The 72,089-nt window shown below is 38.6% G+C and overlaps 1 protein-coding gene across 1 annotated transcript; it reads right to left on the reverse strand.

Annotated features, from left to right (window-relative positions):
- Nucleotides 1-10,134: 10,134 nt before the first annotated feature.
- Nucleotides 10,135-56,078, reverse strand: LOC308692350 (sacsin-like; the record flags this gene model as incomplete). Its single annotated transcript, XM_081368285.1, has 7 exons — nucleotides 10,135-21,155; nucleotides 21,271-21,359; nucleotides 21,458-22,886; nucleotides 51,565-51,711; nucleotides 53,502-53,613; nucleotides 53,729-53,816; nucleotides 56,044-56,078. 7 exons carry the CDS (start codon nucleotides 56,076-56,078, stop codon nucleotides 10,135-10,137), a joined length of 12,921 nt encoding a protein of 4,306 aa, XP_081224411.1.
- Nucleotides 56,079-72,089: the final 16,011 nt, after the last annotated feature.

Below are 72,089 nucleotides of genomic sequence, written 5' to 3' on the forward strand. Positions count from 1 at the left end.
CTCCCGAACTTTGTTACATAAAACTTCATTTTGTAGAATAGGATTTGTCCACCTGCAATGAAAAATTTGAGAAGGTGTAACTGTTGTGTTGTGTTTGTGGAAGAGAAAAAAAAGTCTACAAGTTTGCAACTCTTAAAACATTTCTCTCTGTGACTTCAAATTTACTGATACACATGTGTGGCTATTCTCTACAACTACAAATTTCACTGTCACAGTTTCGACAAGTTTCAGGCCAATCTTGGACCTCAGACGCTTGAACAGGAGTCTCAAACACCTTCCTTTCCGCATGTTGCGTGTCAAGGATGTCCTACAAGTAGTCGAACCCGGCATGTGGTTTACGTCTGTGGATCTGAAGGACGCATATTTCCATATCCCTATTGCACCTCATCACAGACGGTTTCTTCGGTTCACATTCCAGGGCAGGACATACCAATATCGAGTCCTACCATTTGGCCTCTCCCTCTCTCCCCGTGTATTCACACGATGTATGCAAGCGGCACTAGAACCTCTACAACGGGAGGGCATGTTGATTCTCCCTTACCTGGACGATTGGCTGCTTTGTGCCAGATCACCTCAGCAAGTGGCCAACAACACACAGCGCCTACTGGGGCATGTTACTGCTTTAGGACTGAGGGTAAACCTAGAGAAAAGCTGCCTTACTCCATGCCAGTCAATATGCTTTCTGGGTTTGCAGCTGGACTCCAGAGTAATGAGGGCTACCCTCACAGCACGCAGGATGCAGGCTATACGGGGAGCCATAGCGAGGTTCCAGGTTCAAGCTACCTTATCTCCACTTCTTACGGCTAGCGGGCCTTCTCATGGCAGCCTCATCAGCCATTCACTTGGGGCTTTTACACCTTCGCCCCTTTCAGCGTTGGTTGATAGCCAGACGGTTGTCAGCGGTTCACAACCGTCATGTCTTTGTTTTGGTGACAACATGTTGCTCTGTCTCCCTGAAGCTTTGGAGATGGGAACAATTTCTACAAAGGGGTGTACCAATGGGACTACCCCCATCACGCAGAGAAGTGGTGACAACAGATGCCTCTCTCTCCGGATGGGGAGGGCTGTGGCAACACCGGGGTGTTCAAGGGAGCTGGACCTTGCAGCAGATGTCATCTCACATCAACATCCTGGAGCTGTGGGCAGTGCTTTTCACCCTAAGGCACTTCAGACAGGAGTTATCAGGGAAGCACATCCTGGTGCGGACCGACAATACCACAGTGGTGTTTTTAATCAATCACCAAGGGGGCACGAGGTCTCTACCCTGCCTTCGTCTTTCACGAGTGCTGCTGTTGTGGGCAAACCAGCACTTCCTGTCGATCAGGGCAGCACACATTCCCGGTCACTGCAACAGTGTGGCAGACTCACTCTCTCGATCAGGTCCGAAGCCAGGGGACTGGTGTCTGCACAAGGGGGTAGTTCAGTCAATTTGGGGACTTTATGGGACCGCAGCAGTCGACCTCTTTGCCAGCAGAGAGACGACACATTGTCCGCTCTGGTTCACAGAGCAGGAGGAGCAGGGATCACTAGGCCAGGATGCCCTGGCACACAACTGGCCAGACCTCCTCCTCTATGCCCTCCCTCCAATTCCACTTCTCTGGCCTGTGCTGAGGCGTGTGCAGGAGAGACAACACAGGCTTATTCTAGTGGCACCCTGCTGGCCAGCAAGACCGTGGTTCAGTCTGCTGCTGACCCTTACGACCGGTACACCGCAACCATTGCCAGTTCGGAGGGACCTACTATCACAAATGAACGGGGAGCTTTGGCACCCCTCACCGAGCAAACTGAACCTATGTGTATGGCCCCTGGGGTTGAGCAGGAGCTCTCACAGTGCTCCGCAGATGTGAGAAACACTGTCATGAATGCAAGAGCCCCATCAACACGTCGCACTTATGCCAGTAAATGGAAGATTTTTGTTTCATGGTGTACAGATCGGTCTGTCAACCCAGTCCCTTGTTCCATCAGTTCAGTGTCGGAGTTCTTACAGCATTTATTGGACACTGGGCGGTCCCCAGCAACTCTAAGGGTATTCGTGGCAGCCTTGTCAGCACATCGGAATCCTTTGGGGGGGATATCGATTAGTGCGGAGAAATTGGTGGCGGCTTTCCTTAAGGGAGCAGTACGTCTTAATCCACCGACACGGATAATGCATACCCAGTGGGATCTTCAAATGGTGCTTAACAGCCTGCGTTTACCGCCTTGTGAACCATTTGAACAAGCTGATATTAACCCTCTGTGGACCAAAAACGCGCCCGCGCGTTTTGCTCGTTTTTTTTTTTTAGCAATGAAAATAAACACTAAATGCTCTGTTAATTTTGATCTTTCATTTTCGTGTAATACATCAGTCGACCCTGTTCAGTTTCTATTTTTTTTCTGTATACTCACAATAAAAATAAAGTGTTTTGCTTTTTGACAAATAAAGAAAAATTAACATGATGCGATTTCTGCCTTCTCTCTGTCAGTAAACTCCCATTTGAAACGCGTTCGAAAATGATCTATAACTCCGCGAAAATTCAGTCAAACAGGCAAACAGACCCACGGGTATAAAGCTTGAGATCGCATCTGTTAAATGAAGTAACTTATATAAAAAACAAATATTCTCAGCTTCTGTAATCTGTATAAAAAGAGAGCGACTCCAGTCGAGCTCATTACAGGCTAATTCAAAGTAATGTGACCACTCCCCGGAGAGCGTGTGCTATTCAAACGCAAATTCTGAGAACTATTTCAGACCTGTGAAACGCCCACATCAGTTGTAAACAAAGTGCGTCGCGATCGAGTGAGGCATAATATAGCCTACCTTATGGAGAAAAGGTTCCTCAGAACAGTGCTGATATGAGGAGCAATATCTCCTGAAATGAGGAGCAGATCCCGCTGAGGAGTGAGGTAGGCTGTTTTCTTTTCTCAAGTGTGGAATAACGTTATGGAATAACGTTAGTGTAGGCCTATGCAAACCGCAAAAAGATGAATCGCATTTCTATAATATGACTCGCCTTTCTGTGGGATGAATGAAGGGTACATATTTGTAAAGACTGTTTAGCCTAAATATAAATCGCGCGTCTGTGTGTGAAAGAATAAACTGCTTTGCTATAGCCTACTGAGATGAGTAAAAATCGACTGGAATATGTTGAAATAAAATGTATTTGTATAAGCAATGTATTAAACTGCAAATTAGCATTTATATGCCCTAATATTTCATAAAAACAACGTTACAGTCAGTCACTTGTTGACTAGATTTGGGTACAGTTTTTAGGCTACTGTAGAATATACTGCCACATCAAATAAGCTTTTGTTTAGCAATTTCTGCTCATATCTAACGTTTTATATATATATATATATATATATATTTGTCAAAAATAAAGTCATAGACTAAGATGTTAGATGTTCCAATGTTGGCTATATTCAAACTAATGAATACATATGATAAAATGTAGGCCTATAATCTTTTTTCTTTTTCTTTTTTACAAAGAAAGAGTACACTTGAAATATTGTTGAAATTGTAATTATTGTTGTAATTGTAACATTTTTAATAAAATAGCAAAACATATTTACAAGAGAGATGTAAGCGAAATCTTAAATGGTCAATATAAGGCCTAGTCCACACGGACATGGGTATTTTTATAACCGGAGTTTTCCCTCCTGCGTTTTAAAAAAAATCCCGTCCACACATGCTCAGTTTAAAAGAAATCTCCGCCTACATGAAAACGCAAAAAACACGCTATCACGCGCTGTCAAGAGCATGCCACACCAGCAGGCGGCGATCGTAAAGCCACGTTGGCCAATCAGAAGCCTGAATCAGAAGCAAAAACCCCGGTTTTACTGTCTACACGACAACACTGCAACCGGCGTTTCTGAAAATCCTCACCCTGGCAGGGGTTTTCAAAAATGTTCGGTTTCAGTGACCTGATACTGCGTTTCCGTGTGGATGAACGGCCGAACCGCGTAAAAAAAGTCACGGTTATAAAAATACCCGTGTCCGTGTGGACAAGGCCTTAGTCTTCTTCTAAATACATCTTTTGTCCTTGCATTGTGGCTCAGTCAGTGTCACACCTGAAAGAATGGCTCATTAGGTAGAGTAAACTACTAAGGTGTAAACTACTCCTCCCCCTCGCATATTGGCTTTCCAAGCAAAACCTGTTTTACACCATTTAAATCAATGTATTTTTTTTTGTGAACGATAAAGCAAGACTATTTTCACATAATTTTGAAGCTAGAACTCAAAGGGACAACATCCATTAGTCAAAAGTCTTGTGGACACATATTTAATATGTGTTTTGTGGTGTTAATTCAGCAACTTTCATTTTAATTTATTCCAATAACCACGCATAAACATTATTCTCTTAAAAATACAAACATCTACATACAAGTTGCTCGCATATTATGGTAGCCCTGTTTGTGCTATATAGAGTGAATTTACACCTTTGCCATTAACATGTTTATAAATAACTGAAAAAAGCACAAATGTCAAGGCATGTCAGAACATCTCAAGGTCCCCAAAAACACCTTGGTCCCCAGAGGGTTAAGAGTCTCTCGATGAAGACTCCTTTTCTCTTGGCTATAACATCAACCAGAAGAGTAGGTGAGCTTCGAGTCCACAATGTCTCAGATGGGGGCCCGAGTACAATCAGGCTACACTCTGGCCGAATCCAGTTTTCCGACCTAAGGTGTTGTCTGATCGCTTTGTGAATCAACCCATTCAGCTTGCAGCGTTTAATCAGGAGGCTTCCCAGACAGCTGTGTGTCCAGTCAGAGCATTGCGACAGTATGTGTTGAAAACTACTTCGTGGCGCACCACTGATCAGCTGTTTGTCCGTTTTGATGCCTGTCAGAGAGGCTCACCCTTGTCGAAGCAAAGGTTGTCTCATTGGGTGGTGGATACCATTGTTCAGGAATATGGGTCGGCTGGTCAGACAGTTTCAACGTCTATTAAATGCAATTCAACTCGGTCAGTTGCTACTTCCTGGGCAGCACTACGTGGGGTGCCCCTTTCCGAAATATGTGCAGCGGCTACATGGACGTCACCTTGCACGTTCATAAGATTCTACAGGATCAATGTGGCCCCTATTCCTTTGATCAGTTCTGCTGTGTTAGTGGACAGTATCTAGGTGGGTGGCCCTCGTGACTTGGTTGTATTCGTCTTCCACTATGTTTGACCGTCTCTGGCGGTCTGTAACAGTGAAATAGAACGCCGGTTACCGGTGTAACCTTGGTTCTATGAATAGTGGAAGACCGCCAGAGTCTCTGGTCACTCGGACTGAGAGAATGACTTCAGAGAACGACCGTGACGCGAATGAAGCGGATATAGCTTCCAACACGTCATCGGTCAGGGTCACAGGTGACAAATCAATACGAGATTCTCGATATGGCTCGCGAGACGCGACTACTTCCACTATGTTCGACCGTCTCTGGCGGTCTTCCACTATTCATAGAACCAAGGTTACACCAGTAACCTGCGTACTATTGTGGTAACAGATTACAGCCATTTTAATAAGGGTGTGAATAGCAATCATGCTGTAAGTCTCATTCGCTTACAGTCCGACTTTTGAACTTTTTTTCATTATTATTTATTCGGGTATAACACACTGATAAATAATATGTATTACCTGATAAAAAATATTTGCACTAAATGCTGCACAAAACTCTTCCACTACTTGAGAAAAGCCATGGCCGTGCGCCTACATCTGACAATGTTGGGTTCAAACACCCCCTGCACACCACACATAGGCTACTTAACAGTGTTAAATTTGAAAAATACTGTTCGATAGAACTGCTTTGTTACCACAGTTATCTGCGTGCTTCCTGAGATGAAGTTCCACATTTGCGGCTATCCAACACGAAAATGCATGCAGCAAAGCCTTTAACAATATTTTCTTCAGATAACTCGAAATTTCTCCCACACACTGGACTTGATTTTTGATGACTATTGTTGACAACTTTACAATCTCCACTAACTATTCTTTTCTTCAACTCCTCACCATCCATCTCGACAACTGCAGATCGCGCGCGCTAGGTTATGATGAATTTTTAAAAGTGAAAGTAACCTAGGTAACGTTATAGATCCTGGGAGGGCGTGGTGCGTGGGCACAAATAAACTGATGTGGATTTTAAATTATTTTATAAACTTGAAATACAGGCATATTTTTGTAGATGTGTTCCTAAAAATATGCATATATTTTTACGTTTGAATGTGATTGTTTTAAACCCGTGTTTCCCCCGTGTCCGACCCGACCCACACTCGTATCCGACACAGTTGGATATTTTTCACCCATTTAAGCAAACTTTGCGGGTGACCTGTCGGGTACCCGAACCCGTGCAGGACTCTATTTTAAAGTATAAAGACGGTAGCGGTCAGAACTCTGGTGTACCTAGTTTGGACAGAGCGGGCGGTCTGACTGACAATAGCCCACTCCCGACATGTTTTGACAGCGCATCAGCACTTCATTCTGACCACCTGTAGCCTAGCGAGGAGCTGTTTGGTACTAAAACCATTGTCAGTCAACAAACATTCTTTTTTTTTGTGCAAGGATGTTTGAAATAGTTTGGCAGAAAATAGCCTAGGCTACTTCATTTGTCAGTTGGACAATATGGTTTTCATTTATGTTGCTTGAGTGATTTGATATTTATTTGTTATTTATAGGCTATTTCATTATTTTTTTCTGTGACATTTCTCTGCTGACAGTAAAATGTTAAAATAATAGCCTATTTATATTGACACGAACACAATTTTTGTATAACATTTATAATTGTTATAGGCTACTTAATCGCTCTCTTTCTGTTAGAGACATTTGAATGTGAGATTCTGGAAATGAGATCTAAATTTTGCGGACCCGTCAGCTCGGGATATAAAGCGGGTGAATACAGAGTGTATTTTAAGCAGTTTAATTTGTATCCCTACTCCGTGTAGCTGGCCCGCCACCTACTGGCTAAAAAAAATATTGGCCCGTGGCCAAAGTTATTTGCCGACCCCTGCTCTAAACCTTTGTAAAAATATTCCATACAACCACATTGTATAACTACGGTATAACTACATGACATTGGCCTTTATTGTCGATGAGTAGCCTACAGCAATACAGCATATTTTCTAATATTTTTAACATGTATACAATATTGCCTACATTTAAATTCATGTAAGAAACATTTTCGAAGTAAAAATGAAACATTTAGGCCTAAACATTCAAGTAATTCAAGTGTAATCAACCGGTCTGTTATCCACCGGATCAGCGCTGGTTCCCATCCCGGAGATAGACTCGCCTCTGCGGGGGAACTTCTAACTTTAGACCGCCGTCCTGCGTCACTCACAGCCGAAAGATGCTGCGACATGACTGACTCCATAACCTGCCAATAAACAAACAGTGCACAGTTCTGTGCACAGTTCTCAGTGTAGCTCAGTGTATTTTAAATAAATAATTGGTTAGTCAAATACTAAATTATTTTAGTGAAAAACTTCAAACTTAAATATAACTGTAAATTTCAGACAAAATTAATTGTTGGAGTTTTAGTCAATTATTTCTGTATGTTCAACTCAAACTATCAAGTAAATGATATTCAGAGATTTTATTAAGTGAATAAAGTTAATTATTGCTGTGATATTTACTAAGCCACTGAATTTTTTTTTTTTTGTGATTTTTTAGAATTTATTTTTTATTTTACCCATAAGAATCACGACATTTAGGAAAGTTTTATGTTTGTAGGTTAAGAATAGAACTGTTGTATACCATAGTGGTACTGTGATAAAGTTTAGAGAAATTGTCACAAATGAAAATGAAATCTGGTGATGTAGGATTTAAAATGAAAACTATTGATGTGAAATATGCAACTGTATCTTGTAGAACACACTCTAATAAATAATTTTGTAATTAAAATGTGTGCTTGTGTGTGTAGTTTAAATGTTGTGTTTCATCTACTAAGGCTGATTATACAGTATATAACCATGATTGACTACAGGCATAGGGCTCGACTTAGATAAGTACAGCCTTACACTGACTGGTAAACTGCACTGTGTTTTATACACATCCATGCTGGACATTCATATTAAATTAGCATTATTTTCCTATGTTTTTACATCATGAAAATCTATATGGCTTCAGTTGTATGTCGGACATATATGACATAATATGATTAAAAATACATTAATATTATGCAATTTATATATGTGGTTTTTGCAGCATATATGTCCCTTACAAAATTCTGTTGGAACATATAAGAATCACAGGAGTTTTTAGCAAACCTTTTCCATAGGGGTCTATAGCAACCAGCTTCTAACTGCAGCGACACAATGACATAACGGATCGCTGATTGACTCTTATTTAAAGGGCGGGACTATCCTGTCATATTGTGTGTCGCACTTTCTCCCATTAATGTGATTAAAGTGATTATGTAGTCTTCGTTTATTTGCCCCCGGTTTCACAGACATGGCTTAAGCTAGTCCTAGACTAAAATGCATGTTTCAGCTGTTTTAACAGAGCATTTCTTAAAATATGTCAGTGTTTAGTCTAAAGACACATCAGTAATGTTTTTTTTTCTATGGCACGTTTATAAAAGTTACTTAAATGTTCTAATTAAACTAAGGCCTAATCCTGGCTTAATTTAAGCCTTGTCTTTAGCCTAAAAACTAGGCCTTTCTATATTTTTATGGCTTATTTTAACCCATGGGTTATAGTGACAGAAGATGTTGAATCTTTTGTAGTACACAAGAACATTCTTGCTTAGCTATAGAGAAGCTGGCTAAGGCCTAAATATCCTTTCGTTTTTATTTTAATTAGTGTCATTTTGATTTACCCTGTCATGATAAAGTGTATTTGATGGTGTATTTCTAGACTTACCACCAGGTGTCAGTAGTGGCACAATTACCGGCAAGCTGTGTAGAACACGAGAATGAAGTGTTGTTGTCAATTGTTGCATGTGCAGACCTAAGATGTAATAAAAAGGTATATTTGTTTATTGATATGAGGAACATTGCATACCCTACTTATTAGGGGATTCATAATTAATTAAGTACATATTATTATTAAGAGTGTTCTTGCCATTAGGCTACTTTTATTTTGAATTCATGGCAGTGACCAGGCTGTTAACTGAATGGCTTCCACCAAAGAGAGAAACTGATTTCCCTTTGTTTACAGTATATGACATGTACCAGTGATAATATCGCTGTCAGGTGTTGTGATTGTCATGGACCTTGTTGCGCTGGTGACCAATGTGGTTCTGGAAGAGCACTATTTCATAATCGGGGTTGTTGTGGTAGTGGACCCTGGAGTCATTCCTATCAACTCCAGAGGGGATAAGCAGCAAATGCTCTTGCGGGACGGCTTCCTAGCTGACCAGTGGTTTTATTCATTCACACTCGTTCTGCACATACGACACATGCGTGTTGAATGTTCCCTGTGTGAGGAGGACCGGCCCAAATGGGCAGAGGAGTGCCTGATGTCAAAAGCAGGATCCAGATTCTTGGACCATTGGATTTTCAAGGGCATTTGAAAATGTGTAATGCATTTCATTTCACAGAATTACAGCATGACCTTAAATATTTTCATATGCCCGTGGATTGTTTGTAATTTGTATTTTCATCACACAGCATTCATCCATATTTTATATTGCAATAACTCAAGAAATGGTTTTGCTGCAAAGATTGTAAAGCACATAAAGCATCTGTATCGCAGGATGATTGTGTGACTTAATATTCATTTTATTTGCAGTTCTGTCATTTAGTGAATATTTGGTTGACACATCTTTTGACTTCTGTTAATATTTCTTAATAAAACCATACTTTTAAATGATTGACACATTGACATTTTAATTCTAATGTAATTTTGAATGCACATTTTGCAAAAAATGTTTATCCAAAATAGCTTACATTGCATCCAAGATGTACATTTATTTCATGCTTTCCCTGGGAATCAAACTCATGACATTGGCATTGCTCTACTGTTTGCTATACAAGTATGCCCAGTATACAAAAATATGCTAAATAGGCTATAACAGTAAGCAAGAAGAGAAGCAGACTTATAATTATCAAAACATGCTTACATAGTTAAGAAATTCAAGAATGCATGGTAGCAGTACTAAACAGATCAAGCATTGTTACATGAAAAGATCCTCATGATTATCTCAGTGGAACATAGTCGATAGTTTCAAGCTACTTTAAGAAATGTATTCTTCTATTTTTTCTAAAAGCTTTGTTGCAATATCCAGTGCACTTCTAGCATTGTCGAAGCTGAACTGCTGGTTTGGAATGTGAGGAAATGGGTGATAGTTCGGATACTGAGTTTTTTTGCCATCAACACCAAGTTCAGTCAGTTGCCTCACAGTATTTGGTAAAGAAGTCAACTGTGGACTGTAATGGGACACCTGCTGAGCAAGGCTAGTTATTGAGCAGCTTTTGGGATGCTCTCCACTTCTCCTGTACATTGCTGCTATCAGGGCTTTTTCCACAGCCTGATGCACCTTAAACAGACACCACTCTGAGCAATCTCCTCCAGTGTCATTGTGAGCTGCTCTGATGTCACATTGAGCCTGTTCATACCAGCGCTTTGCCTCTCCTCTGTTTGGCCTTGGTGTTTCTCTGTGGTATGACCAAAAGTTATAGTGGCTTCTAGAGTAGTTCTGATAGAACCTCTCGCGTCCCCTCCTGTGGCTTTGTGCCTCTGTGTTCCACGTGTTATAGAAATCTCGAAAGTCTCTACAGGTTGAGGATGTGCTATGTGCAGTTTTCCCTTGTTGTAGTTCCTCAATTCTGTTTTGCAGGTATTTGAAAGCCTCACTGGCAAGTTTTTCATTGCCTGGGTTTTTGTCTGGATGCCACTGGAGGTAAAGACGTTTGAGGGCTTTTTGTTTGTTCTCATTTGACATATTCCAGATATCTTTTAAACTTTGGTCAATTTCTCTTTTGATTTCTTCAAATGTCCCTGGAAAGTCTGTGTTGGGTGGAGGCCTGGACGTCAAAAGACGTTCTTTATCTGTGCAAGTGGACCCTGTGTTGGGTGGAGGCCTGGATGTTAAAAGACGCTCTATATCTGTGCAAGTAGACCCTGTGTTGGGTGGAGGCCTGGATGTTAAAAGACGCTCTATATCTGTGCAAGTGGACCCTGTTGACACAGTTGCCTTCTTTTCTCGTTTAAATTGGTAAAGGTCAAGAGAGCTTACTTCAATGAAGTCATCACTGCCAACTTGTATTTTATATCTGGCAGGAAAATGTCTCATTTGTCCTATTGAATCATCTAGTCGGTTGATAACAATGGCATAGAAATATTCACCAGATTCGTCCTTGCTGAAGCCAACATACTCTCCACTTTCAAAGTTGTTGAGGAAGTTCATATCAAGGCAGTCATGCCATTCTTCAGGTATGAGACATCCAGGTTTCGGTAAGGATTTGTAACCTTCCTCGTGGCCACTGTTATGAATGCCATGATTTGCCAAGGTTTTCTCAACATCCTCCATGTTATCACACAGCAGAAGATGCCCAAGGACTGGAAGACTTGAGGCGGTAAGACAGTTCTTTAGAAGAACATTGATTTCTTTAGTAAGACACATATTAACTTCATTTACTACTTTGTGGGTCATGTCATCATTGTGTTTCAAGTAGAATCTGCACCCATCTTGCTGTTTTTTCACATAAACATCTGTTTCAGCCTTACTACCTTCAAGTGGCTCATGGTTTAACAGAAGTTCAGTTTGAAGAGTTTTGCAACAGATAATTTGAATCTTAGAAAAGATTTCTTCACACTTTCCTACAGCTTCAGACTGTGAAACCCCACCTTTGCTGTCTTCTCTGATGAGACAGACTAGTCCATGAAGAAATGCAGCAGAAGACAAGTGTTTGTCAAACCAGCCACTAAATTCGCATCCCCCTTCATCACAATATTGGACACTTTCTCCCTTTAGGTTTTCAGAAATTACATCCGAGAGAAATTTGGGGCGAACTTGCTGAGGAAGGAACTGCAACAATGTTTGATGTTCATAGTGATCATTTCCAAGATGACAGCAGTTTAATTTTTCCAGCAATTTCAGCTTGGTTTCCAAAGGACCCTCAAGTATCGCAGGCTGGAAGACTGTGTCGTTGAAAAACAAAGTGTTGGATTCATAGAGTCTTCCATCTGTTGACGGAAGATAAAGTGGGTTGTTTCGGAAACAAGTTTTGTTCTGTTCCTCTTTAAGCAGGCAAAACAGATGTTGTACAACACGCTTCACAGTTATCTTCTGATTTGCCTGAAGGCTGTCTTTGTCAGAACTATCAGAATAGATTTCTTGAAGAACAGTGATATATTGATTGATGGTGGGACTCTCCTTTACACCGATCTTCTTGAGGAAATCTTCAAATTTTATATACTTTGAGGGAATGCAGTACAAATAAGGCCTAAACTCAAGATCATCATGTAGCACAAGTGCTGTCTGCTTTGCCTTCACAAGTTTTGTCCTGTTTTCCACCAAGATAATGGGGAGGTCTGAGAACAGAGAGGCATCAAAATTTATTGACTGCAGGTATGCGTACAATTTGTTAAATACTGTTTCTCTTGTTTCCAGCAATCTGTCACTGTGGCACTGAGATGTGCAGATGTTTTTCAGATTAGCAACTATTTGTCCAAGGGTTGGAGTCTCCAAGGCTCCGACATCCTTCATTTTCTTTATGTGATGTGAAGAGCAGAGTTTTGAAGGTAGGATTGGCATAGATGTCCATATCAGATAATGGTGATCACTGTCTTTGCCAATAAGTGATCCACTGATTGCAACAACTTCCCTCTCTTGAGCAAAGGCCTTGTTATAATAGCAAAGTTTTTGCTGAATTTTCACAGGAAATATGAATTTAATGTTAGCAACTCTCTTCAGTAATTTAGAGGTTTTGTAAATACTCTTTGACAAAACAGTCCTAAACAGGAGATTTGATCTTTCCTCAAGAACATCCAGAGGAGTGTTGCCTCTAGTTTCAGATTCAATTTGTTTTGCAAACTGAATGATTTGCTCATCAGACACTTCATGATTCAATCCAAGGTCCTTCAAGAGATCAAGAGGTCCTTCATGTGCTTTAGTTTGTTTACCTTGGACATTGTCCCAAACCTTTGATTCAGTACATTCATCTCTGAAAATCTCCCAAAACGTCTCTGGCACAAATCTCTCTTTTGGAAGCATTACCCTGTAAAGGTGTACATTGTCATCATAGAAGTATGAAGCCACCTGAAGAGAGCCATGGATGTCTCGAATAAATCTGACGTCTTTCAATGCAGAGACAATACTGGGGTCCACTGGTCTAAATTTCATTAAAAAAAACATTAAATCAAGAAGCTGGGCCTCTGTCATCATGTGCACAGAAGGAAGAATAAACTTTACACAGAACTCCAGATCATCTAGAATCTGTATGTTTAGACATTCTGCCAAGTCTTGGTTCACCAAGGTGTTCTTCAGGAAAATACTGTCACATCCATCAACATGGTATAAGTTTGGAAAGTCTTTCTGATGCTTAGAATTTAGAATGAAAATCATTCTATGTAAATCGATCCTTTCCCGTTTTCCTGTTACTGACTCAAACAGGGGCAAGGACTTGAGCATACTCACATGTCCACTCTTATTTTTGGAATCTCTGATCCCATTCTGTAAGAAGCGTTGAAGATCTACACATTCATCTTTTGAGAGCTCCTCAAACTGTGGATGAGGTACATGATGAACCTCTTCTAAAACAGCACTGATGTCTCCTGTTTGCAGGAGTTCTGGATTCATATACATGAAACGGAACTCAGGAATGAGACCAATGAAAAAGCTGGAGTCTAATTTCATGAACCCGAGTTTTATGAGAATGGATGCTATTTTTTCATCTGGCTTCAGAATCACTTTTGATATGTTTCCCAGTGTTTGTAAGAAATGTGTGTTATTTTGACTGGGGCAAATGACTGGTAAAATAGGACCGTCATCAAAGTGCTTTTTTATCTCACTGAAGACATTCATATTTTCATTTTGGTAGAATTTTCCTTGATCCTCAAAGAAGCTCCATAATGTTTTCAGCCAATTGGTCGTCTCTGCCTCCGCTTTGTACAGCTGGCACTTTTGATCAGGTAATGACTGACTGAGGAGTTGAGTAAGTTCTGGTTTCAAATACGCTGCTGCTATGTCAATTGTTAAGTCTTTAATAAACTTTCCTTCATCCAGAATTTGGAGATGAGGTCTATTGATTTCACTGTCTGCAAACATTTCCAGATGTCCTTGGAAAAGACTGCTAAATCCTGATATCAGCTTTGGGGATTTAGAGTCAAAGACTCTTAACATCTGATCTTCTGTGAGGAGAAGAGGCAGCCCATTGAGGTCATGGACATTTTTCTCATCAGCATTTGTCAAGCAGAAGCTCAGAAGTTTTGAACATCTTGTTTTGTCTTTGATCAAGGTCTGGTTGATGGGCAAAGGCAAACTACTAGTTGTCAGAGAAGGATCATTCAACGATCTTTGCTTCAAGAAATTCATCACTGTTGAAGCGCTGACTTCTGTCACATTCACATCAGCTGATTTGAAATTCTCTTTTATTTCATTCATTTTCCAGGTGTTTGGCACTAATTTCATCCCGATGTCATCTAAAATTTCGAAAATTTCATCATTGTCCTTACTTGTAAAATATGGACAATTTTCTGAATGTTGTTTAGATGGACTGCACCAGGTAACTGTGTATTTTTGTTGTGAAAGGTGTGATGACTCAACAGAAACAGCATGCACAGTAGGTATGACAGGAAGATCATGCAGGCTTATTGATCTATAGACCTCATGGATCATCTCATGCCAGACTTTGTCTACTCCCAGAGAAATGCATAGAAAAGGATGCATGGTGCTGGGAAAGTACTTAAGGCAAGAAGTCTCTAGCTGTGACTTAAGGACCACAAGATCTGTTGGTGTATCCTCCTTCATGACTGAACACAGATGTAATAGGAGGTCAGCATAGAGTGGTGAAATGATGTTTACTTTCAGTGACTGGTTCCACTCTGTCTTCAGACTATCGCCATCCTCTTTCCACAAGTCCCTTCTAGAAGAATCTACTTCAAAATTTGCATTCACATGAACTGGTAACCCAGTTTTTCCAGGTAAAGGCAAAGAGCAAAATGCCTTGCCAGTAAATGTGTGGTCAGATGAGCTTTTCCAACATGCAGCCAGAGCAGCTTGAGGAACTTTAAAATGCTTTTTTTTTTGCTCATAGATTTGTTTTGAAAAGCCAAAGCACTCTGCAATCATCCAATGACTGTGTTTATTTCGAGATGAGATTTGCATGTCATAGATGGTTTTGCAGGGTTCAGCTGTTCCTGACATCAGGGTTTCTCGAATATGTCTGTGGAAGTTTTCCATGCTTACCATGCTCTCCTCTGTGTATTTCTTTTCAATAAGGAAAGGAACTTTTTTCCCTTTTTCATCTTCACTGATCTCCAAGAACTGTATTTTTGTGATGTGTTTCAAGAAGAGAATTAGTCCTTCAGGATTTTCAGTCAAGGCAAAGTAAAGTTCCTTCATGTCACGGTCTGTGACTGTGTGTCTAGATATTTCAGATTGTTCTGCCATTTCCTCTGTCCTGAGCGGGAGCCTGAACATGGTTCCAGAACTGAGTGCAAACATTTCTGGAAGAAAGGTATGATAAACATCCTCAAAAGATTTTTTTAATTCATCATCAACTGAAAACATGCAGCCTGGGGACTCTTTTGTTATACCTTCCACATATTTCAGATTTGGATCAGAAATGCAGAGCCATTTGTCACCGGTAAGGATAGATGGACAGTCTGTCAGATGATACACAGAATTGAAGCCAAGTCCATATTTTCCAGTTCTCCCTAAAGTGCCATGTTTTCCTCCGTCCCCCAGCTGCTGAATACCTTGCAGATCATCATCAGAAAATGTTCTGTTGTTGTACACACAAAGAGCCGGGCCTTGAACCAGTTCCCATTTCTTTCCAAATATCTTTTCTGTCTTATGTTTTCTTTTGTCCCACACAAAGTGTATTTCTGTTGCCTGTGCATCATCAGCATTTTGAATGAGCTCTTTCAGAATATCCTTTTTAGAGGGATATGCATCAATTATATTTTTTATTCGGATAGGAAGTTTCTCAGTTTGTCCAAACTCTTTGGCATGAAGGGAAAACTCACTGATTAAATGATTCTTCAGAGTATGGTGTCTTCTTGTTGTTACACCAAAATGACAGGCCACAGGCCGAGGTATCAGATCATGGGCGAGCTTGACACCAGCTGAGACAGGCATCCATGGGCTGTCATTAAATCTCAGCTCTTTTGAAGATGTCAACACACCTCTCTCATCAGGCATGAGACAGTTTGTAGGCTTTTCGTCTTTAAAGTTGTATAGCCCATTTATGAGTATTGCGACATACTTATTGAGGTCTGACGTGGAAAGAGGTTGAGATTTATTTAAATTCTCAATTTTATTAAGTGCAGCAACAAATTGCTCTTTTGTAAATTGTTCGTTGACACCAAGGCATTCCCAGAGCCTCTCAAATTTGGAGAAGATTACTGGAAGTACATAGAGATATGGTTTCTCCTCAAATTCTGTACTTCTGGCCACTGACCTCACATTTACAAATTGATCCTCAATGAAAATGAATGGAAATGATTTTGCATGCTCAATAATGGGATTGGGATCTTTTCTTTCAAACAAGTAATTATTGAGATATTCATAGCAAGACTGGGCAATGTTGAAGAGAGATGTCTTTTCAAATGTATCACAGTGTTGGTGTGCTTTTAACAGCTGCTGAAGCACCGTCTCAACTGGTGGATTTGTCATCACTCTCAAATTTTGGAGAACTGGATCATAATTGTGTACTTGAAGGTTTGAATGATCAACTGTGAATCCAGTCATGCTTACTAAATTGAGACAACTGTCACTGTAAACTTCACAGGGTTTTTTAAGAACGGTGGGCTTCTTGTTTTGCTGAACTAAAGGAACTAAGGCAGGAAGGAATGGTATTTGAGACAGTGTGTGCCAGTGCAGAGAATTCACATCTTCTGAGGAGTCTTTCATTGACTCCACAAGGCACTGAAGACCTTTACGAAATTCAGATTTATCCTGTTGCCAAACACTGGATATCTTCCCAGCTCTTTCTATGATGTCCTCTAAAGGGAGGCGGTCACTCAGCATTCCCAAATCTGAAAGTCGTTTAAACCTTTTTGGAAAGAGAAAGTCATTTTCTGTCCCTTCAAGAAAGTGTCCTTCCTTAAGTTCATACAAACAAGCCATTTTGCCAGAAGGATTCACAAGTCGCTTGATTAATTGAAGCTTCTTACAACTCTGTGTTGGAATACAAGGGTAGCTTTTCAGTAGGTCATCAACAGCTGGATCATTCAAGTCAATGGCATTCAGCACAAGAGTATTTCTGCTGTGTGTGTCCACAGAACTCAAGTTCTCAAAAACAATTTTGTAAAACTCAGGCCAGTTGATTGTTCTCTGTTTGATTTCTGTCTCGAAGCCACAATCGATGAAACTCTGTCTTACCCGTGATGGGAGAGAAACAACATTGGAATATGAATCTCCCAAGCTCAAGAACACTTTCATGGCAATGTCTCCAATTACTCGGTTCTCCTCAATTTTTGGATTCAGAAATCTCACATTGTCCATAGAACACCAATTATGTCCATTGCTGAAAAACTCCAGAGATTTGCCATTGGCATTCTGCACAACTGCTGAGTAGAAAGACTCAACCATGGGTAAAAATGCTTTGCTTACCGTCTCTGTGTTAGGCCAGAATGTATGAAAGGAATAATTCTGGATATGTCCATTTTGGGCCATTTTTTTCAGCTCAAGCAGTGTAGTGATGTAAGCAGAGGTTACAGCATCTTTCAGTAGAGCTTTGTTCCACTCAGACTTCACTCCTTTTTCCCATAGACTTTTCCTATTAGATGTGACTGCAAAAGTTCCATTGACATGGACTGGAAGACCTGTCTCAATTGAGAGAGGAAGAAAGCAAAAAGCCTGGCCTTCATGCTTCAGGCTTTCATCAGGAGACCATGTATTAGTTTTTGCCTCTCTGTGCAAAGGTACAGCTATACCTCCAATTGGAAATGAAAAAAGATGTTCTTGTTCATTTCTTCTCTGGAACATTTGCAAAGAATCATGCGTCCCAAAACAGGAGTACAAAAGCCAGTACTGGGTGAGGGATTTATCTGAGTTCTCCTGAACTATTTTAATAATGTGTGCTTTGTTGACATCAATAATGTTGAGGCATTTGATATCACTATTTCTGAAGGTGTTCGCGATCTCTTGGAGACGTGTGTCATTCGAGACAGCAAATGAATCCATAACTTCTCTGGATATTTTGAGAGGAGTCTGAATCTGATCATTCCATGGAGGAGTCGATGCGTTTTCAGGGACAATTTGAAGGGACATATATTCAATGCTTTTCAGAAATAGTAGGTGTGTTTGTGAATTGTCAGTCAAATGATTTTTAAAACTCCTAATTCGCTCTTCATCATATACTTTTGAACTGATCTCTGACTTGTTGGCCTCCTCCTGAGTGCGAAATGGTAATTTAATCAAGGTGCCATTGTAAGCTTTCTTGCTGTTTTGCACTGACAAATCACAATCAAAAATTCCTTCATAAGATTTAAACTGTCCAGGAAACCTTTTGTACAGTCGTTCCTGGAATGGGTCAAGTTTAATTCCTGGGTTTCCTTTGTTGAGAATGTGCTTTTCCAAATGGGTGACATTTGGATCAAGAATGAGAAGGGTTTTCCCACTCAAAATCGAGGGGATATCACTCACATGGTAAACAGCATTAAATCCAAGCCCAAACTTTCCAATCATCTCAACTTTTTTTTCCTTTGATGCTGACCCAACTTTGACAATGTTTCCCCAGTCTTCTTGTGAAAAAAGCTCATTGTTGAAGATCCAAAGGCATGGTCCATTGCAGAGAGCCATTCCATGATCAAAGAGAGTTTCAGGGGGGTCTTTGTGTTTTCTGAAGTCAAGGAGGAATTTACATGTTATTCCCCCAGCATCCTCAGCATTTTGTAGGAGTTCTTTGAAAATGTCACTTTCTTCATCATACTCTTTCAGAATGTTTTTAATTCTTTGAGTAATTGGTTCAGATTGCCCACACTGTTCTATACCAAAGGAGTCTTGCCCTGCTTGTATGAGCTGTGGTTTTAAGGATTGGACTCTCAACCATTTTGCAGTGATGGGTAAAACTTCTTCATGAATGACATAGAACTCCTCATTGTCTTGTTTCAGGTCATCAAGTCCTTCAGCACTGATGTCACAAAAGACTGTTTTGGACAAAGACTGCAGAGTAAAGTTTTGATTTTGTGCCATGACAGGCACAGGGGTACTGTCCTTTAAAAGTTTCTCATTCTTTCGCATCCAGTCAAGAATGGCAATTGACACTTTAAGTTCTGTCAAGTCTCCATGAGGAGGATACCTGCAGTCAATTCTTTGTTTTATGTCATGGAGTATGTCTTCAATCTCTTCATCGGACAGTGTTTTCTTCACACCAAATTTTGTCAGCAGGTTTTCATATTGCAAAAACTCTTCAGGCACTTTCTTGATGTAGGGGCTTAGATCCAATTCAGGTGGATAGGCTAAAACTATATCTCCTGGACAGACAAACTCACTTTTATTCCATATCCAGGGGATGCTTTTTGTGTCCATTAAATCTGTGAAATTTGTCATGTTGTCTTGCATGAATTTGTAAATACTGTGTAGCTCGGTTTTAAATTGAAAATCTGAATTTGGGTTGACCATTGATCTCAGCGCAGAGAGGTTCTCCAAGACTTTTTCAGCAGGAGGGGGTTCATAAAGTCCAAGATTTTTGCAGACATATCCTGTTAGCTCAGAGGTAAGTGGCATAACATATCCAACTATTGAAGAAAACTTTGAATCCCTTACTTCAGTCGGCTTATACAGACCTCTCTTAAGATTTATACAAATGCTTCCATTCAAGAACTTTGGATTTTCACAGGGCACCCACTGCCTTTGCTTCAGCTCTTCTATCTGTGCCTTGGTGAATTTAGAAAGGAAATCATTCTCATTCAGGACTCGAACAAGAGTATGTGCTTTTTTGAATGCCCTATCTGGTGAGTGGACAAAAAGCTTTTCAGTATGATTTATGACTTGGAGTATGTTTTCTGTTGATATTTGTTTTTGCTCGGTCCTTAGGCCAAGGTGCCGCAAACTCTGAAGCATTTCATCTGTCTTTGTGTAAATAGGTGGGGGAAAGAAATCTGCCTCGAAAATGTCCTGAAATGTCCTGTTTCTTGGATCAAAAACGTTTGACGCTTGTTTGCATTCTCCCCGAGTTGTCTCAATAAAATTGAGAAGTTTGGTTTTCGCAAGAAGCTGCTCACTTTGTGAGAGTAAAATGCTACCATTAGTCAATATCCAGGTCATTACTGTCTGTTCCTCACCTTTTTTGAAAGAGGCTGTCTCAATAGAGTCAACCAAACAAACAGCCACCTTAGCGGCATCTAAGAGTTTAATATTCAGAAGAGTCAAAAGTCTGCGGTCAGCTTCATTTGCACACTGTACAGTGGTCTCAGGCATTGGCAGATCATTTGGAATGGCTGGTTTGGTGGTTGAAACAACTGCTTGCTTTGATTGAACTGCAACATATTTCCCAGACATCATTCTGAAGATTGGCAACATGGAAAGCAAGTTCTTTTCAGCATTTGAGAGGGAATCCAAAGAAGAAATATACACTTTCAACTCCTCTTTTTCCTGTGATGAAGCAGAGGCAATGCTTTTGATGACCTGATCTATGTGTGAGTTCACAAAGACTTGTAGAACACTTCTTGGTGAAGCAGGAAGAACATACCTCTCAATGTCATGATGTCTAAGACACTCATCTCTTTTTATGACTGTACACCCCACCATCCTTAACACTTTCTGAACATGATCTGACAAGCTAGATTCTGTGCTACTCTGAAAAATCAAAGTTGTGTTACTCTGCAACCTTGCTAACAATACAGAGTTGCCTGAACTCTGCAGTGGCTCCAGTGGTATTAAAGGCATGTCAATAAAGCTGTTTAACTCAATCAATTCAGTGCTAAGAAACTTCCAGAATTCAGCCAACCAGCTCTTTGGTGGATGATGATCTTCTGTTGTTTTCCATGTCACATGACCTTGGGTCACCTTCCAGTCCATGGGTAAGTACTTCTTGGTGAGTGCAACAACATGTTTAGCATCCAAACTGATTATGTTGTATATGTCTGAAAAAAAAAAAATAATAATAAAATGGTCAAGACCAAATTTCACAAACATGTATGATATTAATTAAATATTTTATAAGCACTCTCAATAAAATATATGAAACAGTTGTCTTACTCTCTGTTGCTAAATTCCTTAGTTGCTTAGTGCAAACATGGCTCAGATCATTGGGTATAAATCTTTCTTTACAAAATGGCAGCAATGTTCTAAACAAAGAAAAAAACAGATTATTAGTACGTTGAAAATATAATGTAAACACACCAAAGAATTCAAGTAGGAAAGAGACAACTGTATCACACCTTACCTTGGAAACTTCTCATTGTCGATCAAAACAGTGTTCTGCACTTCATTGCTAAATGAAGTGAAGGTTCCATCACTGAGAGGCAGAAGCTTAAGACCTTGTAGCTCTGTGTACTTCTCATCACTGAGAGCAAATTCGAGAAGAGAGTATTTGTCATCTTTACTGAGGTTTTCCTCCTCACATCTGTGAAGGACATCTCTAACATAAGATGGAGTTACCCATGTCAAGCTATCACTTTCAGGGAAGATTTTTCGAACATCTTTCAAAATATGTTCTGGGACTGTGACCAGTTTCTCTCCTTCAGCAATCAATAATCTTGACACTGAAGACATTGTGTCACTACATATATTGTTGACTGGAAAAACCGCATCTGAGGGAGACACCCAGATTTTCTCATCTTTGGCAAGGTGAAAGATCTTGTATTCACTTAGACGCTTCAGAGTGTCTGTTGCAACTTCATGCCATCTGTCTTTATGTACAGTCTTGGATAGGTCAGGCCAGAGATTGTACACAGTGGCAGCAGGCAGGGTCGAGTTTCTGGATAACTGGATGGCATCCAGGATCATCATGAGATATACATGAGGAAGAATATCTTTTATAAGTAGCTCATTCCACTTTGCAGACTCGTCATTCTTCTGATCCTCCTCTTGCCACTTAATGAACCTCCGATTATCTGTCAGGCCAAAGCAAGCATTGATGTGAATGGGAAGCCCAGTTTTGTTTGAGTCATTATTTGGAAGTGGCAGAAAGCAACTTAGTCTTCCTTTGCAAAGTGATCCGTCTTCATTTATTTGAAAAGCTGCATCAACTTGAGGGTAGAAGCTCAGCTTACTGGCTAGAAAGTCAATCTCTGGTTTATATCCATGTTTCAGAAGGCAAGGTGTCACAAGCCACTGGGACTTTGTTTCTTCCACTTTCTGTGAAATGTGTGACACTGTTTTAAAACAAGTTTTTCTGTCAAACGATTCCTGCTTGACATGAGAAAGGTCAGTGTCAAATTGATTTGACGCTGAAACTTTTAGCCTATTGTTGCAGAAGCCATTGGTGTCAATATGCAGCAAAGTAATGGATGACACATTTCTCAAGAAAAGAAGACTAATGTCTGCATCAGCAATGAAACTGTCAAAAAGCTGTGCAACTTTTGTGGAGTCATACAAGTTATCTGAGATCTCAGAAGCCTCATTGCGCAGAGGGAAACGGAAGAGCGTTCCTTTGAAGTATTGCTCCTCACTGATGACCTTCTCCCAGGAACAACTGTTGACTTGACTGACTACATTTTGAAAGGGCTGGAACTGATCTCTCAAGTTCAAAAGGCTCTCTCTGTCCTCTTCGTCATCTAAAGACCATCGATAGCCTTCTTCATCATCTCCAAACATCTTCTTTTGTGGGTCAAAAATGGCAAGGTGTTCAGAACTGAATACACATGGCAAGTCTGTAAATAAACAATAATAATAATTATAAATATTGTTAGCGTCGCCAGTGTTACATGTCAGAATCCGACACCACAAGTACCCTGAGGGGCAGTTATTTGTAAAAACTGATGTTGCAGCTGATTATGGGTGTCATTTATAAAACTGTGGGTGCTTCTCAATATCCCTCCTTGTCTCCTCTCTCCTCCGTCCTCCATCCTATGACCTGGAAACCGATCGAGCTCAGCCATCTTGAAGGACATCTCAATTCTCTAATTGCTCCGCGAGGAGTCGAGGATCGAGGAGTCAGGAGGCTTCCTGAGGAGTCGTGAGCGAGGATACACAGGTGGATCCTATGCGGAAGAGTTTTATCGACTTAAACGTGACGCACGTCTAAATTCTCCTCCCCCTTCACATCGGCCACAATAATTTTAATGTATACTTTACCTTTGCAGTTTATATAAACCACACACCTCACATATTTCAACAGGGTATCTTTCTTTATTATTATTTATTATGAATTTCTTAAATAAACAAATTTCAACAACATAAGGGCAGATCCTCTGAGCGCTGCTGATGACGCGGTGAAGTGACGCTCGAGTGATCAAGGATTCCAATGTATAAAAAAAGCTTTCATTCGATCCCTCCGTCCTCGCGTCTTTTCCTTGCAGCCTTCCCTCGCATCCTACAGGGAGCGGAGCTGAGACGCGAGGAAAGGAAACGAGGAGAGGAAACGAGGATGCACAAATAAGAATTGAGAAGCACCCTGTGTGTAGGATCCTTACTAAAAGTGTATGTGGTCCCGAAAGCCAAAAATGCCATACCAAAAAAAATTTAGACTTATAAAACTCCCTTTATAAAGCCCAGTGTTTAATGGTAGAAGACATTAGGAAAATGTGAGATACGGATGTGCTGTCACATTCCATTGCTAAAAATCATTTACTAGCCTATATCTTTGCTTTATTTTTGAATAAATAAATCAAAATTGTATAAAATATATTTTTAGAGAGTTTTTCCTCAATCTTTTCCACTGGCCAAATAGTATTTTTAATTGCTTTTTATATTTAATGCAAACAAATAGGCCTTATTCTGCATTATTGATTATTAAGTGCACAAAAATATTTTCTCAGACCATGAGTTCTGCTATTATCATGCGCTTTGCAATCCTCACTGTACTTAACACATTAAAACGCAGCATGCCACAGGAAAAGTGTTCAAAAGCATTGCATCCCATACAAATATTTATTAGAATATTAAAAAAAATGTTAGAACTTCTCGTTAATGATTTCATGTAATTTAAGTTCTTAACTCCATTAATAAAAATGGCATATTTAATCTAAATGAGCTTATCAGATGTAAAACATAGTTGAAATGATTTTTTATTTATTTAAACTGTTATTGTGAACATGCACTGTATTTATGATTAGGACTCATAATGAGGATTTAAAGTGTTTTTCCTTCATCTGCCGTCAGTCTCTCAGCTCACCATCGGTGTCTCCAAAATGTGCGTACGCATGGCTGAGAGTTTACTTCAGGTACACTTATGGCGCTTTTCCACTGCATGGTACGGTACGGCACGGTTTGGTACGGCTCACTTTGTGGCGCTTTTTCACTGCATGGTACGGTACGGTACGGCTTGCTTTAAATGGTACCACCTCTGTTGAGATTCCAAGCGTACCGTACTGATACTAAAATGTGATGTGAAAACACTGCAGTTCACCGATTGGTCAGACAGAATCGTCACTACCAGCGTCATTGTATTTAAAACAAAAGACACCAGACCTGGGGGCTGTTCCATAAAAGCCGCTTAGAAAAGCGGGGATTAAAGTCCAAAACCGGACTTGAATGAGCCTAACAAATAAGTTGGGGCTAAAGTGGTTCCATAAAAGGTAATTGAAGTTCACGCAATCTCACTAATTTGATCCAGGTTTATCAAGTCTAGATAATTGCGTGTGCACGCGTTTCTGAAGCAGCCCTAGAGGTCGATCGTGGATCAAATCGATCCACCATCAAACAGCGTATATTTTGTGCTGTTTTATGCGTTTGTGACATGTTTTTTCCCCCCTCAGTTCAAAACTTACATTTTACAGTTATATTCTCCATCTGTAAATGTTAGAAAGTCATGCAAATGTATCCATTTTGCTGCTAATCTTCATATTGAACGAGCGCTGCTGCGCGCATGCGCGCCAAATGAGCGCAATAATTCTGACTAAAATATACATTTTGCTTGGAAAATTAATATGCGATATTTCATAACACTAGAAATATCTTCTAATTATAATAATTTATCTTTAGGATGTTGGATAAGTTGCAGTGAACTAGCGAACAGAAGTACTTCAGTGAAGAGAAGTTGCCTAATTCAGGGAAGTTTATTTTAAGAAACTAAATATATAAAGATACAAAATATAGTTTTGGGTATAGGACCTATGCTACTTAATAAAGATGATGTATACTTATTTAGAATGCTGAGAATCACAGCTTTTAATGCAATACTTTTTTGGAGAAAGCAAGAATCCCCAGTTTTAAATAAGTAGATTTAGTTTCTAAAGTACACTATGGAGAGGATAACATGACATTAAGAGCAAATGTATACATTTTGAAAAGATATGTGCAAAGAATATTCCATAAAATAAAGGAATATATATTAGCCTACATTAACTACATTTTTATATAACCCTCCCTCCCTTTTATTTCTAGTTATTTGTTATTTTTTTATAATTTTTTATTAATATTTATTTATTGTTTTGTGTCTTTTCCCCCTTAAATCATATGTAAAGTGTCTAACTATGTACTTTTTGGTTATTGTTCTAATCATGTGTTTTTTAGGCTATGTGTTGGTGGGTATTAACACAAAAGAAAAAAAAGTAGAAGGAAAAATAAATGAATATTTATTGGGGGAAAAATATGATGTCTTTAAAGGAACTGTCCATTTGAATAATTGTGTTAAATGTGTTTGAATTGAAAGCCACAATAAAGTACATAATATATATATATATATATATATATTATATATATTATATATATTATATATATATATTTTTATATATATATATATATATATATATATATATATATATATATATATGCTAAAATATTTGTTATTTGGACATTAGATGTGCCTTATTTAGAATTTTAAACCTACAAGTGTATTTTTATGATAACAATAACTGTAAAGGGACTATTGTAATGGGGTAAATCAAATGTAGGCTAATATACTGTCAATTACTAAGCTCAGATTCATCTTACCAGTTAAAATTTATACTATGCTTTTGTAATTATTAGGGGCCAAGCACCGAAGGTGCGGAGGCACCTATTGTTTTCGTTCCCGTTCTTATTATTATTAGGGGCCAAGCACCGAAGGTGCGGAGGCACCTATTGTATCTGTTCCGTTTCTTATTATTAGGGGCCAAGCACCGAAGGTGCGGAGGCACCTATTGTATCTGTTCCGTTTCTTATTATTATTATTATTATTATTAGGGGCCAAGCACCGAAGGTGCGGAGGCACCTATTGTATCTGTTCCGTTTCTTATTATTATTATTATTATTAGGGGCCAAGCACCGAAGGTGCGGAGGCACCTATTGTTTTCGTTCCCGTTCTTATTATTATTATTATTATTATTATTATTATTCTTCCTTCTTCCGACTGGGAGTCTATGGCAGCCCATAGAACCGATCGCGGGAAAGTTGTAATGATTTGACATTCTAATAGAGGACAGTCCCAACATTAAATACACCAATTTTGGTGTGTCTAAGTCTTTCCCTCTAGCGCCACCAACTGTCCAAAGTTGCACTCATGTTTATGCTAATAACTTTTGAACCACAAGGGCTAGAAACAAAATTCTTTTTTCCTCTGATTCCTGAGCTCATGACGATTCGAATGCACCCTATGACGTCATTTTTCGTCATAAAATTTTTTCCGCCATTTCGAATTTTCCGAAAAACCTACTTTTTCGAACTCCTCCTAGGCCGTTGGTCCAATTTCCACGAAAATTGAATCAGATCATCTTCAGACCATGCCGAAAAAAAGTTATGGAATTCGTGTTGATTCATCAAACCGTTCTCGAATACCGCGCAAACAAATTTTACGTAGCGCTTGTGAAAACAGTCGTAGGGCTGTATCTCCGCAACGGTTTATCGTATTCAGACCAAACTTGGTACATCTCATCACAAGCATGACCTGAGGCAACATGCTGCGTTTCGGCGCAGTGCCACCTACTGGTCCGGAGATATGAAAAATGGCTATTTTTGCTTATAACTTCTGAATGGTTTGTCCAAAAATCATAAAAGTGGTCTCGTTAGATTCAGGGCGTCATGCTGAGTCGACTGATATCCAATTTTCCCCGATCAGCCATTTTGGCTGTCGGCCATTTTGAATTATGTGCTAAAATGCTGTATTTTATGAGCGCGTGAACGTATCGTTACAAAACTTGGAAGGGATCATCAGCACGATGCCCTGAAGGAGCCTGAGAAGTTTCGAAACAGTGCCACCTAGTGGTGAATTTTTTTCACCAAATGCTTTCAAATGCTTATAACTTTGGGTGTGGTCGACTTATTTTCACGAGACTCATCTCATTAGAGTCCTGAATCGTTGCCGAGTCCCACGATACCAAACATGCTAGGTTTTGCCTTACGGTTTGTGTAGCGTTGTGATTTAGCGCTTAAAAAACATTTGGCTATATCTTCGAAACCCCTAGTCCGATCGAGACGAAACCACCGCCAGAAGTTTGGAAACATAGGTCGATAGCTATACGCCAATGCCCAAATGCGAAAATATTGATGTTTAGGGGTAGTAAATTCCAATCAAAGTCATGTGTCAGTCATTTTTTACGTGTTTTTTCATATAAATGTCTATAACTCCGAAGCGAATTGAGATATTTTCACCAAAATCGACAAACATATGTATGAGCTCACTCTGAGGACATGTAAAAAAAATGGTGGGACTCAGCCTCTTGGTGGCGCTATAATAGAACAAAACATGAAATTCCCATTGACTTCAATACAGTTTTGTGAAATAAAATGCTATACTAAACAAATGCATTGGTGTAATATTAGGAAACTCATAATGTGCCATCAGCACCATCCCCTGAAGGTATCCAAAATATTTCCAGACAGTGCCACCTAGTGGTCAAAAGTTCTAACAAAATTTACAAAACTGCTAATAACTTTTGAATAAGTTGGCCTATTGTAATGCAACTGGTCTTAATAGATTCATTGGGTCAAGCCGAGAACATAGATACCAAGTTTTCCTTATTTGGCCTAGCTTCCTGTCCGCCATCTTGATTTTCAGTCAAAACCTACTTTTTCGAACTCCTCCTAGACCGTTTGTCCGATTTTCACCAAAATCGAATCGTATCATCTCCAGACTATGCTGTATAAAAGTTATGGATTTCGTGTCAATAGACGAAACCGTTTTCATATAGCGTAGCAGCAAAGTTGAGGCATGATGCTAAAAGCACAATTCAGGCTTTATCTCTGCAATGCCTTGACATATTGACACCAAACTTTGTATGTGTCATTGTCACTTCACTCTGACCACATCACATTACTTTTGTAACTGCGCCACCTATTGGTCGAAAGTGATAATCCATTAAATCATATTTTAAATGACTTTTTATATGATTTTTCAGCCATTTCATCTAAAATCCTCTTTAAATGTATTTAATTGCTCATTGTTCCAGTTGGTCTGACACCTTCAGCCATGTTGGCATATCCTGTCATCTGCTTGCGCTTGGCCCCGATAATTGCTGCTTGCAGCTATATTTATTATTATTATTATTCTTCCGCCATGGGAGTCTATGGCAGCCCATAGAACCGATTGCGGGAAAGTTGTTTTGGTTTGACATTCTGATAGAGGACCGTCTCAACATTAAATACACCAATTTTGGTGTTTCTAAGTCATTCCCTCTAGCGCCACCACCTGTCCAAAGTTTCACTTTTATTTTGCTAATAACTTTTGAACCGTAAGGCCAATTAGCGAAATTCTTTTTTCCTCTGATTCCTGAGCTCATGGCGATTCGATTGCACCCTATGACGTCATTTGCCGTCATAAAAATATGGCCGCCATCTTGAATTTTCAAAAAAAGCTACTTTTTCGAACTCGTCCTAGACGGTTTGTCCGATTTGCACGAAAATTGAACCAGATCATCTTCAGGTAGTGCTGACCAAAAGTTATGGAATTCAAATGGATTCGTCAAACCGTTTTCAATAAACGCACAAATACATTTTACGTAGCGCTAGCAAAAACAGTCGTAAGGCCGTATCTCCGCAACGGTTTATCGTATTCAGACCAAACTTGGTACTTGTACTCACAAGCATGACCTGAGGCTACATGCTGCGTTTCGGCGCAGCGCCACCTACTGGTCCGGAGATATGAAAAATGGCTATTTTTGCTTATAACTTCTGAACAGTTTGTCCAAAAATCATACAATTGGTCTCGTTAGATTCAGGGCAACATGCCGAGTCGACTGATATCCAATTTGACCATATCGGTCATTTTGGCTGTCGGCCATTTTGAATTTTGTGCTAAAATTCTGTATTTTATGAACGCATGAACGGATTGTTACGAAATGTGGTATGGGTCATCAGCACGATGCCCTGAATGAGCCTGAGAAGTTTCGAAACAGCGCCACCTAGTGGTGAATTTTTTTTTTCAAATGCTTATAACTTTGGGTGTGGTCGACTTATTTTCACGAAACTCATCTTTTTAGACTCCTGAATCGTTGCCGAGTCCTACGATACCAAACATGCTAGGTTTCGCCTTACGGTTTGTGTAGCGTTGTGATTTAGCGCTTAAAAAACATTTGGCTATATCTTTGAAACCGCTAGTCCGATCGAGACGAAACCACCGTCAGAAGTTTGGAAACATAGGTCGATAGCTATACGCCAATGCCCAAATGCGAAAATATTGATGTTTAGGGGTAGTAATATTCAATCAAAGTCATGTGTCAGTCATTTTTTTCGTGTTTTTTCATATAAATGTCTATAACTCCGAAGCAAATTGAGATTTTTGCACCAAAATCGACACATATATGTATGGGCTCACTCTGAGGACACATTAAAAAAATGGTGGGACTGAGCCTCTTGGTGGCGCTATAATAGAACAAAACATGAAATTCCCATTGACTTCAATGCAGTTTTGTGAAATAAAATGCTATACTAAACAAATGCATTGGTGTAATATTACGAAACTCAGAATGTGCCATCAGCACCATCCCCTGAAGGTACCCAAAATATTTAGAGACAGCGCCACCTAGTGGTCAAAAGTTATAACAACATTTCCAAAACTGCTAATAACTTTTGAATACATCGGCCTATGTAAATGTCACTGGTCTTAATAGATTCCTTGGGTCAAGCCGAGAACATAGATACCAAATTTTCCTTATTTGGTCAAACTTCTTGTCCGCCATCTTGATTTTCATTCAAAACCTACTTTTTCGAACTCCTCCTAGACCGTTTGTCCGATTTTCACCAAAATCGAATCGTATCATCTCCAGACCGTGCCGACTAAAAGTTATGGATTTCGTGTCGATAGACGAAACCGTTTTCGTATAGCGCAGCAGCAAAGTTGAGGCATGATGCTAATAGCATTAATTAAGGCTTTATCTCTGCAATGCCTTGACATATTGACACCAAACTTTGTATGTGTCATTGTAACTTCACTCTGACCACATCACATCAGTTTTGTAACTGCGCCACCTATTGGTCGAAAGTGATAATCCATCAAATCATATTTTTAATTATTGTTTCTATGATTTTTCAGGCATTTTGCCTAAAATCCTCTTTAAATGTCTTTAATTGCTCATTGTTGCAGTTGGTCTGACACTTTCAGACATGTCGGCATGTCTTGTCGTCTTATTCTGCTTGGCCCCGGTAATGGCTGCTTGCAGCTATATTTATTATTATTATTCTTCCGCCATGGGAGTCTATGGCAGCCCATAGAACCGATTGCGGGAAAGTTGTTTTGGTTTGACATTCTGATAGAGGACCGTCTCAACATTAAATACACCAATTTTGGTGTTTCTAAGTCATTCCCTCTAGCGCCACCACCTGTCCAAAGTTTCACTTTTATTTTGCTAATAACTTTTGAACCGTAAGGCCAATCAGCGAAATTCTTTTTTCCTCTGATTCCTGAGCTCATGGCGATTCGATTGCACCCTATGACGTCATTTGCCGTCATAAAAATATGGCCGCCATCTTGAATTTTCAAAAAAAGCTACTTTTTCGAACTCGTCCTAGACGGTTTGTCCGATTTGCACGAAAATTGAACCAGATCATCTTCAGGTAGTGCTGACAAAAAGTTATGGAATTCAAATGGATTCGTCAAACCGTTTTCAATAAACGCACAAATACATTTTACGTAGCGCTAGCAAAAACAGTCGTAAGGCCGTATCTCCGCAACGGTTTATCGTATTCAGACCAAACTTGGTACTTGTACTCACAAGCATGACCTGAGGCTACATGCTGTGTTTCGGCGCAGCGCCACCTACTGGTCCGGAGATATGAAAAATGGCTATTTTTGCTTATAACTTCTGAACAGTTTGTCCAAAAATCATACAATTGGTCTCGTTAGATTCAGGGCAACATGCCGAGTCGACTGATATCCAATTTGACCATATCGGTCATTTTGGCTGTCGGCCATTTTGAATTTTGTGCTAAAATTCTGTATTTTATGAACGCATGAACGGATTGTTACGAAATGTGGTATGGGTCATCAGCACAATGCCCTGAATGAGCCTGAGAAGTTTCGAAACAGCGCCACCTAGTGGTGAATTTTTTTTTTCAAATGCTTATAACTTTGGGTGTGGTCGACTTATTTTCACGAAACTCATCTTTTTAGACTCCTGAATCGTTGCCGAGTCCTACGATACCAAACATGCTAGGTTTCGCCTTACGGTTTGTGTAGCGTTGTGATTTAGCGCTTAAAAAACATTTGGCTATATCTTTGAAACCGCTAGTCCGATCGAGACGAAACCACCGTCAGAAGTTTGGAAACATAGGTCGATAGCTATACGCCAATGCCCAAATGCGAAAATATTGATGTTTAGGGGTACTAATTTCCAATCAAAGTCATGTGTCAGTCATTTTTTTCGTGTTTTTTCATATAAATGTCTATAACTCCGAAGCGAATTGAGATATTTTCACCAAAATTGACACACATATGTATGGGCTCACTCTGAGGACACGTAAAAAAAATTGTGGGACTGAGCCTCTTGGTGGCGCTATAATTGAACAAAATATGAAATTCCCATTGACTTCAATACAGTTTTGTGAAATAAAATGCTATACTAAACAAATGCATTGGTGTAATATTACGAAACTCAGATTGTGTCATCAGCACCATCCCCTGAAGGCAACCAAAATATTTCAAGACAGCGCCACCTAGTGGTCAAAAGTTATAACAAAATTTCCAAAAAGGCTAATAACTTTTGAATAAATCTGGCTATTGAAATGCCACGGGTCTTAATAGATTCCTTGGGTCAAGCCGAGAACATAGATACCAAGTTTTCCTTATTTGGCCAAACTTCCTGTCCGCCATCTTGATTTTCATTCAAAACCTACTTTTTCTAACTCCTCCTAGACCGTTTGTCCGATTTTCACCAAAATCGAATCGTATCATCTCCAGACTGTGCCGACAAAAAGTTATGGATTTCGTGTCGATTGATGAAACCGTTTTCGTATAGCACAGCAGCAAAGTTGAGGCATGATGCCAAAATGACTATTCAGGCTTTATATCTGCAATGCCTCGACATATTGACACAAAACTTTGTATGTGTCACTGTCTCCTTACTCTGACCACACCACATCAATTTCGTAACAGCGCCACCTTTTGGTCAAAAGTGACAATCCATTAAATCATATTTTGAATCACTTTTTACATGATTTTTCAGCCATTTCGCCTAAAATCCTCTTTAAATGTCTTTAATTGCTCATTGTTGCAGTTGGTCTGACACTTTCAGACATGTTGGCATGTCTTGTCGTCTTATTCTGCTTGGCCCCGGTAATTGCTGCTTGCAGCTATATTTATTATTATTATTATTATTAGGGGCCAAGCACCGAAGGTGCGGAGGCACCTATTGTATCTGTTCCGTTTCTTATTATTATTATTATTATTATTAGGGGCCAAGCACCGAAGGTGCGGAGGCACCTATTGTTTTCGTTCCCGTTCTTATTATTATTATTATTATTATTATTATTATTCTTCCTTCTTCCGACTGGGAGTCTATGGCAGCCCATAGAACCGATTGCGGGAAAGTTGTTTTGGTTTGACATTCTGATAGAGGACCGTCTCAACATTAAATACACCAATTTTGGTGTTTCTAAGTCATTCCCTCTAGCGCCACCACCTGTCCAAAATTTCACTTTTATTTTGCTAATAACTTTTGAACCGTAAGGCCAATCAGCGAAATTCTTTTTTCCACTGATTCCTGAGCTCATGGCGATTCGATTGCACCCTATGACGTCATTTGCCGTCATAAAAATATGGCCGCCATCTTGAATTTTCAAAAAAAGCTACTTTTTCGAACTCGTCCTAGACGGTTTGTCCGATTTGCACGAAAATTGAACCAGATCATCTTCAGGTAGTGCTGACAAAAAGTTATGGAATTCAAATGGATTCGTCAAACCGTTTTCGATAAACGCACGAATACATTTTACGTAGCGCTAGCAAAAACAGTCGTAAGGCCGTATCTCCGCAACGGTTTATCGTATTCAGACCAAACTTGGTACTTGTACTCACAAGCATGACCTGAGGCTACATGCTGTGTTTCGGCGCAGCGCCACCTACTGGTCCGGAGATATGAAAAATGGCTATTTTTGCTTATAACTTCTGAACAGTTTGTCCAAAAATCATACAATTGGTCTCGTTAGATTCAGGGCAACATGCCGAGTCGACTGATATCCAATTTGACCATATCGGTCATTTTGGCTGTCGGCCATTTTGAATTTTGTGCTAAAATTCTGTATTTTATGAACGCATGAACGGATTGTTACGAAACGTGGTATGGGTCATCAGCACAATGCCCTGAATGAGCCTGAGAAGTTTCGAAACAGCGCCACCTAGTGGTGAATTTTTTTTTTCAAATGCTTATAACTTTGGGTGTGGTCGACTTATTTTCACGAAACTCATCTTTTTAGACTCCTGAATCATTGCCGAGTCCTACGATACCAAACATGCTAGGTTTTGCCTTACGGTTTGTGTAGCGTTGTGATTTAGCGCTTAAAAAACATTTGGCTATATCTTTGAAACCGCTAGTCCGATCGAGACGAAACCACCGTCAGAAGTTTGGAAACATAGGTCGATAGCTATACACCAATGCCCAAATGCGAAAATATTGATGTTTAGGGGTACTAATTTCCAATCAAAGTCATGTGTCAGTCATTTTTTTCGTGTTTTTTCATATAAATGTCTATAACTCCGAAGCAAATTGAGATTTTTGCACCAAAATCGACACATATATGTATGGGCTCACTCTGAGGACACATAAAAAAAATGGTGGGACTGAGCCTCTTGGTGGCGCTATAATAGAACAAAACATGAAATTCCCATTGACTTCAATGCAGTTTTGTGAAATAAAATGCTATACTAAACAAATGCATTGGTGTAATATTACGAAACTCAGAATGTGCCATCAGCACCATCCCCTGAAGGTACCCAAAATATTTAGAGACAGCGCCACCTAGTGGTCAAAAGTTATAACAACATTTCCAAAACTGCTAATAACTTTTGAATACATCGGCCTATGTAAATGCCACTGGTCTTAATAGATTCCTTGGGTCAAGCCGAGAACATAGATACCAAATTTTCCTTATTTGGTCAAACTTCTTGTCCGCCATCTTGATTTTCATTCAAAACCTACTTTTTCGAACTCCTCCTAGACCGTTTGTCCGATTTTCACCAAAATCGAATCGTATCATCTCCAGACCGTGCCGACTAAAAGTTATGGATTTCGTGTCAATAGACGAAACCGTTTTCGTATAGCGCAGCAGCAAAGTTGAGGCATGATGCTAATAGCATTAATTAAGGCTTTATCTCTGCAATGCCTTGACATATTGACACCAAACTTTGTATGTGTCATTGTAACTTCACTCTGACCACATCACATCAGTTTTGTAACTGCGCCACCTATTGGTCGAAAGTGATAATCCATCAAATCATATTTTTATTTATTGTTTCTATGATTTTTCAGGCATTTTGCCTAAAATCCTCTTTAAATGTCTTTAATTGCTCATTGTTGCAGTTGGTCTGACACTTTCAGACATGTCGGCATGTCTTGTCGTCTTATTCAGCTTGGCCCCGGTAATGGCTGCTTGCAGCTATATTTATTATTATTATTCTTCCGCCATGGGAGTCTATGGCAGCCCATAGAACCGATTGCGGGAAAGTTGTTTTGGTTTGACATTCTGATAGAGGACCGTCTCAACATTAAATACACCAATTTTGGTGTTTCTAAGTCATTCCCTCTAGCGCCACCACCTGTCCAAAGTTTCACTTTTATTTTGCTAATAACTTTTGAACCGTAAGGCCAATCAGCGAAATTCTTTTTTCCTCTGATTCCTGAGCTCATGGCGATTCGATTGCACCCTATGACGTCATTTGCCGTCATAAAAATATGGCCGCCATCTTGAATTTTCAAAAAAAGCTACTTTTTCGAACTCGTCCTAGACGGTTTGTCCGATTTGCACGAAAATTGAACCAGATCATCTTCAGGTAGTGCTGACAAAAAGTTATGGAATTCAAATGGATTCGTCAAACCGTTTTCAATAAACGCACAAATACATTTTACGTAGCGCTAGCAAAAACAGTCGTAAGGCCGTATCTCCGCAACGGTTTATCGTATTCAGACCAAACTTGGTACTTGTACTCACAAGCATGACCTGAGGCTACATGCTGTGTTTCGGCGCAGCGCCACCTACTGGTCCGGAGATATGAAAAATGGCTATTTTTGCTTATAACTTCTGAACAGTTTGTCCAAAAATCATACAATTGGTCTCGTTAGATTCAGGGCAACATGCCGAGTCGACTGATATCCAATTTTGCCATATCGGTCATTTTGGCTGTCGGCCATTTTGAATTTTGTGCTAAAATTCTGTATTTTATGAACGCATGAACGGATTGTTACGAAACGTGGTATGGGTCATCAGCACGATGCCCTGAATGAGCCTGAGAAGTTTCGAAACAGCGCCACCTAGTGGTGAATTTTTTTTTCCAAATGCTTATAACTTTGGGTGTGGTCGACTTATTTTCACGAAACTCATCTTTTTAGACTCCTGAATCGTTGCCGAGTCCTACGATACCAAACATGCTAGGTTTCGCCTTACGGTTTGTGTAGCGTTGTGATTTAGCGCTTAAAAAACATTTGGCTATATCTTTGAAACCGCTAGTCCGATCGAGACGAAACCACCGTCAGAAGTTTGGAAACATAGGTCGATAGCTATACACCAATGCCCAAATGCGAAAATATTGATGTTTAGGGGTACTAATTTCCAATCAAAGTCATGTGTCAGTCATTTTTTTCGTGTTTTTTCATATAAATGTCTATAACTCCGAAGCGAATTGAGATATTTTCACCAAAATTGACACACATATGTATGGGCTCACTCTGAGGACACGTAAAAAAAATTGTGGGACTGAGCCTCTTGGTGGCGCTATAATTGAACAAAATATGAAATTCCCATTGACTTCAATACAGTTTTGTGAAATAAAATGCTATACTAAACAAATGCATTGGTGTAATATTACGAAACTCAGATTGTGTCATCAGCACCATCCCCTGAAGGCAACCAAAATATTTCAAGACAGCGCCACCTAGTGGTCAAAAGTTATAACAAAATTTCCAAAAAGGCTAATAACTTTTGAATACATCTGGCTATTGAAATGCCACTGGTCTTAATAGATTCCTTGGGTCAAGCCGAGAACATAGATACCAAGTTTTCCTTATTTGGCCAAACTTCCTGTCCGCCATCTTGATTTTCATTCAAAACCTACTTTTTCGAACTCCTCCTAGACCGTTTGTCCGATTTTCACCAAAATCGAATCGTATCATCTCCAGACTGTGCCGACAAAAAGTTATGGATTTCGTGTCGATTGATGAAACCGTTTTCGTATAGCACAGCAGCAAAGTTGAGGCATGATGCCAAAATGACTATTCAGGCTTTATATCTGCAATGCCTCGACATATTGACACAAAACTTTGTATGTGTCACTGTCTCCTTACTCTGACCACACCACATCAATTTCGTAACAGCGCCACCTTTTGGTCAAAAGTGACAATCCATTAAATCATATTTTGAATCACTTTTTACATGATTTTTCAGCCATTTCGCCTAAAATCCTCTTTAAATGTCTTTAATTGCTCATTGTTGCAGTTGGTCTGACACTTTCAGACATGTTGGCATGTCTTGTCGTCTTATTCTGCTTGGCCCCGGTAATTGCTGCTTGCAGCTATATTTATTATTATTATTCTTCCGCCATGGGAGTCTATGGCAGCCCATAGAACCGATTGCGGGAAAGTTGTTTTGGTTTGACATTCTGATAGAGGACCGTCTCAACATTAAATACACCAATTTTGGTGTTTCTAAGTCATTCCCTCTAGCGCCACCACCTGTCCAAAGTTTCACTTTTATTTTGCTAATAACTTTTGAACCGTAAGGCCAATCAGCGAAATTCTTTTTTCCTCTGATTCCTGAGCTCATGGCGATTCGATTGCACCCTATGACGTCATTTTCCGTCATAAAAATATGGCCGCCATCTTGAATTTTCAAAAAAAGCTACTTTTTCGAACTCGTCCTAGACGGTTTGTCCGATTTGCACGAAAATTGAACCAGATCATCTTAAGGTAGTGCTGACAAAAAGTTATGGAATTCAAATTGATTCGTCAAACCGTTTTCGATAAACGCACGAATACATTTTACGTAGCGCCAGCAAAAACAGTCGTAAGGCCATATCTCCGCAACGGTTTATCGTATTCAGACCAAACTTGGTACTTGTACTCACAAGCATGACCTGAGGCTACATGCTGTGTTTCGGCGCAGTGCCACCTACTGGTCCGGAGATATGAAAAATGGCTATTTTTGCTTATAACTTCTGAACAGTTTGTCCAAAAATCATAAAATTGGTCTCGTTAGATTCAGGGCAACATGCCGAGTCGACTGATATCCAATTTGACCATATCGGTCATTTTGGCTGTCGGCCATTTTGAATTTTGTGCTAAAATTCTGTATTTTATGAACGCATGAACGGATTGTTACGAAACGTGGTATGGGTCATCAGCACAATGCCCTGAATGAGCCTGAGAAGTTTCGAAACAGCGCCACCTAGTGGTGAATTTTTTTTTCCAAATGCTTATAACTTTGGGTGTGGTCGACTTATTTTCACGAAACTCATCTTTTTAGACTCCTGAATCGTTGCCGAGTCCTACGATACCAAACATGCTAGGTTTCGCCTTACGGTTTGTGTAGCGTTGTGATTTAGCGCTTAAAAAACATTTGGCTATATCTTTGAAACCGCTAGTCCGATCGAGACGAAACCACCGTCAGAAGTTTGGAAACATAGGTCGATAGCTATACGCTAATGCCCAAATGCGAAAATATTGATGTTTAGGGGTACTAATTTCCAATCAAAGTCATGTGTCAGTCATTTTTTTCGTGTTTTTTCATATAAATGTCTATAACTCCGAAGCGAATTGAGATATTTTCACCAAAATTGACACACATATGTATGGGCTCACTCTGAGGACACGTAAAAAAAATTGTGGGACTGAGCCTCTTGGTGGCGCTATAATTGAACAAAATATGAAATTCCCATTGACTTCAATACAGTTTTGTGAAATAAAATGCTATACTAAACAAATGCATTGGTGTAATATTACGAAACTCAGATTGTGTCATCAGCACCATCCCCTGAAGGCAACCAAAATATTTCAAGACAGCGCCACCTAGTGGTCAAAAGTTATAACAAAATTTCCAAAAAGGCTAATAACTTTTGAATAAATCTGGCTATTGAAATGCCACGGGTCTTAATAGATTCCTTGGGTCAAGCCGAGAACATAGATACCAAGTTTTCCTTATTTGGCCAAACTTCCTGTCCGCCATCTTGATTTTCATTCAAAACCTACTTTTTCGAACTCCTCCTAGACCGTTTGTCCGATTTTCACCAAAATCGAATCGTATCATCTCCAGACTGTGCCGACAAAAAGTTATGGATTTCGTGTCGATTGATGAAACCGTTTTCGTATAGCACAGCAGCAAAGTTGAGGCATGATGCCAAAATGACTATTCAGGCTTTATATCTGCAATGCCTCGACATATTGACACACAACTTTGTATGTGTCACTGTCTCCTTACTCTGACCACACCACATCAATTTCTTAACAGCGCCACCTTTTGGTAAAAAGTGACAATCCATTAAATCATATTTTGAATCACTTTTTACATGATTTTTCAGCCATTTCGCCTAAAATCCTCTTTAAATGTCTTTAATTGCTCATTGTTGCAGTTGGTCTGACACTTTCAGACATGTTGGCATGTCTTGTCGTCTTATTCTGCTTGGCCCCGGTAATTGCTGCTTGCAGCTATATTTAGGGGTTCAAGCACGAAGTGCTGAAACCCTATTGTAATTGTGCTGATTTTTATTATTATTATTATTATTATTATTCTGCCGTAAAACGCATCGTGCAGCCCAAACCGTAAGGGCTAGAGCTTTGAAACTTTGCCAGATGGTAGTACAAAAATCGAGGAGAGGTTATCAAATTATGACCCCGATTGGCCCATAGGTGGCGCTATAGCAACCAAAAGCGCGAAACTGCTCATAACTCCTAGACCGTAAGTCATAGACTCAAGTGTCTTATATCATTGGAAAGCTGGTCGTCTGACGAACAAAACGTATATCTCCGATTTCATTTCCGTCATGATAGATTTTCCGCCATTTTGAATTTTGTCGAAAACCTACTTTTGCGAACTAGTCCCTGGTTTTTTGCTCGATCGGAACCAAACCAGTGCAGAATTGTTCTCTGGAGACTGAAGATCAATAATTATCGAAAAAAAGTTGAAATTTCGATTCAGGGTCGCTAGGGGGCGCAAAATTAACGTTGTGGGCGGAGCCTATTTTACTAAAATGGCTATAACTCCAGAAGTAAATGAGGTATTTTCAACAAACTTGGTACACATATGTAAGAGGTCAATCTGAGGACACGGTAAAAAAATCGCGGCGATTGGCCACATGGTGGCGCTATAACATGAAAAAAACATAAAACAGGCTATAACCACCTGACCGTTAGTCCGATTGACTTGAAAATTGGTATGCAGTGTCTTGGTCCAAGGTGCCATGTATGTCTATGAGGACATTGGTGTATCTCAAAAAACATGGCCGCCATTGGCCAATGAAGTTGAGCACCTATTAGACAAGGTTAACGGAGGCCGATCGGAACGAAACTCGGTGGGCATGTTCGACTCATGGCCCTAGAGGTCTGTAAGAATTTTGAAAGAAATCGGCCACTAGTTGGCGCTAACGAGTTTTATGGCTCTGTAATCACGTGGTGTTAGATATATTGTCACAAAATGCATATCATTTGATAGATCTGCTCATGCTGAACAACTTTGCCTCTAGAACCATTGCTGTCAATCAAACCGTTCATTAAATATTCATGAATATGTTAAAAACCTACTTTTGCGAACTAGTCCCTGGTTTTTTGCCCGATCGGAACCAGACCAGTCTAGGACAATTCTATGGACTCTCTAGATCAATAATTATCAAAAAAAAGTTGAACTTTTGTATTTGTATGGCTGTAATAGGGTCATTTATAAAATGGGTGTGGCAAAATACACTCAAAAGCCTATAAATCCTAAATGAAAACTCAGAACTTCACAAAAATTGGTGAGCATATGTGTCATAACATCACAAACAAGCTTGCAAAATTTTATGGAGATTGGACAATAGTTGGCGCTATAACTGTTAAAAAGCTTTAAAACCATATATTTCCTATGGTAAACTGCCTGTATTGGCTGTAAATGGTCTTTTCCATGTCTGATCATATAATTTTCATATCATAATGTTCAAAACTAGTGCAATACAATTCTCTGGACTCACTAGATCAATAATTGTCAGAAAAAGTTGAACTACTTCATTTGGATAGCTATAATAGGTTCACTTCAAAATCTGGCCTTTACCAAGTGTCCCCGAAAGCCTATATCTCTTTAATCAATGCTCAGACCTTCTTAAAAACAAGTCAGAACGTGTGAAATATCACCCTGAACAAGCATGAAAATTTTCAGACAGATCGGACAAAATTTGTCTCTATAACAGTTAAAAAGGTGAAAATGATATGATTTAATGGCATGTTAAGCCAATAAGTGGTATTTTACTGCCCCCTGCTGTTTAAAATAGTCATTTTCTCATATTGGTATTGGTATCAGCCATGGTAAATCATGATAAATGATGGTGTGTGTGTGTGTGTGTGTGTGTGTGTGTGTGTGTGTGTGTGTGTGTGTGTGTGTGTGTGTGTGTGTGTGTGTGGTACAAATATAACAAAGGTTTTATTTTCCAACATGAAAACAAACATAACAGAGTGCTAGTGCACAAACAATAACCGACAATGATAATGGATGAGAGGGGAACTTAAATACACAGATCAAGACAAGGACAACAGGTGACGGTTATGATGATGAGGAGCAGGTGATGATGAGGAGGGTGATGAGGAGCAGGTGCAGGTGATGACGACAGATGGTGAATGTGATGAAGACAGAAGGTGAATGTGATGAAGGTGAATGTGACACCAATATCACTGAAACATTTGTGTGTGTGTGTGTGTGTGTGTGTGTGTGTGTGTGTGTGTGTGTGTGTGTGTGTGTGTGTGTAGCATTATTGTGTGTAGCATATGTAGCAATTATGCATTATTGAGTTAACATGGAAACACTGGTTTGCTTTAGTGCAGAAAACTGGTCAAAATCATGAGGTTTAAAGTGAAAGTGAGCCAATAAGTGGTCTTCTACTGCCCTCTGCTGGCCATTCTACTTATTAATTAAATTTTTCCACATGTGCTTGCATTTATACTTGAATACACACTAAAAATCACTTATATAGCAATAACTATTATAACACAATCATATTTTGTCAGTGTTAATCACTTTATTTGCACTGACACTTCAAATAATTGCTAGTAATGTGGTAAATCATGGTAAATCATGGTTAACTATGCTCTGTGTGTGTGTGTGTGTGTGTGTGTGTGTGTGTGTGTGTGTGTGTGTGTGTGTGTGTGTGTGTGTGTGTAAGCATGCATTGAGTTAACATAGATAAACTGGTTTGCTTTAGTGCAGAAAACTGGTTTAAAGTGAAAGTGAGCCAATAAGTGGTCTTCTACTGCCCTCTGCTGGCCATTCTACTTATTAATGAAATATTTCAACATGTGCTTGCATTCATACTTGAATACACACAAAAAAAATCACTTATATAGCAATAACTATTATAACACAATCATATTTTGTCAGTGTTAATCACTTTATTTGCACTGACACTTCAAATAATTGCTAGTAATGTGATAAATCAGGCTAGAAACATGGTAAATCAAAGTAAATAATACTAGATTGTCGTTTATCTCCTGGTAAATAATACTAGAACGTGGTATATCATGGTAAATCACGGTTAACTATGCTGTGTGTGTATGTGTGTGTGTGTGTGTGTGTGTTTGTGTGTGTGTGTGTGTGTGTGTGTGTGTGTGTGTGTGTTTGTTTGTGTGTGTGTGTGTGTGTGTGTGTGTGTGTGTGTGTGTGTGTGTGTGTGTGTGTGTGTGTGTGTGTGTGTGTGTGTAAGCATGCATTGAGTTAACATGGAAAAACTGGTTTGCTTTAGTGCAGAAAACTGGTTTAAAGTGAAAGTGAGCCAATAAGTGGTCTTCTACTGCCCTCTGCTGGCCATTCTACTTAATAATGAAATATTTTACATGTGCTTTTGCATTCATACTTGGACACACACTAAAAATCACGTATATAACTAACTATTATAACACAATAATATTTTGTCAGTGTTCATCACCTCATTTGCACTGACACTTCACATATTTGCTAGTAATGTGGTTAATCATGCTAGAAACATTGTAAATCATAGTAAATAATACTGAAATGAGGTGTATCAAGGTAAATCATGCTAGAATCCTAATAAATCATTCTGGAACATGGTATATGATAGTAAATCATGCTAGAATCATATTAAATAATTCTAGAATGTGGCAAATCGTTGTGGGAGGAGCCTATTTTACTCAAATGGCTATAACTCAAGAAGTAAATGAGATATCTTCACCAAACTCAGTACACATGTGTATGGGTTCAATTTGAGGTCACAGTAAACAATTCTATGGAGATCGGAGCATAGGTGGCGCTATAACTGTTAAAAAGCTTTAAAACCATATATATCCCATGGCAAATTGCCTGTATTGGCTGTAAATGGTCTTTTCCATCTATTATGTCAGTGGTTACATGCTTGCTAAATAAATCTTAATAACTTTTGATGCTTTTGTGCTTAAATGCCTTAAAGGCCTTAACTGCTTGAACCCCGATAAATGCTGCTTGCAGCTTTAATTATTATTATTATTCTTCCGCCATGGGAGTCTATGGCAGCCCATAGAACCGATTGCGGGAAAGTTGTTTTGGTTTGACATTCTGATAGAGGACCGTCTCAACATTAAATACACCAATTTTGGTGTTTCTAAGTCATTCCCTCTAGCGCCACCACCTGTCCAAAGTTTCACTTTTATTTTGCTAATAACTTTTGAACCGTAAGGCCAATCAGCGAAATTCTTTTTTCCTCTGATTCCTGAGCTCATGGCGATTCGATTGCACCCTATGACGTCATTTTCCGTCATAAAAATATGGCCGCCATCTTGAATTTTCAAAAAAAGCTACTTTTTCGAACTCGTCCTAGACGGTTTGTCCGATTTGCACGAAAATTGAACCAGATCATCTTAAGGTAGTGCTGACAAAAAGTTATGGAATTCAAATTGATTCGTCAAACCGTTTTCGATAAACGCACGAATACATTTTACGTAGCGCCAGCAAAAACAGTCGTAAGGCCATATCTCCGCAACGGTTTATCGTATTCAGACCAAACTTGGTACTTGTACTCACAAGCATGACCTGAGGCTACATGCTGTGTTTCGGCGCAGTGCCACCTACTGGTCCGGAGATATGAAAAATGGCTATTTTTGCTTATAACTTCTGAACAGTTTGTCCAAAAATCATAAAATTGGTCTCGTTAGATTCAGGGCAACATGCCGAGTCGACTGATATCCAATTTGACCATATCGGTCATTTTGGCTGTCGGCCATTTTGAATTTTGTGCTAAAATTCTGTATTTTATGAACGCATGAACGGATTGTTACGAAACGTGGTATGGGTCATCAGCACAATGCCCTGAATGAGCCTGAGAAGTTTCGAAACAGCGCCACCTAGTGGTGAATTTTTTTTTCCAAATGCTTATAACTTTGGGTGTGGTCGACTTATTTTCACGAAACTCATCTTTTTAGACTCCTGAATCGTTGCCGAGTCCTACGATACCAAACATGCTAGGTTTCGCCTTACGGTTTGTGTAGCGTTGTGATTTAGCGCTTAAAAAACATTTGGCTATATCTTTGAAACCGCTAGTCCGATCGAGACGAAACCACCGTCAGAAGTTTGGAAACATAGGTCGATAGCTATACGCTAATGCCCAAATGCGAAAATATTGATGTTTAGGGGTACTAATTTCCAATCAAAGTCATGTGTCAGTCATTTTTTTCGTGTTTTTTCATATAAATGTCTATAACTCCGAAGCGAATTGAGATATTTTCACCAAAATTGACACACATATGTATGGGCTCACTCTGAGGACACGTAAAAAAAATTGTGGGACTGAGCCTCTTGGTGGCGCTATAATTGAACAAAATATGAAATTCCCATTGACTTCAATACAGTTTTGTGAAATAAAATGCTATACTAAACAAATGCATTGGTGTAATATTACGAAACTCAGATTGTGTCATCAGCACCATCCCCTGAAGGCAACCAAAATATTTCAAGACAGCGCCACCTAGTGGTCAAAAGTTATAACAAAATTTCCAAAAAGGCTAATAACTTTTGAATAAATCTGGCTATTGAAATGCCACGGGTCTTAATAGATTCCTTGGGTCAAGCCGAGAACATAGATACCAAGTTTTCCTTATTTGGCCAAACTTCCTGTCCGCCATCTTGATTTTCATTCAAAACCTACTTTTTCGAACTCCTCCTAGACCGTTTGTCCGATTTTCACCAAAATCGAATCGTATCATCTCCAGACTGTGCCGACAAAAAGTTATGGATTTCGTGTCGATTGATGAAACCGTTTTCGTATAGCACAGCAGCAAAGTTGAGGCATGATGCCAAAATGACTATTCAGGCTTTATATCTGCAATGCCTCGACATATTGACACACAACTTTGTATGTGTCACTGTCTCCTTACTCTGACCACACCACATCAATTTCTTAACAGCGCCACCTTTTGGTAAAAAGTGACAATCCATTAAATCATATTTTGAATCACTTTTTACATGATTTTTCAGCCATTTCGCCTAAAATCCTCTTTAAATGTCTTTAATTGCTCATTGTTGCAGTTGGTCTGACACTTTCAGACATGTTGGCATGTCTTGTCGTCTTATTCTGCTTGGCCCCGGTAATTGCTGCTTGCAGCTATATTTATTATTATTATTATTCTTCCTTCTTCCGACTGGGAGTCTATGGCAGCCCATAGAACCGATTTCGGGAAAGTTGTTTTGGTTTGACATTCTGATAGAGGACCGTCTCAACATTAAATACACCAATTTTGGTGTTTCTAAGTCATTCCCTCTAGCGCCACCACCTGTCCAAAATTTCACTTTTATTTTGCTAATAACTTTTGAACCGTAAGGCCAATCAGCGAAATTCTTTTTTCCACTGATTCCTGAGCTCATGGCGATTCGATTGCACCCTATGACGTCATTTGCCGTCATAAAAATATGGCCGCCATCTTGAATTTTCAAAAAAAGCTACTTTTTCGAACTCGTCCTAGACGGTTTGTCCGATTTGCACGAAAATTGAACCAGATCATCTTCAGGTAGTGCTGACAAAAAGTTATGGAATTCAAATGGATTCGTCAAACCGTTTTCGATAAACGCACGAATACATTTTACGTAGCGCTAGCAAAAACAGTCGTAAGGCCGTATCTCCGCAACGGTTTATCGTATTCAGACCAAACTTGGTACTTGTACTCACAAGCATGACCTGAGGCTACATGCTGTGTTTCGGCGCAGCGCCACCTACTGGTCCGGAGATATGAAAAATGGCTATTTTTGCTTATAACTTCTGAACAGTTTGTCCAAAAATCATACAATTGGTCTCGTTAGATTCAGGGCAACATGCCGAGTCGACTGATATCCAATTTGACCATATCGGTCATTTTGGCTGTCGGCCATTTTGAATTTTGTGCTAAAATTCTGTATTTTATGAACGCATGAACGGATTGTTACGAAACGTGGTATGGGTCATCAGCACAATGCCCTGAATGAGCCTGAGAAGTTTCGAAACAGCGCCACCTAGTGGTGAATTTTTTTTTTCAAATGCTTATAACTTTGGGTGTGGTCGACTTATTTTCACGAAACTCATCTTTTTAGACTCCTGAATCATTGCCGAGTCCTACGATACCAAACATGCTAGGTTTTGCCTTACGGTTTGTGTAGCGTTGTGATTTAGCGCTTAAAAAACATTTGGCTATATCTTTGAAACCGCTAGTCCGATCGAGACGAAACCACCGTCAGAAGTTTGGAAACATAGGTCGATAGCTATACGCCAATGCCCAAATGCGAAAATATTGATGTTTAGGGGTACTAATTTCCAATCAAAGTCATGTGTCAGTCATTTTTTTCGTGTTTTTTCATATAAATGTCTATAACTCCGAAGCAAATTGAGATTTTTGCACCAAAATCGACACATATATGTATGGGCTCACTCTGAGGACACATAAAAAAAATGGTGGGACTGAGCCTCTTGGTGGCGCTATAATAGAACAAAACATGAAATTCCCATTGACTTCAATGCAGTTTTGTGAAATAAAATGCTATACTAAACAAATGCATTGGTGTAATATTACGAAACTCAGAATGTGCCATCAGCACCATCCCCTGAAGGTACCCAAAATATTTAGAGACAGCGCCACCTAGTGGTCAAAAGTTATAACAACATTTCCAAAACTGCTAATAACTTTTGAATACATCGGCCTATGTAAATGCCACTGGTCTTAATAGATTCCTTGGGTCAAGCCGAGAACATAGATACCAAATTTTCCTTATTTGGTCAAACTTCTTGTCCGCCATCTTGATTTTCATTCAAAACCTACTTTTTCGAACTCCTCCTAGACCGTTTGTCCAATTTTCACCAAAATCGAATCGTATCATCTCCAGACTGTGCTGACTAAAAGTTATGGATTTCGTGTCTATAGACGAAACCGTTTTCGTATAGCGTAGCAGCAAACTTGAGGCATGATGCTAAAAGCACTATTCAGGCTTTATCTCTGCAATGCCTTGACATATTGACACCAAACTTTGTATGTGTCATTGTCACTTCACTCTGACCACATCACATCACATTTGTAACTGCGCCACCTATTGGTCGAAAGTGATAATCCATTAAATCATATTTTGAATGACTTTTTATATGATTTTTCAGCCATTTCGCCTAAAATCCTCTTTAAATGTATTTAATTGCTCATTGTTGCAGATGGTCTGACACCTTCAGCCATGTTGGCATATCCTGTCATCTGCTTGCGCTTGGCCCCGATAATTGCTGCTTGCAGCTATATTTTATTTTTAATTTTGTGATTTTAACTTCTGCTCTAAAAAGCTTTTTTTTTTTGTTCTAATGTTCTTTTAATAATCATAAACATGTAATACAGCTGCCAAACAAAACCAGAGAGAAATGTATTCATAAATCTTTAAAACAATCTAATTAAATCTTGGGCACAAAACATTCAGCCAGTAAAAAAAGAAAACCTGTAGTATATCTATCTATCATCTATCTATCTATCTATCTATCTATCTATCTATCTATCTATCTATCTATCTATCTATCTATCTATCTATCTATCTATCTATCTAGTTATATATATAGTTATATATTGTCTAATTTATCATCATAGCCTTATTTAAGTTGATTTTCTGTATACTGTGTATTTATTTTTGGACTAATAGTGGTTAATAAAGTCCAATAATGGTATGAGAGAGTGTCAGTGGTAATATCATTGTGTTCTTGTCGGTCAGTGTTAGAGGATCTGTGTAACAGCTGAGGCTTAGCCTGACAGTTAGCCTGCCCTGGACCAGGCTAGTTTCCCAGCATAAGTTGCCAGGGTAACTGAGTTTGAACTATTTTAAGTTTGCTTTATGAAACAGAATCCACCGACAATAAGTCTGACTAACCGAAATAAGCCTGGCTTATACTCTAATCTTGGTTTATGGAACAGGCCCCTACTATATTTAAATAGCCAGTAACAGCCACCGCAGTAGCACCTGTTTTTAAACTACTTGCTTGACTTTCTTGAAGAAAAAAGAAAAAAATTCAAAAAAAGAAATGACTGAATCGTGGTCAGTGGACGAAGTGCAGACGTTCCTCTCGTTGGTTGCCGCAACAATAACGATCAGTCCATAATCCCACCCACTTTGAAGCGGTACTGGATTATGATGCTATTTCCTTCTAAAATAAAACATTGTTGCATTATTTTCCTGTTATCTCTGTAAGCTGCTTTGAAACAATCTGTATTGTAAAAAGCGCTATATAAATAAATGTGGCTTGACCTGATTTGACAAGTGTGGTCATCTGAGAATGTTATCTCTAAAACTATGAATTTTATGAAAGATTTTCTAATACCATGTCATGTGTTTTTTTTAGAGAAGGCAAATAAAAAAAGTGCCCTCTGTAAGATTCCTTGCAGTCTATGGTCTATGTCTGGTGTGGTGAACTGCCACATTCATGTTCCTATTGTTCTCACATGACAAACTGTTCTCACGTCTGCAGGGTATGAGACCTAATCTTCATTATTCTTCTATCATTATTCTTTAGTGTTCCTTTATTCTGGCATTACCCGGCTTGGCCATCCACATCACTTTGATTCCAATATACATTTATCCACCTATTATAAATAGTCTTTCTAGAAAACAAAACATTTTCTTATGAACTTACTGTATTTGAATATTTAACAAAATACATTATTATTATTATTATTATTATTATTATTATTATTATCATCAGCATTAGAGCTACAATTAGCATCAAGCTACATAAGACAATTTATACGATTAATCATATGCTTCTACTCAAAACTCGCTTAAAACCACCAATAACCACATGAGTGTTTGTGTGGTGATGTGATCAATTACGGTAGTGATTAGGGGCAGATACGGTACGTTCAATGAGCATAAAAGATGAGATTGACATCTCCCTAAGCGCGTCTTTCTTGGTCCTGGGATTGACGTCATTTCAGGCGCGCCGTGTTTGTCCAGGAGGTAAGAGCTACTAGTGGCATTCTCTTTATGAACGTTTCGTATGTAAGGGTAATTTGAGACTCATCTGACTTAACAGTGTGTGGCTGAGGAGTACGTTAGAGATGTCGAACAACTATTTGTCAATGTGAGGCCATAATTGGCATGCTATCGAGTGCACTGGGCCGTGTGAGTTACCATATGCAGGTATGTTACACTTACTTTAATGTTGGGTTCACAGGACAGTGATTTCTTAAATTGAAACGTGTATTATATTTTAACAGTGACACGGGAGGCCAGGTGTTGCAGCAGGCTTCGTGGGCGCTGTTAGGCTTTATGCGACACATTGCTGGTCCGGTGAATTTAGGATTGCCTGCAGCTGGTAGTCATTATTCGAGCTGGAGTGCTTCGGAACGGAGTTGGATTCTCCTCTGCAAGCTGTCTTCGACCATTCCTTTGCCTTTTACTGGAATGACTCATTTACTGCCGATCTGTATTTTTACTCTAATAGCTTGACGATCTCCTTTTAGCGAACGAGGGTCTCCTTGGCGACCGGAGCGACGCATCTGTTGCTCATCTGTACTTTTACTCTAACTACTTGGCGATCTCATTTTATGGAACGAAGTTTTCCTCGGCTACCGGAAAGAGCGCGTTCACAGCCGTAATGACGCATCTAAATTTAGTCTTCTCCAGAATTGACGTTGAGACGGAGTGATTTACAGTGGCGAGAAGCTACTGATTTTCTTTGTCACTACTATTGTGTTTTGTGTATATTGTCTCTTGGAATGTCGGTTGTTTGTGAATGTGCTTTTGAGTATTGTGTTGTAGTGTGAGAATACGTTTTTATAGGACGACGCTGGGCTGACAGAGTAACCAGTATCAGCCAGTGAACGATTGCATCATTTTGAGAAACCGATCTTTCTGGCAGCATGTGACAAGTGTAACTGATAGACCATTACATGGGAGGTGTATTTGTATGTTTGTTTGTATCTCATTGTCTTCTCTCCCACTCAGAATTGGGGTTCCAGATTAGCCAGAGTCCTCTGTGTGTGGTGGTGGTTCGGCTTTTGATCTGCAGTGTTCACAGCGGGTGAATTTGGTGTGGCGTGAGCGCACAAGTAGTTGCTGTGTTTATTGGATAGGCAAGACGAACTCCCCAATTCTGAAGTGTGTGTGTGTGTCAGTGTATCGTGCTGCATGATTGATGCACTTTCCCTTGTTTTTAATGTTTGTATGCTTAAAGGTACCAGTTTGTGTTCTATCGTACGAAGTATTGAATAAAATTTGTGAATTGTTTATCCATTGTTTGATTTCTGACTCAGCCACTGCGAATCTGTGTGCTTTACAGTTTATGTGACTGGGTCCCCGGCCCATTTCCGGGGTGGCGTAGTCGGTTTAGTGCCGTAAGTGGCATTTTAGTAAACATTCTAAATGCAGAATGCCACATTTGCATTAACTTTCTATTGCAATCTAATGTGTGGTTTGGTCATATTATGTTATTTATAACCTTTTATTAGAATCGCTGCACCTGCTTAGAATTTCATGTAATCCTTTATTGTTATGAAAATAAGCCAAATCGCATGAAAATCACATACAAATCATTTACTATTTTAATTGTGTGTTTATTAGCTTCATGTTTCTGTGTTTGTTGTGTACAGAACTGACCGTGGAAGCGTAATGGAAGTTTGTCATCGGGAGAGACAGGACGGGTTATGAACGCGTAATATGAGTGTCATATGTGCAGCAAATGATCATAACAGCGATCGGGGAGGAGAAAACACAGGCAGACATTGCTTGAAGCTGTTAACGCTCATCAGATAAATATTGAAGCTGGAGTCTTAAATCTTTCTGATGATGCTCAGTTTGTCCAGATCAAGTAAGAGTTTTGTTAAAAAAGTTTTTTTTTTTTTTTTTAAATGCTGGCAGGGAAAGAGTTAAATTTATGTGTTTATATAATTATTATATAATATGAAATGTATAAATTTTATGTTATTTTAGTTTTATTTAAAGTTTAACTTTAAGCGAGTGTTAGATGATGGAAAAGAAAATCTAAATGCAAAAAAAGGGAAATAAGCATACACATTTTACTATTAAAAATAGACTAGCCAATAAAAAAGGGTTACTGTATTCTGTAACAGTCTCTTTCTGTACATCATTCTATGAAGGTTTGCGTTTTAGTAACTTGTAAGTCTAGTTCACCTGTAATATGATAAACAGAGTTGAAGCCGATCCCAAATCTCCCGACTTTTGTTGGGTCATCCTGCTTGATGCTTCTGCCAACTCTCTGGATTCCCTCCCAGTCTTCCTCTGTGAAGGCTGCATCATTGAAGGCATAGAGAGCCGGTCCTGCGATCAAAGATACAAACAGATGATCAGACAAAACTGACCAAACAACTTTGAAAATAACACACTTTGCCTATAGCTGTTATGAACTGCTTCGAGACACGACATTTGAGATCCAAATGCAGCTTTAATTAAGGGGCAATCCAGACACGTAATCCAAAATACAGGCAATAGGTCAAAACACAGGTAGGCCGTCCAAACAAACAACCAACCAACCAACCAACCAAACAGGGGTCAGAGGCAAAAAATCCAAAAACCAAGAGACATGAAACCAGGCAAAACGCTGGGAAATGCAGTGCAACAACATACAAAACTTTGCAGTGAGTGAATGAGTGAACATGGTATACATAGGCTGAGAATAACAGGGTAATGAGACACAGGTGAATGCAATCAGTGATGATGAGTCCGGGCAGTGAGTTATGGGAAATGTAGTTTGTGAGGGAGTGATAATAGTCTGGTGTGGAGTGCCCTCTGGTGGCTCTCAAGGGCACTCCAGCTGGTGACCGTTACAATAGCGCAGTAAAGACTTTCAGTATCTGGTCAAATACTGGTAATGACAGAAGAATGAGTTATGTCTCCCATACTGTATTTACTGAATTCCCTTATTTTCAGCTCATTTTATTTTATTTTAGGACGAAACTGTGATTTTGACCTGGTTTTGAGATACAAAGAGTTTTGAGACACAATACTGGTGACTGGAGCTTTTCAAGAGAGATGCACAGATGGCAGATATTAATGGCAAAGTGGGTCTAATTTATTATTTTGGTTGCTCCTACTAAATCAGCTAAGCTGCCAATTATCATCAATGTCCAATCAACAATCAGATCATTTTTTCCCATGCAAATAGTTCCCATGATCCTCACAACATTTACAGAGCTTCAGTTGAGCTTCAATCCACTCCTACTGATATAGTCACATATAATAAAGCTTATACTTATACTTAAACACTTATACTGTTATTCACTAAACTGAAAGATAAGCAAATAGCCCATCTTGTTGACATAGTCTATTTGCACTGACTCCGCCCACTGACGTCTGGTTGGGCCGGACTAAATCACTGCATTATTAACAGTAGCAATAGTGTAGGGGTAAAGTGTGTGGCAGAAAGTTTTGACCCAAATCGACCTGAGATCACAATCTGCCTTTTGCTGAACTCGCTCTACTTCCTTTTCCCATCGCATATCAGATCGGAAAGGCATGTATATTCAATAAAAATGAAGAAAACATTCGAAGAGTGGAAACAAAGTGTCTAACTTGTGTTTAATAATAAAGTATTTATAGGGTTAGGGGTCGGTGTAGGGACGGCTTTATTGTCACAATAAGGCAGCATCCATTTAATCATTTTAATAAATATAATAATTTACACTCTGTTATTATTGCATACCGTGTAATGAACAACAACACTGAGGTGCAAATGCTATTTGCCACTATTTGAAGTATAAATCGCATCTAACTACTATTTACACTTATTGTAGTGTAATTAGAATCTATTGCTACTTGCATGGTGTAAATATCATCTATCACTAAGAAAATATGCTATTTTTACTTAGTGCAAATAGCCGCTGCCAAAAAGTTGGATTTAATATAAAACCATACTGTAAATTTCAGAGCTCAAAACTCACTTCCCTTTTAAAAAAAGACAGAAGGTGTAGTTGCAAAACTCTTCATGGTTGTGACATATGAATGAGGACAAATGTAAAACCCTAGACTGTAATGTCCTTTGTGGCGGGCTCTGCAGTAATTTTATAAAGTTTAAGTCTAGTGTGATTTAAATCTGTTTGCAACACAAATACCTTGATACTTTCCGAGCTCTTCAGTCCACAGGCTCTGAGTCTCATAATGCCTCTCGTCATGAATAAACACCACACGTGAAGCTCCTGCATCATCTGCATTCTGGATCAGCTCCTGGTACGTTACAGGATTAATATTAAACACAGATACGATGACATATTTAAGAGACATACCATTTAACAATGATGTGAAAGTATTCAGGCAACATTTAAAACCTTTTTTAGCCTACCTTCAATATTTGTCCTCCATCTGGGTACCTTCTCAAAATCTCTTTCAGGTAATCAATGAATGGTGGAGACGTCGCACCAAATTTATTTCTGCATTGAACAATGTAAAGGTAATCACAAACTGCACAAAACACAGACAGAGCAAATTCAAGGTTCATGTAATTGTCACATCTATTCAGTTTTGTTAGTTCTTAGTTTCTGTTTTCCTGGACTTTTAGTTTGTTTTCATGTGTTTCTTTGTCTCAGTTTATCGTGTGTATTTAAGGCCTTGTCCACACGGAGACGCGTTTAGTTGTATACATACAAATTTTGTCTGTTGAAGCTCCGCCCCCTGTGCCGGGAGCAGCAGCTCATTTGCATTTAAAGGAACAGACACAAAACGGTGCGTTTTTGCTCACCCTCAAAATGTGACAATTTTAACATGCTGTATAAAAATATCTGTGGGGTATTTTGAGCTAAAACTTCACACACACACTCTGAGGACATCAGAGACTTATTTTACATCTTGTGAAACACCCCTTTAACCTCACACAGACATGCACTGAAAATTTCAAAAAGTTTTAGCCTTTTATGTTCAAACCGGAGTCAGACAAAGATGGAGAGACTCAAGAAGAAGTGACAACATGTAGAAGCAACAGGACATTTCTGAATGGTTAGTTGATGAGTTTATGTAGCTGATGTGTAGTTATCTTCTAGTCATCGATTAGCATATTCTGTCTTGATAATCTATAAATCACGTACCAGGGCGGGATTATGTAAATTCTAGGGTTGGTGATGTCACTAACCCGGGAGGAATGTGGTGTAGTCTCTACCATCCGTTTGTTGTAGTCCTTAAAAAGCGATTTCTTTAAAAGCAAATCTCTCCCTTTGCTTTGAACTTTGAGCGTCGTAACTTTGCAGATGTTGTTTATGCTCAAACAGCAACATTACACACTAACTAAAGTTAGAAAAGTGAAATCACAATCAAACACCACTTTAAGTTAATCATCAATTACTAGTGTGTTTGTGCAATTTGCATTTACAAGATATAAGCATTCAAAACAATGATTTTGATGGCATCACTCTGCACTTCAGCTTCATCAGATTTTCTGTCCAATCAAATGCTCTCTAGAATTTGAAGCTCCGCCCCCTACATTATAAATAGATTCTGAAGCTGCAGCACATAGTGCATTCAGACAATGTAAATATGCTTTCCATTGGGGCGAATGAAGAGTCGGCACAGACCAGAAAACTTTTCAGACCCATTTGAATTCTGCACAGAATGGTGTATTTTAAAGCGATATGGAGGAGATCAGGAGGAGAAACGGTTAGAGATTAGGAGGAAACTGAGGCTTTACCGAACTCAACGGTTCTGGCTGAACTCATAGACAGTAAAAGAAATGGACACAGCGACCCCATTGGAACTCAATTGAGACAAGTGAAGCCCATTTTTAGCGATTTCTTAGCACTTTCTTTCCTGACGCGCAGACTCAAACCGAGCAAAGCGTTACACGGACCACGTGAGCAACCCGTCTGTCTTCTAGTAGCTGTGCCAAGAGAAATCTGAATCATTCCCTTCCGAATCTTGCAGAGACGGAGAGTGTGAGTAGGAATTGTCCATGAGCATGGAGCAGGATCAACTTTTGCTGGGTATTCTGATTAATTATATTGTCATTTTGCCTCTACGTCCCCCCGATTGCCCGCAAGCTTCTCCTCCTGTCCATACGGTAATCTCTCTACTGTGCGACAGAGAGTTGCTTGGTTATGACGCAATCGTTAGCCTACTTTTACAAAAACTGCTTCTACGGGGCCATAACATAAGCTACAAGGTAATGGAGCATTTTATACATTGTTGTGTTTCTTTAGAAATAAATAATGGACAAATGGAGTCTTCAAACGCTTAAGATGTAAAGTTATTCGCTGTCAAAGTGACGCCAAAATGAATGGAAGTCAATGGGATTGCTAACGCAAGTGAAGTTCCGCTCAAGATGGCGGCACCCGGCCGACTTCAACTTCCGGTCGACTTCCTTCCCGCTTGGCTGAACTGTGATTTAAACTAAACACTACTGGCTTTTTTTTAAAAAGGGGAGGAGCTGATAGATATGCCCTGCCCTGTCTTCCTGATTCAGTGGACATTATGTCAACACATTGAAGAATGCTGTGCGTTTCAAGGCACTTAGGTAGGACTTTAAATGCAAACAGGGATGATTAACATAACCAGGAACACGCAAACTCAATCAAAAAATGAGGAGACAAACTAGCAAAGGGGAACACAGGCAAACAGGAACAAAACTGGACATAATCGTTACAAAAACATGTAGTGAATAAAACCACATACTTCTTTTTCTTCTTTTGCCTCGATGCTGAACTCATTGTTCTTCTTTTACATTCTCCTGTGTGGTAAAAAATAAAATAAAAATCGGTTTAAAGAACAACAATTAACTTTAAAATTCTCCAAATTCTTAAAAGAAGCCAACTTTTCGAACAGTTATTCCGTGGAAACTGTTACAATACTGTAAATGTAATCTCAATAAAAAAGTAAAATATAATGGTTTTTCCGTACAGTCGACAAGAGAAAATAATATCTGAGTTTACACAACTGAACCAGGTCAGAGCACTGTGTGTTGTTGGTTGATCTAATCGATCGAATGTTTTCATGTTTTGTGATGGTTGTTCATGAGTCTAGCAGTGAAACTGTCCGCTGTTCTTCAGAAAATCCTCCTGCACATTCTTTGATTTCCAGCATTTTCTGTTGCGATGCGTATTACTATGTGAAAGGCGATGTTAGAGGAACTAAATCAACCAAAACGCCACTGCCTTAAAAAACTTGTTAGCATGATTAGAAATTCACGTCTGAAAATACATTGAAAAGTGTTAAAAGGCAGATGTGGTGGGTTGTTATATACCCCTTTATAATTTTTGTCATGACTTTTTTAAATGTTGGATCTTTAAATATTAATGGTTGTCGTAGTACAGTAATGTGCTTCTGAGCCATGGCACAAATGTTAGTGCAGGGGTAGCAATTTTGTTTTCACCCCGGGTTTGTGGTATTTTAAAGAGTTTTGAGATAATACCAGGGAGAATATTATGATGTTACTTTAGGTTTTTCTCTGTTTAATGTGTATGCTCCAAGTGATGGCCGGGAGCGTATTGCTTTTTTTGAACTATCAGATGCGTTATCGCACTGTCCCCGGGATAATATTATTATACTGGGGGGATTTTAATCACACTTTAAATCAGCAATTGGATCAGAATCATAATGAACCACATCCTCCTTCAGCCAAGATTCTGAAAAGTATAGTTGATTATTATAATTTTGTTATAAATTTGTGTAGAGATGCATTTCCTGGGCTTAGACTGTATACTTGGATGAAAATTAATTAAAATAATATGTCTGGAGCTAGACTTGATCGTTTTTATACTGAATTGTGTAATAGGGGAAAGTTTTTTAGAAATTCTATTTCACCCACTTTTCTCTCAGACCATCATTATATTTCTATGGCTATTTCTGTTGACTCCACTATAAATCTTATGATTCACTTTGGCACTTTGATAACGGGTTACTTCAGGATCAATGCTTTATCCACTCTTTTCACCTCTCTTGGAATTCTTGGAGAGAGGAGAGAGTAAATTTCCCATCTTTGAGTCAATGGTGGGATGTGGGCAAGGTGCAGATAAAAACCTTTTGTCAGCAGTGTACTGCACATACCAGGGGTGCCCTAGTGGAGAAAATGAAAGCCCTTGAACAAGAAATCCTTGGACAAAGCAGTCACAGTGCCACAGGATTCATCTCCACTGACTCTTTCAAAAGAAAGAAATTTCTTTTACACAGCTTAGCGGAAGAACAAGGCAAAACTTTTAAGGGCCAAGTTCAACCGCCTAAATGATATGGATTCTCCTACTGCTTTTCTCTCCGCATAAGCATCTTCATCAACTGAAGCTTCCAGATGGAAGAGTATTACAACACAAACAGAAATGAATGCTTTTGCTATTTCTTTTTATAAAGATTTTTACCATTCAGAGCCATGTAATGGAGTAGAAGCTGATGTTCTACTGAGGGATTTACTACAATTATCAAACAGGGACAAGATGGATCTTGAGAGCCCTTTGACAATGGCTGAACTTTCGAGAGCTGTCAGGAGTTGAATCCCAGAAAGTCACCTGGATTTTGGTTGCAAGTATAAACAGTCATGGCGCGAACAGTGTGTGCTAATTTTTTAATGGACCGGACAAGTTAGCAATCGTGAAAACACATCAATGTAAAAATGCTGGTCAAGATGTTGATTTGTTGTCTCTTTTTAAATCATTGGTAGAATTTAGAGTTGCTATTAAATTTGCATATTACAAACACACTTATAATGTACCTTTGTTTGACCATGTTTGAGTTCACTGACCCGGCGTCATGGAGTGAAAGTGCCGTCCACAGTTAGTGTAGAGAAATGCTGCTTGTCAGTGGGCCATTTTGTTGGGCATGATATCATATTGTCTGCCTCCAGGATGAATAACGCTACAGTTATATTTCTCAGCACTGCTGAAAAGGCTAACGAGCTAGCTGAAGCAGGGATAGTTGTTGACGATCTTTTTACCCCTGTGCTAAAGAGTCACATTATCCAATGTACCACCGCTCTTAAGTGATGAGATATTAGCCAAAACTTTGTCTCGTTATGGCAAACTGGTCTCTCCCATTAAAAAGATCCCTATTGGCAGTGAATCGCTTTTTTACTAAAACATGTTGTTTCGTTTACATGATTATGAATGACGATGCTGATTTAGATGTTTCCTTGCATTTTCGGGCTGATGAGTACGATTACATTATTTACGTAACAACTGACAAAATGAAATGTTTTAATTGCGGGCAATCTGGTCATTTAATCCATGCTTGTCCCGCAAAAAACTTGAACAATCCGTCAGCTGATGGTGACATAGTCGCTGTCGGAAGTGATGTGGTCGTTAATGCTGAACCCGATGAAGCAGGACCGTCAGACGAGGCTCCGGGTGTATCATGGTTACAAGCAGTGAAGGACAAAAAAGATGATGATTTTCCTGTGATCACGGTAACTGATGGTAAAGAATTAGCAATTGAAAACACAGTTATCAGTGTAGAAGTGTTTAATGTTCAGGCGGGGGCAGCTGTTATGGAGACAGATAGGCATTTGAACGATGCTTTCAATAATGACTTGCAATCTACTGTGAGAAATCTGTGATGATACTCAAATGGAAACAGGGCAGGCAGATTTTAAAGTCCCGTTAAAGAGGAAGAAGGCTAGAGAAGCTTTGATTGTTAAGCATGCAAACCAAGTTAAGTGATAAGGATGAAACGGAAAGTGATAGTGAATCGTCTGATTCAGGTGTTTTCTTGACGTGATTTTTCTGGACGTCATTATGAGGTATATGACATTAAACTGTTCCTCAGAGCTACTAAAAATAAGAGAGGAGTGTGTGTTAATGAATACTTTCCTAACGTAAAGCGGTTTGTTGAGAAAACGAAGGGATTCGTGACAGAGGGCTTATAAATAGGTCTATCGGCTGAAAAAAATAGAGAGGAAACTTAACTCTGAGCTTAGTAATGAGGACAGTGAGAAAGCCTAATTTTTCCTTAAGTATGTATCATGTTAATATTACTATTTTGAATCTGACACATACTGATCCTAATAATGCTGCTGACTGGGCAGTAGAATGGAATGGAATTGCTGTTTTAAAGCAACAACATGGAACTTTTCCTCTGCGGTCGCCCTACAGGTTGGAAGCGGAATTGTCCATTACCGCTGTCGTAAAATGATTTACGGTTACTGTATATGAAGCATGCAGGTTTTTTTCATATGGGCAATGACAATATTATTAATCTTCCCCCTTTCATAATTTATACATGTTTAGTAGACTAAACATTTTAACTCAAACATTTGCGATTTGCATGTCGATTGCAATGCTCAAATCTGAACGAGAATGATAGCGATAGCATCCTAACCATCTAAAACTACCATGTTAGTGTTTACTAGCTACCAGATTGATAATTCGCTCATCTACTAGCTGATTCATGAAGATAAATAAATGGAGGACCAGATAGTTTCCGTAACGTAGCCAGGCAGACAACAGATTAGAAAAACTAAAGATAGTATGCAAGCAATTTACAGTTACTTACTAGTTCAACAGCATGACGGCCAAGTCAGCATCGGTCTGGTAACACTCCTCCTCCATAAGCTAACGCCAGCGAGCAAACGCTCGACCCATATTGATCCTCGTCCTGCCTTTCAGTTTATCACTCTCCCTTTTCCTCTTTCGACTCTACTCCGACAAAACCTTGGACTTCTTACGTTTCACTGCTGCTTCAGCCATGACGAAAACAGACGTACGAAAACAAACGCGCTGGTTGGCCACATTTGAGGAAGTGGTGGGCAAAGTGACGTATGCCGTAAAGCAGTCGAATTTTGTAGTTCTTTTTGAGCTCTGGTTACTACCCGCACCCCGAAGTTACATAGTGCCAGTAAAAGCGATACAGACCCCGTCAGGCTCTGGCAGACGTCTCATTCAACCTATTGTAAGTCGATGTACTATCACAAGGGTCTTGGAAATATATTATGAAGGTTGAAAAGTTACATGTTGTTGCTTTAAGTCATAATACTTGACTTAGTGGAGGAGTTGCTATTCTTTTTGCTAAGGATGTCAGCCCACACTCTTATCAAATTATCAAAGGTAAGCTCCAAGAGGTTATCAAAGGTAGTCTTTTGAAAGTAAGAGCCTTGAAAATGTTGTATTTGTTTTTATTTGTGTGTACATACCAACTTCAGTTGTTAAAAGAATGTTATTTTTAAATACTTTGTGTTCTGTTTTACAAAATGTTGATGAGCATTTATTCTTGGGTGGTGATTTTAATAGCACAGAGTTCAACTTTAGCCCAATTTATACATCTGCGTTGAACTCACGCCATAGCTACGTCGTAGGCTGTGTGTAGCGTGCGTACCCTTATTTTTGGAGAGGCGCCTCTCCAAAAATGTAACAACGTGTCAATTATACACGGACGCAAGCGCTGTGATTGGTCTGCTAGCAGTGTCATATCTTTTTAAACTCTATTAAGCCAGAGAGTGCTTATTGGCATTTAAATACCACTTTATTGGGTGATAAGTGTTTCAAAGAACGTTTTTTTTAGGGATATTTTTAAAACTACAAAGAATTATTTCAGAACACTGCAGCACTGGTGGGATTTCGGGAAATTCCGGATAAAGCAGTTTTGTCAACAACACTCTCAGAATGTCACTAGAGAGGTAACTCTGAGACTGAACACCTTAGAGACTGATACTTTTAAAACTGCAAGAATTGGCTTACTTGCCTGGAAATCAAAGCGATGTGGATTCTCTCATGAAAATAAGAAGACTCAGTTAGCTGACCTATTAGGGGTTAAAACACAGGGTACTCTGGTCAGGTCACGATTTTTAAGTGTAAATGTGATGGATGCACAGTCAAGTGTTTTTTTTTTTCTGTTTGGAAAGAAAAAATGAACAGAACAGGGTCATTCATGCTTTATGTTCTGAATCTGGAGCATTATTAACTGACCCCAAAGACATTCCTAAGAGAGCAGTCACTTTCTGTGAGTCTTTATATAAAACAGAGCTTGGTCCAGATTATTTAGTGTTTTTTAGTTTTTTTTTTTATAGTCATCTTCAAGTGTCAGAGGAAGTCAACGTAAGGATTTGATGTGCTTTGACTATTGGGAACTGTGTAAACTGTGCTACTGCCGCTGAGTTGCCGAAGAGCAGTCTTGACTCTCCTACCCAAAAAGGGTGATCTGACAGACATCAAGTGCTGGTGGCCGATCTCCCTCCTGTGCAGTGACTATAAGCTAGTATTAGGACTTAGAATACACATATGACCCGAGAGCGGGATGCATATGGAACACTCAGAGGTACCGAGCCCGCAGGGTGGAATGTTTCAACCTCGAGGTGGCAAGAGGGGTCTTACCGAGGGAAAACACGTGCTCGGAAAATACTTACCGTGGAAATAAACATGTGGAGGTTGCCCAACAGGGGAACCATGCACAGGGGGAACCATGCACATTGAGCACCTAGCCAATTACCAGGGCTGACCAACTGGGCATGCACTCTGGTGACGGTATCCAGGGCTGGCGCTCCGCACATCACGCACTGTGCGTAGGGGACCAAGTGCTTGGGGGGGCACCAAAAAATCTGGGTAGTGAAAAATCATCACAATAGGCTACTAGTATAAATAACACATTTCATTTCATTTCATTTCATTTATTTATTCTCTTTTCATGGTAATGCAACACAAAATGCCACAACAACAATCCACACAAACACAACAAAAATACATTCCATGACAAGAAGAACAGGAGTAGGATGAAGAAAAAAGAATCTTATAAACTCCTACCCCATTCTTATAATAAGAAAGTTACAAATTAGATGGCCTAACCGACATGAAGAAAAATAAAAAATAAATAACAACGACAAAAAAAAAAAAAAATGAAAAATAACGCAGACCAGATGTAATCTACTTTCATTTTTAACAATTTTCCTTAATTTTTTGTGTTTGTTTTACTATTAATTCTGCTTACACAACACTAAACGAACAAAAACAACATTAATGCAATAATGACAACTCTGGCATCAAAGACAATGACGAGACCATAATCATTCATATTATAGTTTTAAGAATTTTCACCATCATCTTTATACAAGTTCAGTATCTTCTCTTTATACTTATATTTAAATCGAACTATATTTGAACAACATTTTAAATCATTCTCTAAACAATTCCATCTTTTCACACCAGAAATTGAAACACACATTTGTTTGAGGGTATTTCCAGCAAAAGGTTGTTTAAAATCATTATTTCTTCTACTTGTCTCACTATTTATAGTAAAAAGGGTTTGTAGTCCATGTGGTAACAAGCAATGTTTTGCTTTATGAACAACTAATAAAGTTTGTAAAGAAACCAAGTCCTTCAATTTAAGTAGTCCTGACCTCAGAAACAGTCCTGTAGTATGTTCTCTTGGAGCAACTCCATTAATTATCCTTATTGCCCTTTTTTGCAAAATAAATAAGGGCATTAAATTAGTAAAATATGAATTACCCCATACCTCCAAACAATACATCAAATAGGGCAAAATAAAGGAACAATAAAGGATTCTCATTGCTTTATAATTTAACATAAACTTTACTTTACTCAAAACAGCAATATTTTTACACATTTTATTTCTTACATAGGCTATATGTGATTTCCATTTAAATTTTTCATCAATGAGTACTCCTAAAAACCTAAATTCTGACACTCTCTCAATAGTTATTCCATTTAGATTCAAACAAACATTATCAGAACATTTTTGATTCGTAAACAACATAAATTTAGTTTTACTTAAATTTAACGACAGTTTATTTTTGTTAAACCATTTCTGAAGTAGGACCAATTCTTGTTCAATAGTTTTGATTAAGATTTTTAAGTTCTTCCCCGATACAAAAAAATTTGTATCGTCCGCAAAAAGAACAAAACATAAAATCTTTGATTCATCACAGAGATCATTAATGTATAAAATAAATAATTTAGGCCCCAACACAGAGCCTTGAGGGACTCCACACTGTATTGTTTCCAACTTAGATTCATGGCCTAAATACTCTACATATTGTTGTCTATTTTCTAAATAACTAATAATCCAATTTAATACTACACCTCTAATTCCATATGTCTGTAATTTAGATATCAATATTCCATGATCGAGAGTGTCAAAGGCCTTTTTAAGGTCAATAAAAACTCCAACTGTGTGATTTTTATTCTCCAATTCTGTAGTAATATCCTCTGTGATTTTCATCAAAGCCATAGCTGTTGAGCGGGTGCTACGAAACCCAAACTGATTATCGTTTATCAAAGAATGTTTTTCAAGAAAATAATCCAATTTTTTAACAAAAAGCTTCTCCAGAATTTTTGAAAATTGGGAAAGCAAAGATATAGGCCTATAATTTGTAAGACTATGCCTATCACCAGTTTTAAAACAAGGAATAATTTTAGCCACCTTCATTTTATCTGGAAAAAAACCTGTATTAAAAGACAAATTAATTATATATTTTAATGGTCTAATAATGCAACGTAGAGTTTCTTTGACAATATACATATCTAAGCCATCACTATCACACGAATTTTTACTTTTTAATTTAGAGACAGTGGAAATAATTTCACTCTCACTAACTTCGTCAAGAAAAATGGATTGCATGACTCTGCTTTCACCTATCCAGCTTTTATTATGTAATGGTATAGTTTTGGCAAGATTTGGACCAACATTAACAAAAAATGAATTAAATTCATCAGCCATTTTTTCACCACATATCTCGACATTCTGTTCATTCATTAAATATAATGGCTGACTATAATTCATTTTACTGCCTATAACCTCCCTTAAAACTTTCCACATATTTTTGATATTATTTTTATTTTCCATCAACAAGTTTATATAATAATCTTTCTTTGCACGTCTCATTATAGTAGTCAACTTATTTTTGTAAGCTTTATATTTATTTTCTACATTTACCGTCCGATATTTTACAAAATCCCGATAAAGCTTATTCTTCTTTTTACACGATTTCAATATACCTTTCGTTAACCAAGGTTTATTATTATTTCTTGCTTTATCATTCAATATTTTTATTGGGCAATTATTATTATATAACCATAAATACTTTTTCAAAAATAATTCATATGCCTTATTTACATTATTTGTACTATAAACATTGTCCCAATGTTCTTTCATTAGATCATCCCTAAATCTATTTAATCTTTCCTCAGTTCTTAACCTAATAACTTTACTATACTTTTCTTTATTTGTTTTTACTTCACAGAAGTGAGTTACAAATATCGGTAAATGATCCGTTGTATCATTTATCAAAAGACCACTTTTGACCGTTTTTTCAAATATATTTACAAAAATATTATCAATTAACGTGGCACAACTGGAAGTTATTCGGCTAGGCTTAGTAATAGTAGGATAAAGGCCTCTACTGTACATTAAATCTAGAAAATCTAAACCACTAGTATGATTTGACACATTCAAAAGATTTATATTAAAATCCCCACAAATTATAGACACTTTATTTTCATTCAACCCAAATAATAATTGCTCCAGCTTGTTATTAAATGCTGTAATACTAGATCCTGGAGTTCTATATACACATGTGACAACAATATTCCTCTGTTTCTTCATTTCGATCTCAACAGTTAAACATTCCATTAAATCTTCTGTTGCAGTAGTCATACACTCAATTGTTTTGCATTTCAGATCACTACTAACATATAGAGCAACCCCCCCTCCTCTCTTATTAATCCGATTAACATAAAATAATTCATAACCCTCAAAATGAAATTCCACACCTTTCTCATCCGTTAACCAAGTCTCAGACAAAGCTATAACAGTAAATTTATTTTGTAATGTGTTCAAATAATCATGTATTTTACCAAAATTTGAATACAGGCTTCTACAATTCAAATGAATAAGAGAAAATGAACCAGCCGTTTCTATATTACTAATAAATTCTGCGTCTGTGTAATATTTACATGTATCATTTATATTTGGAAATAAATTAGACTCCGAGTCCAGTTCATCATAGTCATAGACACATCCTTCTGAATTTTCAGCTTGTGTAGGGATATGTTCACACACTGCGGACATTGCACTCATTTATACAAATTAGCGCTTGCCACAATGTAATCTCCACATACCTTATTCAGTATTTGTCTTTTCGTTTTCATAACTGACCAATGAAAGTCGAAGTGATTCAACGCTGGTTGTTATTTCCCCAGCAGGAGCATGTTTGCTCCTACTGTGGGGGGACTGCCATCCTACAGCCCGCAGCGCTGAGTCCCAATCCGGCTCTTTTCTTGGAACTTCCATCGTTACGCCAAAGTCCTTTAATCCCTCAGCTGCTTTTCGAGGGTTTTCAAAAAATTTTAGTCTTTCCATCCTGCAGAAACAGCATGAGTTTTGCGGGGTAGAGAATGCGAGACTTGATTTTCCTCTCCTGGAGTTGTTTCCTTGCACTCCTGTACTTTGCACGCTCCTTAAAAACATCGGTGGTGTAATCCTCATCAAAATATATCCGTTGATCCTTGATCCGAATGTCCTTTAGAGACCATGCAGCATATAGCACTCGTTGTTTCTCCTTAAAACTACGGAAACATACGATGATTGATCTGGTGAAGTCCGCGGCACGTCCCGTGGAGACACCTGTTGCTGCGGCGCGATGCGCCCTTTCAATGTAAATCTCTTCCCGGATATTAAGCTGCTCACGAATAAGCTTTTCTATAAACTCAATCATATTACTTCCTTCTGTTTTCTCCGGTACAGAGTAAATTCTTAAATTATTTCTCCGTGAACGGCCTTCCAGGCCCTCACACTTCTCCTCAAGGTACTTTTGTTTACACATCAAATGAAACAGCACCTTAGTCAGATCCATGTTACGATCCTCATTGTCCGCAATCCTCTGTTCGGCGTCATTCACCCTTGTTTTCAATTCTTCAAAGTTCAGTTTAATTTCGCTCACCTCCTTCCTCAGCACACCAAAAGTTTCAGCCGTTTCAGTTCGAAATAATTTGAGTTCCTTCAGTATTTCTGAAGTATTATCGGCGTTACCATCGCCCGTTCCCTCCCGGCAGGTTTGGTTTCCTGGCACAATATCCAACAACTCGCCTCGTCTTTGATTTGGTCTTGGCATATTTAGGCACTCTTTTTTTTTTTTTTTTTAAATGATAACTTGAAAGTTCAGAACTTAATACACTTTATCTGAGTCCACAAGCAGTAGTCAGTCTTCAAGTTTAAGCTTTTGTTTGTCAAGCGTTACACCCTGGCACCGGCAGTTCGGCCATCTTTGATTTTTGATTTTCGGCCATCTTTGATTTTTGACACATCTTTGACACATAAAATATGTCTAAAGCATGTTAATATACAAAAGCAATACAAAAGTAATATAGGCCTAGACCAAATTAGTTGAGAAAAAGGTAAATCTCCTGTGCCAGTCTCCCTCTTTTTTTTTTCATCAAAACCGATTATGTTTTTCGTGCTTGTATATCAGGCAGGGACACTTTTTTGTGTTTTTTGTTTTCTAATTGCACCGGAACGAATAGAGAGTCTCTCCACAACGGATTGAAGCGCGCGTCTGAGTGAAGGCTGTGCGCGAGCCAGAAACAAACATAGTATCTGTGCCACTGATCGCAGCGGCAACAAGCACTTTGATCAGTTGATTTAAAAAAACAAAACATTTCAGCGCTAGATCGCCTCTTATTTAAAAAACGAATGAAACGAATGCTCTGCTGGTTAACTGGAGATGTTTTGTTTGTTTGTATTGGTACATTCGTGCCACGAGATGTTTCAAAAGTGGTGGGGACAATATCGACCTTAGAAAATAGTGGTGGGGACATGTCCTACCCGCAAATTACGCCAATGCGTGTATGCATGTCCAGGGGCGTCGCTACCCAAATGGCTAGCGCCGGCCCTGACGGTATCAACAGTGCCGGAGGAACTCAGGGTCTAAGGAGAACTACACTTTTTTTGTACGAGTGAGCAGTAGGCAATCGACTTAAGAGGTATTAGCAAACCCTACATCCACTGACTAAAGTCAGAACTGACAAGTTTGTGTCCGTGAGAAACACGATCCGGCCGACATGATCTCTATGCGGCATTGGGTCCATAATGAATTAATAATTGAAAGTATGGATACTCAGAATAATCAAAGATCGAAATTAAGTCATAATCAATATTAGTGAATATTTTCTAATAAGAAACGTGATCTTAATTTTAATAGTCATTTGAAATTGGAGTCAGATTAAGCGTAGAGCTAAAGTAATACTGAAACTAAATTCTAATAAATTAAGTGAACTTCACTGGAGCGCTGAAAAGACATGTACTCATTATACCTTTGCCCACACCGTTGGATTCCGTTGTTGGGCCAATGGGTGGCCTTTACAAATATGAAAATAACTTCAAAACTAAATTATTGTTGCCATTTTAATACTAAAATATTGCAGGATGCTTTACTTTGTGAGAATTTCAAATTCTTTTGGAATGACTGGAAGTTAAAAATGGAAGTTTGAAAATTTGCTTATGTGATGGGAGGTTGGTAAAGCAAACCTAAGAATCTTCACATTCTACTTCTATGGAGAAAGCAGCGATACAAAAATTTCAAAGGGATATACGAGCTTTGTAGAATATTCTTGTGAAAAATAATGATGATGGAAAGATACAAAATGAACATTTGAATATAAAGAAAGAACTTGGTTCATTATTACAAGAACAAGTGAAGGGAGCGTTAATAAGAGCAAGAATTTGTTCCATTAAAGACATGGATGCTCCTTCCTCAATTTTTTTTTTTAATCTTGAAAAGAAAAGAGTCCAACAAAAGCAAATGTATCATCTTCGTCGGCCTGATGGGGTCATAACCTCTGACCCAGTGGAAATAAGGAACCTGGCAGTTAATTTTTATACGGACTTGTATGATGTTGAGACTTGTGATCTTGAATGTGTTTCTGATTTGTTGAGAGATCTACCGAAAACTGACAAATGAACAGAAAAAATCTTTGGATGGACCAATTACTTTTCAGGAGATCACTGAGGCAATGAGACAGTTATCAAATGGCCGTTCTCCAGGAATTGATGGATTGCCAGCAGAGTTTTATCAGACATTTCGGAATGTACTGGGAAATGACTTGTATGAGGAATAAGTTACTTCCTATAAGTTGTCGAAGAGCAGTCCTTTCTTTGCTCCATAAAAAGGGGGATTTGTGCCTTCTAAAGAACTGGAGAACTGTCTCTTTACTGTTCATGGACTATAAAATACTTTCAAAATGTTTAGCAAATAGGTTGAAACATGTTTTGGAATTATTAGTTCACAGAGGTCAAACATATTGTATTCCTAACAGGTCAATTACGGATAATCTTTTTTTGTTGAGAGATGTCATTGATTTTAATCAATTCAATAATGTTGACCTGGGTGTGTTTACGTTAGACCAAGAGAAAGCTTTCGATAGAGTCAATCATACATATCTTTTTGAGGTTTTGAAAAATGTTGGGTTTGGGAAGAATTTCATCATATATTCAACTGCTATATTCTGAAGTTTTTGTGATTGTGAAAGCTGGTGGAGGATTAAGTGCACCAATACCTGTGTTAAAAGGGATTAGGCAAGGCTGTCCACTGTCTGGACAATTCTATAGCCTTGTTATTGAGCCGTTGTTGTGCAGGCTCAGAAGAGATCTCAATGGAATTAAGGTTCCTGATGTAAATGTCATGCATTGAATCTCGATATCAGCTTATGCTGATGATATTACTGTCTTTATTTTAAATCAAAATGATGTTAATATTTTAACTGAAACTATGGGAAATTATGAAAAGGCATCATCACCAAGGGTAAAAGTTATATAGACTTATTATTGTTCAGTGGAAAAGTGGGCAAGGACCTCCAAGATTACCTGGTGTATTGTTGTGGGAAAGAGATGGGCTGAACATGCTAGCGTGGTTTATTATTTATTTATTTTTTACATTTTTTTTTGGAAATAAACAATTTCAGAATAAAAATTGGGAGGAAATGCTGGAAAATGTGTCTGCCCGATTGTCAGAAACCTGCTATTACCATTGAAGTCACACAGAGGAAGAGTTCTGGTTGTAAATAATTTGGCTGCCTCAACCTTATGGCATAGACTCATTGTAATGGAACCACCTGAAGAATTTATTTGCAAAATACAGAGGACATTTGTGGAGTTTTGGAGTGGAGAACATTGGATTCGAGCAGCAGCACTCAACCTTCCCGTTCACGAGGGAGGTCAAGGTCTGGTGGAGGTGCGGAGTAAGATCTGTGCTTTTAGAATACAAGCAGCACAGAGATTCCTGTATTATAAGGACTTAACTTGGACTCAGACTGCAAAAATGATTCTACAAAAAGCAGGTGGTCTTAAATTAGACAGACATCTCTTTTTAATGGAACTGGATAGAGTGAATCTGTCTGAGGTTACACCTTTTTACCAGTCAATGTTGCACTCTTGGAGAATGGTTTTAAAGTGGAAAGAGATGTTGATGAATCTGGGAGTTAGATATGAGAGGAAGTTTTGTTTTTCAACCCAATAATTCAGACAAGACTCTTGTCATCTGTAAGCGTGCGTGCATGTTTACAAAGACATGGCATTCTGAAGCTGGGGCAACTTTTAATTAATGACTACTGGAAATCCGTGGAAACCTTGAAAGAAATAACAGGTTTAAAGTCCTCGCGCTTGACGGAAAAGCTGGTGGAAGAAATTTTTAATGCATTACCAAGCGACTATAGGAAAAATATTGGACAAGAATTTCCATCAGACATAAGAAATGAGCTGGACTTTCAAAAAATACGAGTTGCTGCTGTCGTCGGAGAAAGACGAGGTTCTGGACTTGTTTGAAACGACATCAAAGAAAGCCAAATATATCACTGAGCGAAACTTGATGCAAAACTTTAACTGCAGAGGGCAAAAGATCTCAAGGTGGCCAGTTTTGTTGAAGCCAGAATTTCTCGTAAGAGACAGATGGAGAATTCTGTATAAACCTCCAGTAGAGAAAAGAACAGCAGATCTTCAATGGAGAATTATTCATGGTGCAATAGCTGCAGACAAACATGTGGCGCACCTGAACCCAGCAGTAGGGGTGGGGTGTAGGTTTTGAGGAGAAGAAGAGAATTTAGAACATTTGTTTTTAAAATGTAAAAGATTGGAAGGTCTTTTTGATGTTCTTAAAAGAATATATAATTTTTCAAAAAGAAGGAAGATGTGTCTGTTAAATGATTTAATAGGAACTGCGAAATTGGCAATATGGAAAACCAGAAAAAAACAAGGGTTACAAAAAAGGGTTATTAATGTTGATTATTATGTATATATTGATTTAATCTATAGTATTAAAGTGATGTTAATGAAATTAGTAGCTGATAGACTAAAATATAATTTGCATACTATAGTCTTGTAAATAATGAGATGGGTTTCAATGATCTGTGGTGTGTTAATGTTTTGTGTATTGTTTTTGATGGCTTTGGAATTTTTTTTCACATATATATATATATATGAATTGTTGAAGATTATGAAGTGTTGTTTTTTAAATAAAGTTTTGTAAATCTCTCTCTCTCTCTCTCTCTCTCTCTCTCTCTCTCTCTCTCTCTCTCTCTCTCTCTCTCTGTGGATCTAATCAGTGGAGCTAGAAGCTCCAACAACACCCTACGCTCCACCCCTTAGATCCACAGAGCTCCCCTTTGGCTCTGCACCACTTGCATACACACATTCAATGTTCAAATAATATGTTAGATCTCATTCTGAACAACTTTCCCTCAAGAACCAGTGGTTTCAGTCAAAATTTGAAATAAATATTTGAAATTATATTTAAAAAAAAAATCCACTCAACCAGTGTTGAAAAAAATCATTAGCCTATATTTTGTATATTTCGATAAATTAGCCTATCTGAAATTGCCAAAAAAAAACTTTCATTTAAATCATGCTTAATGATTTAATCATTATAAATAATACATTATATTTGCATGCATGCACTTAAAGGTCTTAATGCGCTTGAACCTCAACAACTGGTATTAAATACATTTTAAAGATTGTTTGTAAAGACATGTTTTTCAGAAGACAAAATAAGAACAATTATAGACTATATATATAAATCTGTAATGTAAAATGGCTTATTCATATTTGTGCTAAATAAAAACAACAACAACAATTACGATCCCTCTTTTTACTTTTTAGAGAAAAATACATATTAATAATGTTGTTGAGTTATATTATAGTCTAGTACATTATAGTATTATATTATATTAATAACATTTTAAAAACGTCCTACTTCTACATGCGGTAATCTCCTACCTTCAGTGGTCCTGATGCTGAGTGAGTGCAGAGTGCAGAGTGATGCGATCAGGAGGAGACTGATAAAGCCTCTCTAGGTTTCTGTTCACTGGAAAGATTCTGTTCATCAAAAACGAAACTTACACTCCTCCTTCACTCATTGTTCAATCAATGAGTTGTCAAATAAACCATTTTTCATTCAAAATAGCACCGTTTTTAACTAAACCAGACACCTAAAGTAACTGTTGCAAACCAAAAACAGGATACTTGAAAATCATGGTTAATTTGTGGTTAATTTGTGGTTAATTATAGGTGTGCACAATGCAATTTTACAAATAAATGTCATACATTTAGCCATCCCCATTCTGGGAAACAGTTAAAAATTAAGGGAATAATTTTGTGTAACACCAAAAATGTAATTTATATGATTAAATTCCCGTGAGTTTTAGCATACATAGGTAAAACTCAGCGTTGTTTGAAAACGCGCATTTGCAGAACATAGAGGCAATATACGTTTGAATGACCAAAAGAATCCCATTGCTGTCCATTTC

The sequence above is a fragment of the Scardinius erythrophthalmus genome (assembly GCF_964197995.2).
Source record: "Scardinius erythrophthalmus genome assembly, chromosome: 6".
NCBI classification, from domain to species: Eukaryota; Metazoa; Chordata; class Actinopteri; order Cypriniformes; family Leuciscidae; genus Scardinius; species Scardinius erythrophthalmus.